Below are 59,433 nucleotides of genomic sequence, written 5' to 3'. Positions count from 1 at the left end.
CAAGAAATATTCAAAAAAGCAAATAAAAATACAATGGTACTTACAAAAATCTTTCCAGTGTAATTCAGAATTCCCCCTCCACCAGAAGCATAATTGACACCATGCAGAACCTTATCTCCAGCTGTGGTTGGTGCCAAGTATGGTGGAGTAAAATCCTTTAAACCTAATTCCTGCCCTGCTTATGAAAAGTGGACATAGAAATTATAGTACAAGTTTCATACAAGGATTTGGAAAATCTGAAGCATTCGGGTATTGACAACTTAAACTTTTAGACTGGTTGGTAAGATGGAATGAGCAGAAAGCTTGCCTATAATGTCGACAATTGTTCTTCCATTCGTGTATCGCCCTGTTGGATTCCCAAAATCAATTCCATTTGGGACATAGTTGGCTTTTGAAAGTGATGCAATGTAGTTGTTGTTACCAACATCAACTAAAGAATCTCCAAAAACGAAATTTGCAGGAATATTTTCTGCCAAACTCATCTCCAAAAATACCAAGATCGTCGAAAGTTGCAACAAAATGGTATTGAAAACTGTCCTGTTTGATAGATTTTCCATTGAAAATTCCCAGAAAAGAACAGAGTGCAATCGATAGTTTCTGCTTTCTGAAAATGGCTAAAATTCAAGTGAATATGAAATATTTGGAGAAAAAATGAAGTATTCACGAAGAGGGATTTAAGCCAATTTTCATAAGCTATAGCCTATAGTTCGAAAATAAGCCAATCATCCTTTCACAATTTCAGCTTCTTTGTAAAATCAGCTGTAATATACATACACAAAACTAAAAGAACCTTCCTACTATGGGTACTTGACTTAATCATGCAGACAAGAAAATGAAATTTAAAAGCTAGGTTAGATGGCATAAAAAACATGGGCTAGGTGTAAAGTATTCAAGAAAACTCATTGAATGCTGAGGAGAAAGAGCACCAACTATAGAGAATTACACCATAATGGAGCTAAATGTAGCAATTGAAAGACACGATAATTAATAGTTTACTATATGGCTGAAATTTCTTAATTTAGTTGCTAAGAATCTGTTAAAAAATCTAGCGATTAAATGAAGGTTGTTGAACCTTGAATTTGTTGTTAATTGCATTAAACGGCTCAAATTTTATAGGAAAATGTCCAGCAGTGTTTATGTTTGCAATTCGTAAAACATTAATATTTTCAACTGCCCACAGACCTAACAACCTTCTGAAAATACAAAGCCATATGTAAGATTTAATGCTGCGGCTTGAAATGGAAATGAAAGTCATTTATTGNAGACCTAACAACCTTCTGAAAATACAAAGCCATATGTAAGATTTAATGCTGCGGCTTGAAATGGAAATGAAAGTCATTTATTGTTGGGAATGGACAGGCCCTTTATGCTTGTTGCTAGAAATGGAAATTATTGAATTGTTAGTAGATGTTTAACTAACCAGAAATACGAGAATGGGCAGAAGACTTTGATTGCTAGCTTGTGATCATGTTTTGTGATCGAGATTTTCTTGTGACACATATCTTCTCCAATGTCACATGCATGGATGGTATCAGTCGAGTTCGATCCATTCCCTGCCACACCGAAAAACCCATCTGCTTTCAAAGAACAATATCGTGGCAACATAGTTCTAAGCGGATCATATGGGATCCTAGAGAACCAACACAAGTATGGCCGACCTATATTTGAACGAAAATTCTCTGTTGTCCAATAGAACTTAGAAGAAGGAGACTCTTGCTGACCCATAATTTCATTAGGTTTACACAACACAAAACCCTTAAAGTCATGGTTTCTTTAGCCTCCATTCATGTAGGAAATTTATAAATTGTTTACAAAGAGAGTCAAAGTTAAATATTAACATCAACCATACATTCATAATTGCTATTTATTATTATTTACACATTTCGTGAGATCCGCTGCCATTCCTCTTTACAAAATAATTTATAAATCTCCCAAATCGAAGCTTAATTTTCCTCAACTAGTGTCACTCATATTGTCATTCGGAACCATATATTATTTATTCTAGTATGACCAAATATACATCTTAATGTTATCATTTTACTACATTAATCTTATGATTTTATTCTATTTTTAAATTATTATCACATAAAATCCTATAACACTTCATCTTATTCTTCATGCTGCAAGTCTATGCGTTTTCTTTCTTTGAATAATTCGTTTTTCTCTACCATTTCAAACACCTACTTTGCATTTTTTAAACTTTATCACATATCAAATCTAAAGAAATAGGATGGATAAGATTGCCCGGGACTTTCATCAACAATTATTTTTGGATAAAAGACAACAATATTAGGGATATTAATGGGTCAAGTCGGAGCGAATCTCCCACCCTTGGGTTCGGCTTGGCTCGCGTTGGGACGAGCTGAGCACAAGCCAACTTGCATGAAATTTTTCGGGCTCAGGTCATCCCTCCGGTTTGCATATATTTGAAAAAATTTTAATGATCAAAAAATAAGATATTTAACAAGTTAGGTGGCCCTAAAAAAGCCCGCCAATAATTTGGCTCGCCTCACGAACTAGCTTGCCAGCCAACAAGCTTGGATCACAAACCGTCCCGTGCAAGCAGACAAGCTACTCACACGAGAATTTTTTGGGCTCGACTCTCCCCACGACTCACCTAGGAGCTAACCAAGTCATCCATGGGTGCAAGTAGCATGAGCTGAGTCAGCGTGAGGCTCGTGCACGCTGACATCCTTAATTAATGGTCCAAGACTTACGTTATGTGTGAAAATCATGGCCAAACTTTAAATTGGACATTGTTAGTCCCCGTAATTTTTTTCCTGAACCTCGTTAGTCCTGAAAAGAAATTCCGTCCCAAATTATTAACAACGGTCCTACGTGGACTATGATTTGGCATCCCATTGACATCAATTTGATACCTATAATACGCCAGCAAAGGATAAAATCGCACATTTATTTGAAGTGCTTATCACACTACAAGATAAACAGTGTATTTCCCTTTAAAATGGTGCAATTTTATCCTTGATGGCATAATAAATGTCAAAGTAACGTTAGATGCAATGTCACATCCTAAATCTGTTGTTCGTGTAGGACGTCCTTGATAATTTTATAAGGAATTCTTTTTGAGGACTATTGAAATCCAAATTAAAACTTGATTATGTATGCACATGGTGTAAATTTAGAAGACCATTTATCCATTTTTTTATGTTTTTCATAATTCAAGAATTTACAATCTAATAAGACATACGATTTCTTTTGTAGTTGGATGATACAGTACCGTCAACCAAAGGGTAGGGACCTAGCGCTTAAGACGTTTGCCAGCCCAATAAATATTATTTGGTCCCGTTTTGTCCCATTCTTTCCAAATTTTAATGGCTGGATGATTTTTTTTTTTTTTTTGAAAAATGTGTGGTTGAAAAAGAATGAAATTTTTTTATTTTCGTGTAATATTATTTTATGAAAGATTGTGTGATTGAAAATAAGAAAGAGAAAAAGCATAAGAAGAAGAATGGGCCAAACGAGGGCCAATGTGGTGAAATAATAATTCAAGATGAATACAGCATCATCAATGCGGCTTTAAAGTTTCAAACCAAACATTAAAAACAAGTAGGTTAAATCATTTTAGTCGTTAACGTTAAAATTTAGCATAATTTATTGTCCATTGACATAGAATTGCATAGATATTATTTTCTCTAATCAATATAATGTCTCTAGCATTTATTGTTTCCCCTCCTTAAATCCCCTTTAATATAATAATAATAACCTTTTTTATTTATTATTTCTTGTAAATATACTTCAATATAGATCGAGAAATTAAATAAAAATTTAAAAACTAATGTAAAATTATTTTTTTGCTTTTTTCCCCCCTTTCTAGTGAAAGCTTTTCTCCATGTCCAGGTTCATATAATCTATTTCATGATTTATTCTTATCAAGTGTATTTCTTTTTTTATATTTAATCTTATTTAGTGCAATATATATATAAAAAATATATGTCATAAGTTAGTTAATGGCAAGAATAACGTGATCCAACTGAAAAATAAAAAATAAATAATAAAGATGCATTTGGATGAAAAACTTGTTACATTTTTTAAAACAGACTATAACTTAAGGATGTAAATTTGACTCGTCGGCTAATGCAGCCCATGGCTCGGCTCGGGAAAAGCCCGAGCCGATGCTCATAATGAGCTGAGAATTTAAAAAAAATAAAATTAAAATGCTGCCTTAACAAGCTAGCTTGTTAAGACAAATTAATAATAATAATAAATAAATCGAGCTGGCTCCACTCGAGCCGAAAGCTCGGGTCAAGTGTAGATTTTTGCTCGGCTCGGACCAAAAAGGCCTAATGAGTTTTTGCTTGAGCCAAACCCGAGCTTCGTGTTTTGGCTAGTGAGCATAATCGACTCAACTCATTGACATCCCTATTATAACTCGACTAAAGTTGATAACTCTTGATATGTATTTAGGAAACATCACCCTATATTACCTTTTTTCTTACTCCGTTTCTCATCATTAACCGAATTTTCATGCTATTTCTAATGCCCTCAATAAAGAGATTTAGATTGACCTCTTCATTTCAGCTTAATATTGATGTTAATCTCGTCATTTTTCTAATTGATGTATATTTCTGAATCAATTCTTCTTATATTCACAATCTCAATAGTGGCACTTTAGCATTTGTTTTTATCTATTCTAGAGATATGACTTCCATTTTATACTGTATTGTTCTATCCACTTTAAATATATTTAAATAATATATATTCTACTTATACAATTAATTTTTTTTTGAGATAATATAATTTTTCTTTGAATTTTATATGAATTCATTTATCGGTCAAAATTAATTATAAGCCAATTGCACCCTCTGATGGCTCTTTTTTTCTTTTTTTCCCCTCTCCAAAAAGACATTATGGTGCTTTACTATTTTTAGCAATTTATTTTATTTTATTTTATTTATTTTTAAATGTTAGCGTGACAATTAGATATCAATGCCTATCTTCATATGTTGGATAACACAGGTTATAAATAGTGAGCAAGCTAATGCACATAGATACCATATAAAGTTAGATACAGTTCTTTCGAAAAAAATAAAAATAAACCCACTAGTCCACATATCGTTAATATCTCTCTTCTTGAATATACATGTCTAATCTCCTATCCACGATGGATAAGATAAAAAGTAAAATTCTCTTGTCACATCAACATTGAAAAGTTTTTATCTTACCTATTGGAGGCCAAGAAATCAATTTCACTTGAACGTATGCTAATATCAAGTCCTCCATAAGCTCAAAAAGTTTGAAACTAGACGTTGGCGCGGGTCGGTTAGGTTCGATTCTAAAGAGAATCAAACTGAACCAAAATTTTTGGATATTTAATAAATGGAACCGTTCGGATTCGGTTCAGTTCGGTTCCATTCCGTTCCGTTCGGTTCTGTACTATAATTAAATTTTTTAACATTTATAACAACATTATATAAATACAACTAATGACACATTCAATGATTTTGAAATGTCAGAGACTAGTAGACTACCTTGTTCAAATAATCGTTACGGTCAAAACTTTGGTTGGTGGAGGTCACAGTTTCGATCGGAGGTCACAGCGTCGATCAGCGATTGTATAGGTTTTGGAATGTTAGCGAAACTGCGAGAGTCGAGATAGCGTTATGCACTTTAGTATAGGTGTTTAGGGTTATTTAGTGGGTTGGATCTTGTTGGACTAAGAAATGAAACAATAAAATAGGTAATTGGGCCAAAAATTAAAAAATTAGAAATGAAACAAATTATTGGACCAAAAATTTGGATTTAGAAATTGTTAATTTGTTAAGAAAAAACTAAAATTAAAATAATTTGATATGGAACGTTGATCGGGAATAAATGTCTTCTTTTTGCTTGGTGTAGGGGCCTTGTGCACATTTCATGTCACAGACTTTAAACTTTGCACCAAATCCTTCCGAAATATGAATTCTTCATATTATTAATGTCTGATTGTTTTCAAAAACTCAGATATTGTGACGTCCTTACTTTGAATTGTATAAAACTTGTATACAAAAGAAACTTGAAACAAATAAAATCATGGTATCGGTTATTTGGCATATCAACAAACCCACGAAAGGCTTACTTCGTAATTTGAAATTTTCATGGATTTTTAACAGCAAATAATTAGGAGTTACAATTAAGATCAACAAACTCAAGAAATGCTTCCTTTACAGTGTTGTAATTTGAAATTTCCATGGATGTTCAGTTCAATGACGATTCTAAGTTACAATTAATAGTGACTTGTTCTTCGAAATTTCTATGTTTCAGTACAAAATAATTAGAAAAATTTTGGTAGCCAGTAATTTACTTTAAGTTTTTATAAAATCCAGCAATTATAATCTAATAAATTAATGTGTAGTATTGCTTCCAACCGGCCACCAAGTCTCGCTTCAAGCATATCGCCATTGATTATAATGAATGTGGCTCGTTGAGTTCTCCACCTAAGTTTCGTACCCTCTGTTAGATTTCGTGCCCAAATTAGGGTAGATTGTTTCATTATTTTTTCTTGATTTTATTGAAAAAATATTATTTCTTTTACTCCACATTATTTTTTATTTTATTTCCATCTTTATAATATTTTTAGGATTTGGTATGTCCCTATAAATATTTGGTTCTTCATTCAGTTTAGGGGAAACATTATTGCTCAGTTCCTTGTATTATCTCCCTATTGTTTTGAATAAAAAATCAATTCAATCAATTCGTCTACTAATCTCTCTTCAATTTCTTTACTTTAAACTTGTTTTCTTCGTTGTATTCATATATATTTCATATTATTCATCAATCTCAATTTCTTTACTTTAAACTTGTTTTCTTCATTGTGTTCATACACATTTCATATTATTCATTAATCTCAATTATTGCATCGCCTTCGAGTCCAACAAGTGGTATCAGAGCAATTCTAGGAACTTGCTTGTTCCTAAAAAATGGTATCAGAGTTAGGTTGCACGTTCTTCATGATTTGATTGGAATTTTTTAGAGATGGCTATATTGAAGTATGATATTTCGTTACTGGATCGCAATACAAGATTTTCGCTATGACTAGTAAAGATGAGGGCTGTGTTGGTGCAGATGAATTTAGGCAATACTTTGCTAGGTTTTGATAAAATGTCAGCAAATTGGACAATGAAAAGACATGAAGGCTTTATCATAGATTCATCTTTACCTTTCCAATAACATTCTAGAGGACATATTGAAGGGGAAAACAACGGCTGCTTTGTAGTTAAAACTTGAGCTGTTGTGCATGACCAAAAGACTCACGAGCAAACTTCATCTAAAGCAAAGTTTGTATTCCAATCGCATGGTAGGAGAAGGATTGATGGAAAATCACCTGGCTGTGTTCATGGAAATCGTCACGAATTTGGAAAACATTGGAGGTCAAGTATGATGAAGAGGATCTGGCCTTGATCTTTTTGTGCTTGTTGCTAGCTTTGTATTCGTCATTTCAGGACATGATTTTGTACAGTCGTGACACTTACCATTAACGATATTTATGATGTTTTATTCTCAAAGGAGAAGATGAAGCATCTAGTTAAAGTTGCATTTAGGGATAAGGAAGCTATGGTGTTTCATGGTGATCGAAGAAGGGGTAAGTCAAGGGTGAACTTCAGCAATCAGTTTTGCTTCTACTGCAGGATAAAAGGACACGTCAATAAAAAATTGCGATAAGTTGCAGGTTAAAGGTAATTTAAATGCAAATCATACGAGGCAATCATATAATTCGGACGAGATCAATATTGCTGAGGACTTTTCGGATGGCGGAGATAGGGTGTTGACCATATCTGACATAGAGTCTAAGCCTGACGAAGAGTGGATTCTAGATTTAGTATGCACGTTCCATATGTGTCCCAATCGGGGCTTGTTTGAGGCATATGAGGCGGTTAAGCAATGTGAAGTTATCATAGGAAACAATTAATCTTATTGGGTTGTTGGAATCGGTCAAGTTAGATTGAGGTTGTAGGATGGGACAGTCAGAATACTTGGTTAGGTTCGACATGTTTTAGATTTGAAAAAGAATCTCATCTCGCTGAGTACTTCGAATTCAAAGGGGTATATGTTCTCTAGTGGAAGTGGAGTCTTGAAAGTTCGAAAGGGTGTCCCGGTTATACTGGAGGGCCAAAGAAGTTTCAGTTGTACGTCTTGAATGGATGTGCAGTACTAGTCAAAAGACATCTAGACAGGTTTGCTACCGTAGTGGACATTCAATTTAGTACAGTACATCTTATGAAAGGGCTCTGGGTCGGTTCAGAACATTGCTCAGAAAAGCTTTGTCACCAGTTTCAGTGGATATACTGTGTTTAAATGCTAGGGTTGGATCCATTGAGCGTAGGTATGGTGTTAGAGATGTCAGAAATGCTTTCGGTATATTGAATGTGTCAATTCTAGCAAGGGCCTCTAGATTAAGCATTTTGTGTGATTTCTGTTACAGGGTGTGCTTCGACCCTGTTTGAGCAATTCTGAATTTCTCATTGGAATTTTGGGAACTTGAGATTAAGGTTCGGGTGTCGCTTGTGGATGCTAGACAGAGGATGATGTTTTTCATGAGGTGGAGAGTTTTGGTTACTGTTTGAGGAGTTTGGTTATTTCGATGTGGTTGGACATATTTTTCCAGACGAAGAAATTTTGGAGCTTTGTTCGTTGCACTGGGATTTGGGTCAAGGTGGAGATTGTTAGATTTTGTGCCCCGAATTAGGGTGGATTTTTTTGGAAAATATTATTTTCTTATTTTCACGTAATTTTATTAGAAAATATTGTTTCTTTATTTTCAGATGATTTTATTGGAAAAATATTTTTTTTATTCCACATTATTTTTTATATTATTTCCATCTGTATGATATTTTTAAGATTTTGTATATTCCTATAAATATGTGACTCTTCATTCAGTTGGGGAAGCTTTATTGTTAAATTATTATATTCTCTCCGATATTGTCTTTAATAAAACATTGATTACTCTGCTAATCTCTCTTCAATTTCTTTACTTTAATATTGTTTTCTTCGTTGTGATCATACATATTTCATATTGTTCATTAATCTCAATTCCTGCATCGTCTTCGGGCCCAACACCCTCTTCGCTCCAACTTGCATATATTTTTACAAAAGGGGTTGCAAAGCTTCAATTTTTATTGGTTCGTTCAAAGTTGTGAGTTTTGCCTCATTCAACCACGCCGACTTTAAAGGGGATATTGGAGGAGAGTCCATTGATGAATTTTTGAAAGTATTATCCTTAATCTTAGCATACATCTCTTTCGCCTCCAACTACAGCTCCTATTCAGTCTAGTAGGCTGTGTTTTTATTCATGATACAAAATAGCTTAGGGTCTTACTTAAAACAAAAAAGAAAGAAAGAAAGGTTGAACCCCAACCTCGAGGGCCACCACCATCCAGCTTCTAGAGTTTTGTGAGGGAGGTAAATCGCGGGATGTGTCCCAGTAGGCCAGGAAATAAGAGCTGCCTGTACACTGCGTCTACAAGGAGTCCAATTCCATGTCTCAGAAATCGAACCTCCACACTATGACTACCAGTAAGGCGTGAGATAACCACACTTCTGCCCTTTGCACCACTGGGCTATGCCCCGGAGGGCAATTAGGGTCTTACTTATTTTGTACTTATAATGTAAAATTGTTTATGCTTATCTTTAATGTTATCACATACGGTATTTTGTGTATAAATATACCGATAATATACTCATAAATAATATTGAGCCCCAGTTTTGGCCCTCATTAAATCTTATTAAATTAAATTAAAATTTTCTCTCTCTTATTTTCAATCACACAATTTTCAATAAAATAATATTATACGTAAATTGAAATTTTTTTATTTTTTTATAACCATATATTTTTAAAAAAAATACTATCCTCTCATTATAATAAAAAATAATGGGGGTAAACGAGGAATGAAGGATACCTTCTTAAAAAAATTTGGTCTGACTAGAGGTCAATCAAAATCTTATCAAATAAGAAGGCTTTTCTCCCTGATATTCATGAACGTAGATCAAGAATGAAGTGATATTCTGACAATGACATTGAACAACCAAAATAGATTAACTAATTAGGCTCATTTATTATCAGACACATGTTTTTGGTTTGGTGATCACAAAAGTTGCTGTCAAATATTAGGTTAAAAGCCAACGGATCGCATGACTCATATTATGGAATAGATTAGACCATTCAATAAGGTGACAACTCCTCATTGAATAGATCGCATCATGTAAGACGGTAGAGCCGTCCCATATTGGAAAATTTATCGCCACCGAGGTTTGGAGAAGATAACCGAGCAACAAAATATCAAGAAGATGAAATGAGTAGAGATCGATACAAAATATGAAGGCTCAAACGCGAAATTAATCTCGCTGTCCTCAAACGATATTTGCCCCATATCAAACATGATTTCAGTGCTTAAAGGATTTTGCGGCAAATAGTTGTAGGATTAATCAAGCCTTGTTATAGAAAAATACAAAAGCACAAATATTTTTCTCGAACTTGAAGAACGAATAGATAATGTATGAACATGGAAGAAGAAATGAATTTTTTTTCTTGTGGAATGAAGTTAATATAATTCATATGTTGCAAAATTATGCATTGATCATTTAATACCTATTTATAGACGTCAATCAATACCCCACAGATTTGTGCCAAAAGGTCATGAAGAGATGCAAGATTCCCTCCAAAAATGTTTGTAAATCGAAAAACGGCCTCTAATGGCTAGAAAATTGTAGCATGGGACCGCAAGGTACAACTCCATGCGGTCATATGATACATTTGTGACCGAGCCTTTCACGCTCGGTGTATGGCCAAATAAACCATGCAGTCGCATGGTTTAAACAGGCAGCCACCATTTTAGTATTACATTCCAATTTTGTTCCTTCCATTATACACACGTGTTTATTGATTCTGAACAATATATTTCCTACATCTCATCCATGTATTTTTCCATTATTTGAGTCATGAGAACCGTTGAATGATAACTTCCTATTTGACAGAAAGTTTGGTGATCACCATACCAAAAACATGCGTTTAATAATAAATGAGCCTAATTAATTAATCTATTTTGGTTGTTGCATGTCATTGTCAACTTATCACTTTATTCTTAGTTTAATTTCATGAAAATCAGGGGTGAAAAGACTTCTTATTTGATAAGAGTTTGATTGACCTTTTATTCTAGAAATGTGTAGAAATTCTATCAATAATGAGAAGCCTATGAAATACAGTGGGGTTGCGAATTTAGCGTCAATTCTCATTGATGGTTGACAGAGTGTATTTATTTTTTGAGGAAATTTCATAAAATGTCCACTTTTATCTAGTCATTTGTAAAAATGTTCACCATTGCAAAAATATCTAATTTAAAAGAATTTAAATCAAAATACCTTTATTAACAATTTATAATTCCACACTAAGACAAAAAATTGACATTTCTGCAATATTATTATTGGCCGATAAAATTTTGACGCATAACATGTCATATTTATTTAAAAAAGTATCATGCCAAATCATAATAAATGTTATGTTTTTCATTGATTCAGAAATATCGAGAACGACATTTTTAAATGTAGAGAAATGTTATGTTCAAAATGAAATGTCATTCTAGACAAATGAAACGGTGTTCAAATGTCGAGAATGACATATGAAATGTCGAGAAACAATGTTTTAATGTAGCTTTTTATGGAAGCCACTTCTTAAAATTCGTGACAAATTGATAAAAAATCAAATGTCGAGAATGCCATTTCAAAATGTAGCTTTTCATTAAGGGCATAATAGACAAATTGGCACTAAATTCAAATGAGTGGACACTTTTTAACTTATACCCTTAAAATTGGATATTCTTAAAAATGCCCCTTATTTTTTCATGAGTGAAATTTAGTTCAGTATAATTAACTGTCTAAAAGTGTTTGATATTTTTTTTTTTTGGTGTGTGTGTGTGTTAAAAATATTATTCTTGTAGAGATTCAAAATTTTCGTTCCTCTGAGAACTTGCTTACCTAAAAAGCTAATGATTTCCCCTGTTAGATTTATTGAATGAAAAATAATGTATTATACTCCATAAGGAGAAGAACAAAACACTCCATTAAAGAAGGAATTACACTCCATGATAGGAGGAACAAACAACTCCAAAATAGGAGGATGATAACACTCCATAATAGGAGGAAGAGAAAGGCACTCCATATAGGAGGAAGAAACCTCCATGGAAGGAGGGATTGGAGACTACAATCCAATCAATTACAAATGAATACAAAGGTTCTATTTATAGAGAAAAATCTAACACACTATCTAACTAATCTCTAACTCTAGGCAACCGAGAAGTTGAAATTGATCTGGAAGGAATATTTTGGAATGTGCTGCGCTGGAATGCTGAGCTGGAAGATGGTGTTCCAACAGAGTAAGGACATTTCAAAAGGCAAAAATTCTTTTTATTGAAATTGTATATTGCTCTTTTATTGAGTCGGCTTGTACACGACACGACCAGCTCGAAAGCGAGTCACATGGCCAAAATGCTACTCCATTTGGTGCAAGTCAAACTGGTGGGCAAGCAATTCACCCGCTTAACACTTCTACTTACGTGGGACTCAATAATTTTTAATTTTAAACCACAAAAACGTTACAAACTCAAGTATTTATTAGTATAAGCACACCCAAACACGTGTTAAAGGATCCAAGAGCAATTTAAGCCCATGGCATACTACTATGCATCAAGGTTATGATCTATCCAAAAGCCCAATACAAGGACATTCATAGAATTCGATCCAGTGGTGTATTCTTCAAAGGAGAATGTGTATGAGTCCAAATCTAAACAATTGTGTAGCTCAATACAAAAGCCCACAACAGAATATTTTGGGCTTGACTATCCTCTAAGAGGAAATTACAAAAATCCAGGCATTTTAATGTGACAATGCGAAAATCAAGTTGAATGTTTTTTTAATTAGAAATCAGGTACTCTCCCAACCTATACAAACCCTAAATCACTCTCTCTCTCTCTCTCTCTACCCTTTTCTTTCTCGTTCTAGTCTCTACCCATTTCGCTTCATCTTCATCATTGTCGTCTATCGAGTTTCATTCTTCATCGGTGTAGACTCTCTAAATCGACAACGGCGCAGTCGCTCAAATCTTAGTCGCTGCAGTTGCATTTCATTAGCCTAGAATGGCCTTTTATTTGGAGGTTTAGCAGTTGTCATAGGTGGTTGTCGGATTTTTGGGGCAATGTTGCTGCAGTTGTTTGACGATGACGCTACAGTTTAGTATTAGTGTTGATGTTGTGGTGGTCATGGGGTGAGGTGGTGGTGCTGGGGTTAGGGACTCTTTCAAATCGATGATGTGAGATAGTGGTATGGTTGGATGCAACGGTGTTGGGTGGTGTCGTCGTTGTAGTAGCCGCTTCAATTTTTTGTGGGTGGTTTTCGAGTTAATCTGGCCTGTTGAAGTTTTTGGTGGTTTTTGTAGGCGGCAGTTGCAAATGGTGATAGTGGTGATGGTGCAAAGGCGATGGTGGTGTAGATATTATGATCTGTGAGTGGTGGTTATCTGATGTGCAAGACCCGATTGCGGGGTATAGGCGACGATTGTATAGTGGTAGTCATTTTTTTTGTTGGCGATAGTTATGGTGACGTTGTGGGTGTTATATGATGTGTAGGAGTCAGTTGTGGGGGTGCAGGCGGCGATTGTGTGATGGTGGTCATTTATTTTGTTGTCGGTGGTTGTGGGGGGGGGGGGGGGGGGGCGGGGTGGGATATCATCTGTGGCCAACTGTTTGGTTGATTTGTGACCAAGCATCGATGATAGATTTGGATTGGGATGGTGCGTTTGGTGTATGTGACTAACAATTTGATTATTTGTGATCAACTATTAAATTGTGACCACTATTTGGTGTATGTGACTAATCATTTAGTTATCTATGACCAACAATTTAATTGTGACTTAAAATTCTGATAATATGTGACCAACTAATTTGATCTTGAAATAATCTGTGATCTCCAAATTTTTTATTTGTGACCTCGAAATAAACTGACCTATAAAATTTTTAATTTATGACCTCGAAATAATCTGTGATTATTTAATTTGATGATATGTAACCAATAAATAAATTGTGACCTATAATTGCGTATTTGTGACCATTAATTCTATGATTGTGACTTTAATATATTTAACTAATAAATATTTTTAATTAATTAATTATAAATTAAATTTGAAATTTTCGAACTATTTACTGACTTTTCAATTGGTATTGGTGTAAATAATACACGTGCGTTATGATTTTTTTCCCATCATCTAATCCCTCTTAGGGGTGTCAATGGGCCGGGCCGAGCCGAGCCGACCTCAGCTCGTCCAGAAATGAGCGAGCTTGTGGCTCGTGGGTATAGGGATGGCAATTGGGCTCGCCAGCTCGGTTCCAAAAAAGCCTGAGCCGACTCGGTTAGGGGCTCGGTAGACTCGAGGGGACACGGGCTTTGCTCTAGCTGGCCCGTGAGCTCGCAAGCTTTTTTAAAAAAAAATTAAAAAATTTTGAGGCTGCCTTAAAAGGCAGCAACTTTGCTACCTTCAAGGCAGTTAGGAGGAAAAAAATTGAGAAAACGAGCCTGCCCGATTCGACTCGGAAAAAGCCCGAGCTCGAGCCTATTTTTTTGGCCGAGCAAAAGGCTCGAGCCCGCAAAAAAGTTTGGCCATTTTAACCGGGCCGAGCCCTAGCCAGAACTTTAGGCTTGCGAACCGGCTTGGCCCGGGTCGTTTACATTCCTACCTGGGCACGAGGCAGCTCGTGGGCCAAGTCGAGTCCAGCTCGGGAGCAGATGTCATTTTTTTTTAAAACAAATAGGTAAATTGGAAAATCAAAAAATAATTTTAATTTTTAAATCGTGAATTATATATAAAAAATTAGGTAAAAAATTTAAACCCTTTTCCTTTATCCGGGTTTGGGACCGCCTACTTAAATTTAGAGTAGATGGAGTTAAAAATTGTGTTGTTTGTTCATATACAATTTTTTAAAGAAAATTTAAAACAGTATTAAAATTTATTTTTTCAAGCAACGCTGCGCGTCCCCTTGCATATAATTTTCGAAATAAATCCCTTCTAAAAATTGAAAGGGTAATCGAATGCCCTTTCAATTGTCAGAAGTCTTCACTTCAAAAATTATATAGAAATCTTTCACTTCGAAGATTATATATAATCTTCGAAGTAAAAGACTTTTGACAATTAAAAGGGCAATTGTTCGATTACCCTTTCAATTTTCAAAAGGAATTTACTTCGAAAATTATATGCAAAGGTACGCACAGCGTTATTCGAGAAAATAATTTAAAATGCAGATATATAGTAGTAATAGTACCAAGTACTAACAAAAATTTAACTAAATAGGTGGAAAGAATTTTTTTTTCTTTTTTTTTTTAAACTAAAAGAGATAAAAAAAAATAAAAATGAAATCTTTATTTTTTTTCTTTTTAAAATAGATAAAATATAAACCCTCATTTTTTATACGGGCTTGGAACAGGCTATTTAAATTTTCAGTAGGCGGAGTTAAAAATTGTACACGAACATTTTTTTGTAACGTATACAATTTTTTAAAAAAAATTAAAAGTAACGATAAGAAAAGAAAAGTTTCATCAATATAATTAAATCAAATATCACTTACTTTACGACATTCAATTTCGACATATTTATCTTGTAGTAAAAAATGAGCGTCCTGTCAATCCTTAACGCCCATTAATGCTTCTAAAATATCTTCTTTCAGTCGACTCCTGACCTCGCTCAAAACTCTTTTATTTGCACTAAAAGCAGACTCCGAAGCAACAATGCTAACCGGAGGTATTAGCAGATCTTTTGCAATCGCAGATATAACTGGCCAACGTCGTTCATACCTTCGCCAGAATTCAATTACTTAGTCTAAACTTTTTTAATTATTTTATCTATTGGCATATTCTGGTTGAAATAATCAATTAATTCAGTAGGCAATGAATTATGGCTTGAGCCCGTAGATGTTTGATGAGAATGAGATACAGATGGTGACGACATGGTAGTGGTAGTAGATGAACACATTGCAGATGAATCATATCTATACGAATTAATGCTTTGAAATAAATTAAATATTTTCGCATCTTCTTCTTCAATTTCAGCGGAAGGAGTAGGTGCAGATGGTACCCGACTAATATTGGTACCCATTCGGTTCGCATATAATTCATACATTTCACATAATGTTTACTCTAAATTTCTATATGTGATAGGTGTATCAAATGTTAAGGCGTTTGAAATTTGATCAATTATATATTTAGTTCCTGATAAATTATATCGGGGGTCCATCACGCATGCTAAAGGAAATAATATAGGCAAATCTTCTTAATATTTTCTAAATTTTAATTCCATAACAATTATAATTTTACTAAAATCAGGGTCATTTCTGTATTTATGAAATATTCTTACAATTATATAAAGACGTTCAAGCACCATACAACTGGTGGGATAGTAAACGTCTGATTAAATCTTAGTGGTTTCATAAAAAGATGTCAAAAATCTTTTAACTTTCAAAGCTATTTGCCAATCATATTCAGTCAACATACCATCGTCATCACTTCTAACATGTCTATTGTTATAAAAGCCAGTTATTAAATGTTCAAAATCTTCACATGACTTTAATAACAAGTAAGTAGAGTTCCACCTATGACCTACGTCGCTACAAATATTTTAGCATTTTGCACTCCTATTTCGATACAATAATCCTCAAATGCTTGTTTTCTACTTGGGGAGATTGTGATATATATTAGTGCGTTCCTAATATTTTGAAGTTCATCCTTTATATGTTCTAAACCATTTTGGACAATTAAATTCAAAACATAACATACACAACGAATATAAAATAAATACCCACCAAAATCAGGTTGCAGTACCCTATGCAATTTATCAGCAATTACTTTATTAACACTAGCATTATTGAAAGTAAATGAACGAATTTTACCTTTGCAATGATATTCTTTAACAATACTAATAATAGTATTAAATATATTATTAGCGTTGTGAGGAAACTCAATAATTTCAAAAGCAATAATTTTTTTATGCATGCACCAAAGTGGGTCTATATAATGTGCAGTTGCAGCTATATATGCTCTTTTATTAATCTCTTTAAATATATCCGAAGTTAAAAATATGACACCCCCATATTTTTGCAAATCCATAATTAATTATTGTTTTGTTGAAGTAAAATATTGTATTGTATCGGAACGAAGAGTGTTTCGACTTATCCCAACGTACATTGGCTGCAGATATTCTTTCACATACGAAGCGTAGTGTTGGTTGTCAATTAATGCCGAATGCAACTCAGCACCATTAACAAGCTTCACCATTTCAGTTCGAGCTCTTTCCTCCGAATACACCCATGTGGATAGAGGTGTAGCAGAACCACCGGCGTCTGAACTGCCAAATTGCAATTGTGTTTGACAGCTTGAAATAAGTCCGTGTTTGACCGCACATACTTTGTAATGACGGTTGAGATGTGTGGTACTAATTCCTCTTTGCCATGCCAATTTTTGTTGCCAGTATTTACATACTGTTTTGGATTCTTGGACTCCATTGATGATTTTTCCCGTTGAAATCAATTTAAAGTGATCCCAACATTTTGCTTGTTTTTTTCCCTTTCGTTTTCCTCTCGCATCAGGAATGTTTAATTCAGCCTCTTCTTCCTGATCGTGTTCCGCTTCGAGAACGTCAACATCATCCAAATTAATTGAATAATTTGGATTGCCGCTTACATGATGATGAAGATCCAAATCTGGAATATCTTCAGGTAGGGGTACATCATTTAGACTTTCAAATTGATTCTGAAATTGACTTTACGGTGTTATAGGCGATTCGTTTCCTCCCACACCGAACAAGTTTTCGACAAATGCGTGTAGATCCATTCGTTTGTCTCGGCTCGCCCACCGAACCGGCCCGCTCGGCTCAGCTTGGGCACGTGTTTTTACAAGTCCGAGGCGCTCACGAAATCTGTTTTCGCCAGCCGAGTGAGCAAGTTGACGAGCCGCTCGGCCCATTTGTCACCCCTAATCCCTCCGACCAGATATTGAGAAAACTAATAAAATACCTGAAATAAGGAATATCACTTCTTGAAATTGAAAGCGAAGAAAAGAAAAGAAAAAGAAAGAAACAGTGAAAAAAGGCAAATCGATGGAGGGAGGGGAATAAAGAATTGAAAGAATGGAGGACTCCAACGACCTTCAGCAGCAGAGCAAAGCCCTGGACAAGCTTACTGACCGAGTCGAGGATCGCCAGCTCTATTCGACCCGAGTCCAAGAGATCAATTTTATGATATATTTTTCTATGTATGGATGTAATTTGGATGAAATGGTGATTTTGATTTTGATTTTGATTTATTTTTTATTATTATTATTTTTTGGTGTAGGCTATCTGGCTATGGCTTCAATTGCTGCTCCGAAAGAGGCTGACATTCAACCTGCCAGAGTGAGGGTAGTTATTATTATTTTATTTTTGTCGGTGTTGAGTCATTGATTGATGCCATGTGTGGGTAGTAGATAAATGCACGCTGTTTACATTTTTAAATAGTAGAAGTGATTCAATTTTGTGTTTGGGGGCTTTCGGACATTTTATTTGATCATAGAAATTCAATATTACGGTTTACGGTTTAGCCGTCTTGATACTGAAATCCCTTTTGGGCGAAAAAAGTGGCTCTTATTCTTGCCTTAAGGCTTGGATCTGAATTGCATGTTATATTGTAGCCTATATGCCGGAGCAGTATGAACAAATGTTAATGGAGTAGTGAAGATAAAATGGGAAAGGGAACCCATTTTGAAGTTTGGAAAATCAGCTCTTGTCCAAATCATTGTTCTATCAATCACTGGTGGAATGCAGTCAAGCTCCATTGATCCATGCCAAATTTTTATCTAATTCCAATGGATAATAGGCAAAAGTTGAGTGGATCCACCATTCTAGTGATGTGAGCAAGGAGTAGATTATCAAGATAACCCAATAGGTCATAGCCAAGGAGAACAGAGTGAAACTGTGCATGTCATAGTGGATAGTTGGTGTAAATTTCCTGTGGAAGTCGAGCTTCTACATTAGTGCAGATGCTTCTAGGAGTGCTGAAGGATAGCAGTTGATGTTGGAGTGCTGATGACAAGTCTGATTTTTCCCAAGGATATGCTTTAATTGTCATGACAAAATCAGATCTAGGTTGTCCGCAGGGGAAAGCTTCTGATACCAAAGATACGAAGGATGAATAAATGGCTTCTTTATTACACATAAAACGTAAGTATACAAGTTTTAGAAGAATACTGTACAAAATGATAGCATAACATGTGCATTGTATATATACAAGTCGTAGAAGAATAATCTACAATATAAAAACAATATGCTGACAAACTACCAGAATCAAAGGTATAGAAAAAGTAAATTGTATTACAATCAGATAAAGGAGTTGACCTTAGAACTTTGCATGAATTATTGGATAATTGTGTGATGAGTTGGAGTAAAGCTGACTTTCCTTGATACATTTATAGGAGATGATGAGTGTATGTATGTTAGATGTAATTCTAAGAGAGAATCTCTTGGTTATAATCTTGTGCTCTAGCATTTTCTATCATTTCTTTGCATGTTGAAATGTTCATTACGTCTGAACTATATGTGGCTCATAATCGAAAATGATAAAACTAAAATGAATCATTTTTATGTCTTCATGTGGCTGTTAGCTAATTATATTATTTATCTAGGTACTGCAGTTTTGGCAAAAACTTTCTTCTCACAAACAAGCATGATGAATTTTAATGGTTCAACAAACTTGACATCATTTTGCAGCGGCGGAGGTAGTGTGGGGCTGGGATGGGCTATAGCCCAGCCCGACCCCCTAGCCTATATGGAAAATTAAGAATAATTTGTTCAATTTTGGTCCAAATATTTGTGTTTGTCCAACTTTGAATTCTAACCCAAAGCTCAATGCTCAATTAATCAAATCTTATTGAAGATGCTACAATTATTAAATACTATTTCATGACATTTATGAAACGTGAATATCTTATTTTTAAATTAGGCATTTTATTTAATGCATATTTGACTAAATTTACTTATGGTAATTATGTAAATTTTATAATAGAAAATTTGTATTGTTCAAATCTTATTTTAATAGTTAGAGACACTATATACTACATGTTTTGCTAAGCTTAAAAGTAATTAATTTTTTATTTTTACATATGTTTTCATACTTATAAGAACAAATGAATTATTTTGCCCATGAATTAGACGTTATGATCAAAATAAATAATTTGCTCTAAATTTGATTTCGTCAGTAAAAAGAATATTTGTTAAAATTTATTCATTTATAAATTAATCTACATATAATTATATTCTAGAAGCTGAGCAAAATATGGACATGAATTAATTCTAATTTCTTTGAACCCTCGTAATTCTTAGTCAATTTTTCTCTTTAAATATGATTCCTCACTCACTATGAAATGAAGTGATATAGAAGATTGTTGCCCATACCAAATCGTATTTTGAAACAATAACATATAGTAATGTATCATTGATTGCGTGTTTTGACCAAAGCTTTCATTTGTTTGAAAATACTGGTCATCAAATTTATTTGGAATAATATTCATTAAATAATTTATTAGTTTTTCATTGGTGAATATGTATCATTTGCTTATAACGATAATGGTTTGGTCATTTTATAATGTAAGCGTCAATTTTTTAAGAAAATATAAAAAGTTCTAGTGGGACATCTCAGAGTGAAATATCTAAAGTTTTTCCATTTCATTGAGTGTTGCACACTCTTTGTTGTGAATGTCATATGAATTTAGCCTCGTGTCAGGAATTTATTCGAAAATTTTTAAATTTCAATCTATCCTAACATCATTTTTTGGCTCTACCACTGATTTTCCATGATCTAGAATTGGCATGGTTCCTCGTGGATTTACAAACTTATGTTATTTATAGAGGAGGAAAGTTAGATCCAAAACAATGTAATATGGTACTTTTTGATAATATACAGTTGCCCAGCAAGTATTCATACTGCGATGTTTTGTTTGCTATTCTATTCTAAATAACATTCTCAGCCCAACTCAACGAAACCCTATTCCATAGTTACTTTGTGTTCAGCGACATGGATCCTCCTCTTCTTCTTCTTGCACATGGATCCCCTTCTGGCAAATCCAATTATTTCTAGTAGTCTGCTCCCTTTCAAGCTAAAAGAAAAAAATAAAACCCTAACCTTAATGAAGTTTTGAGTTCAAAATTCTGTTCCTATTCATTCTGCTGTAGGGTTTTCTCCATGAAATTTCATAATCTATTAAGTGGTTTCTTTTTCTTCATGATTGAGATCAATAGCAATTGAGCTAGCGAGTTATGTATCATCTGCTCTACCTCAAACTACAATTATCATTTCAAATAATGTATGAACATGTTGGGTACTTGTGCGTACATTGCATTTTCATTATTTTTACGATTTGATTAAGGGTAATTAGCATACAATGTCCTTACCTTTCAAACGTTCATACCTTTCATTTTTTTGACATTTTTCACCCCTATTTTACATTTCATTGCGAAAAAGATCATTTTCATCTTATTTCTCAATAAAAAAATATAAAATGACAAATATACCCTCCTATTTAAATAAAACAAAAAAAGAAAAGAAAAATAAAAAAATAGATTGCAATTATACTCCCTAACTTTTAAAAAAAAAAAAACTGCAAATGAGTCCAAATAAATCATTAAAAGGGTAATTAGCACAAAACATTCCTACATTTCAATATTATTTTGCAAAATGTTCATACCTTTCATTTTTTGGTATTTTCACATTTCATTGCGAAAATCATCATTTTCATCCATTTTTTCAATTAAAAGCTGTAAAATGAAGCATATACCCTCCTATTTAAATAAAACAAAAATAAAGAAAAGAAAAATGAAGAATAAACTGCCACTATACTCCCAATTTTTTTCCAAAAAAAAAAAATTCAAATAAAAAATTAAAAAACTTTTTGCGTTTTTAAATTATTTATTTTTACTTTTTGAAAAATTTAGGAGTATATTTGCAATTTGTTATTTATTTTTCTTTTCTTTACTTTTGTTTTATTTACATGGGGGGGGGGGGATATGTTTGTCATTTTACAGCTTGTAATTTAGAAAATGGATGAAAAATGATGATTTTCGTGACGAAATGTGAAAATAAGGGTGAAAATGTCAAAAATAAAAGGTATGGAAATTTTGCATATTAATATTAATGGGTAGGAACGTATTGTGTTAATTACTTTTTTAATAATTTATTTGGATTCATTTATAGTTTTTTAAAAAGTTAAGGAGTATAATTACAATTTGTTGTATAATTTTTCTTATTCATTTATTTTTTTAAATAAGAGGATATGTTTGTTATTTTACATTTTTCTATTGAGAAATTAGATGAAAATGACCTTTTTCACAATAGGGTTGAAAATGTATTTCGCATAATAACATTAAAAGGTAATGATATTTTGTACTAATTACCCTTTTGAATAATTTTATCACAGGGTGAAGGAATTAGCTGCTGTTAAGATTAATGCAGCTAATGTGGATGTCATTGCAAATGAACTTGAGGTTAGTTTCTCAACCTCTTTCTATGAATATTTCACCACTTGAAATACTTTCTATTATCTTGTAAACAGCTCGACAAGAAGGTGGCCGAAAGAACATTGTGCGAGAACAAAGCTGATGCTGTTGCTGCCATTAGATCCTTGCTCTACTGAGGGGAAAAAATAAATACATGCCACGAGATTTCAAATTTCAGGCAGAAATGTTTCACAAGTTTATTTCGTTGAAGTGGAGTGAAACTCTCTCTTTGCTTGTAATGATATTCTTCCATGCAATTCCTCCAATAGTTGACAAGTTCAATCCGAAAGTGGAAAACATTTTTAGCTGTGACTGCGAATTTTTTCTTCTTAAATGATTTGCATCCTTGCAAATTTGTTTTTCGACTTATCTCCCACTAGGCAGATATTGTTTTGATTATAGAAGGGCAACCGATGCGTGGTAGATAGTTTTAACATAGTTCGATAATGAGCTTTTCATATACCACAACCCTTTTCACAAATAAGTTCAAACAAAAAGAAACTAAGATCTTGATCTTTTTTATCAATTTCGAAGTTGAAATTGGCAAGATCAACAATTCTTCTTTGTTAGTCAGCAAACATCTTGATCTTTGACCCCCCCTCGGCCACTACGAATGCTTCCAATAAGTGCAATGAGACGTGTCTATTTATCTTGTATCTTGACTCAAAATGAGAGCAGGTTTGATAAAGAATCTTAAGAGCGTCTAGGATTGTGATAGGAGGATCTCTTAACACGTTTTCTTATCATCGAAGTTATTTCACTGCAGCACAACTCGTGGAAACTTCGTGAATCACAGGGAAATCATGTCACTATGCTTTTCTGCTTTCCTTTCAGCTATAACAAATCCACAAATTATATCAATAACATGGAGGCACTCAGCACAACAGAATGAACCATCAGTAGTGTGACAGTATACATGAGAATTCAAGAATTTGATGCACCACCAAAATAATTTCAAGATGACTGTTAATTACAAACGTTCTCCGTGGGACCGTTCACATATGATACACTCTTCAATCCATCAATTGCCTTGAGAGTTCAAACCAAGCCGCACTCTAACCATCATCTTGCCACCAACTCATAAAACTTTGCGAAAATGTTAGTCTGTCCTCTGTACAATACAAGCACAAACTTTGAGGTCAAAAATATATAATACAGTTTCTACTGCTACGCTTCTTTTTGGCTGGCATCACCAGCAATGGCACGACCGGCCTGGAATTGAATGGCACACTGTCTCTGCATATCCTTAAGCCTTTCAACCAGTTCTTGGAATGTTGGACGGCTCTGTGGTTCGCTGAGATCAACAAAACAGATAGTTTGCAAAATGAAGAGGAAATAATTGGTAGATGAATGTTTGGCCTTTGCAATAGGAAATTGTGTAAACAAAAGAACATTCATTATGTCAAGAACTTCAACCACTAAAAGAGAAATTGAAGGAAATGACCATAACCAACTATAGATGCCAAGAATTTGAACTCCAAACATCTCTACCAGTGTTGAAAGTCAGTCATGTCATGGAATTCTATCGAATCTACTAATCCAAATTATTGATTTCGGGAATCACAAAAAGCCACTAAATTCGATAGGTCATAAATCATTTAGGAAGGAGTTCAATCCTAAAAAGGTGATATGGCAAATACTGAAAGTCGTCCACTCTGTGCAAAAACACATCCATTGAAATAGCGAACACAAACCTATGCCAGCAGCTCTCAATTATAGAAGCCCATTGTGGATCGATATCCTTTGGTATCTCGAGGCGTTGGTTCATGAAACCCACAGCTCCAATCACCTGCAGAATTCAGAAAAAAATTGGTCATTCAAACAAAAGACATACTTACTAGTTGTACGGAGTTGCAAATATCCCACCCAGATCCCACTTTCTTCCTTCACAAGCAGACTCGATGCACTTAGTTCACCCACTTCAGGAGGCAATTTGATAAGATTCCTAATAAATTTTCAGAAATACTAGTTATACCTGCATTGAGTTGAGGTTATCCCAAGGAATCTTTTGAGTAGCAATTTCCCAAAGAATCACTCCATAGCTGTAGACGTCAGACCTGATCATTCCAAAGAAGAAGCAAAGCTTAGAACCAAAAGATCATCTCTCTTTATCCATAACGTAGTTGAAACCAGATTTAGCCCCTGTTTGGTTCAGCTATAAAAGTAGATTAAAATCCAAGTCAAAGTCAACAAATATGGTTTTTATCTAAACCAAACAAGGACTTAATGTCATTATTCACTTAGCCATACTTCTCGTCCGAGGGTTCATTACGAAGAACTTCGGGAGCCATCCACTGTGGCTGCATGACAAAAAATAAGTAGGTTCTCAATCAGCTATGAATTTGAAGCTTTTCATAAAGCACACAAGACATTTAGAGTAGTTTGTAACAATATAACCAAAAAGAAGAGTTTATAGTGCCCGTTACATACCGTTCCTTTCCCCGTCTTTGTCGTCAAATATGTTTCATGTTTAAGACGTGAGAGACCAAAGTCACCAACCTGTTGAAACCACAAGTTGGATTTCAACTCATAAGATTTTAAAAAGCACATGAATCAAGAGAAGGCTCACCTTAACAGCCCAGTTCTTGTCAACTAGAAGATTTGAAGACTTCAAATCACGATGAACAATAGGTGGATTGAAATGATGAAGATAATTCACACCCCGTGCCTGTAAAAATATAAACAATTCCTAATAAAAACAATGAAAACTCTTTTTCTAGAATTCCTTATTATCTCCAGAAAATGCTGGAAATAACCAATTAAGGGCTAAAGAAAGAGTTGAATGAATCATGAGAATATAACATGTCCACTCTCTCTATACCAAAAATAAGGTAGGGTTAGAGTTCAAGAAATTCATTCCAGAAATACATCTATGGTATAAGGGACTTACTATATCCAAAGCCATGTTAATACGACGTCTCCAATCTATTTTTGATGTATTTCTTTGTAATAACCGGAACAGACTTCCACTGTTTCAAGAAAACGGTAGAAACTGATTATTAGGACACACTGTTAAATTGTTAATGGAAGAACATTGAATCTTGAAATACAAGGTTGACATAAAGAACACGTGAGATTACATTAAGGGACAAAATTGAAAGAGAAAAAGGGAAGATTAGCACAAGTAGAGAATATACCGTGGAAGGAATTCTGTTACAATGCAGATACGTTGAGGTGAAGTAACTGCACCCATGAAGAGCAGAATATTTGGATGTCGAAGTCTTTTCATAAGTGACACCTTCAAAACCAAAAAACTCTTAAGGACATGACTACCCACATGATTTTCTTTGGTATTAATACCAATAAAATGCATAACAGACCAAAAGAAAAGGTACATTCGGCGTGTATAGGTTGGTACATAGTATTAGATAGTACTAGACACTACAATGAACAAATTTTCAGCTCGTTTTCTTTCTTAAAGCAAGTTTGGCAAGTGTTTATAACAGTTCAAGCTATAAATGGATAGAAATACGTGGAGGATAAGTGGATATTACTACGCAGGTCCTTAAAATGTATGGATACAAAGTGACTTGAGTGTTTATAATCAGTTTATAAACATGAGCCATACATAGGCTCAATATTGTCTAAACCTGTCAAATCTACCTTAATAAACATATTACCAAAACATGGTATGCAATTAAATGAAAAACATTTTCTACCATGATACCAATTTATTGTCAGATAACATGCATCATACGACTAGATCCTATTATAATCAAAGAGATCTCCCTTTATCCAAAAAGAGTATATTAGGCAAGCCATAGTGTGCAGCTTTTTGCAAATGACTTAAAAGTCAAACCAAATAGAAGAGCAGATCTAATAGCATAGTGGAAAAATTGAATAATATGCTAATGAGAATAAATACCTCCTGTCTGAAGGAAAATAATAAGTCATCAGAATATTCTTGTCTGGAAAATACCTTTACAGCAACATCCTGCATAAGATAGTCATTATTCAATTAGAAGACAAGACATATTTTCTGATTTTATCTAAAGAAATTTAGAAGTAAACAAGATGAATAATCGTGAAAACAGTGCATTGTACACAATGTATATGCATAAGTATATTCCTTGGCTGGAACAACTTTGTAGTTTTAGATTTATAAACATGTGCCACAAGAATAATAGATCACAACTGGCCCTGTTTGGGTTGCAAACATGCCTAGTTGCTAATATTAGGATGGAGGTTATTAGAAAGATAGAAATCTTATATCATACACAATATTTTGTGCATGGATTGCCTTCATGCATTCTTATGGATACAAAATTACCAAAAAAAAAGGAGCCAAAGAACATACCGATCCATACCACAGAGCATGATATACTGTTCCACAAGAACCTGCAAAGACATGGAGAAAGATGTGTGAGGTATATGGAAATTCAAAGCAAAGGGGAAGGAAAGGCCATAATCAAATAATAGATCAAAAACTCTAGAAAATGTTTCTGTTCATGTCAAGTTCCTTCACAAAATCTATTACAAGAATTAGCAGCAGCAGAAGCATCCAGTGCAACTCTGATATCATATAATACATTACGTTATGTATAAATAGGCACAACATTACAGACTACAAATAAATGGAATATACGTAAGTAGCTTTCCATTTACTAGGCCTCCCCCAACATCATGGCATCCATGAGCAACATAACTACTGGCAAACATGGAATGCACTTACCTTCTCCAATCTGTTCTCCAATTGTTAAGTCCTCCCACAAGATTTCATAATCGAAGCAGTCAACATCCAGATCAACTTTATTAATAGCACTACTGCTAGTACTTCCATAACTACTAGCACTACTAGTGCTATTAACATTGATTGATGAGGACCACGACCCTGGAGCATCATTATTAGCTGACGGATCACTTTGAGCCAGTAGATTTTCTGATTTTAAAGTGGGTTTGGGACTCTTTTGCTGACCTGACTCATTTTCTAGGTCATTGTTTAACCATGGCCATACAAAACGAGAAGTCTTTGCTTCTGTTCCATCATCTGATTCATCATGTTCATTTCCTTTCCATGGCCATGCCAAACCTTTCTTACCAATCCAAGCCCCTGCCTTTGAAGTAATGATCTTAGAAATCCCCAGTTTCCCTTCACCTTCATCACCAAATTCCCGGGACGGTATACCCGGAGAGTGTTCCTCATGGCTAGCACTGGAGAAGACTCCAAAAGGAGAAGGATGTATATCTCCTCGGGGTGTACTAGCTCCACTTGAGGCAGCATCCTCCCTGTGATCAGAGAGAGCTGCATCCGAGAAACCATGAATATGATCAGAGTGATGGCAATCTCCAACTCCACCTTCAAAATCTGAGTCACTCTCTCCGGACCTTATTTTTGACTTAACCTTGTTGCTCACTTTAGAAGCCTATTTCAAGATTTTCTGGAAGTCAGCATAAGCTACATAAATAATAATAGCACAAACAAGTAAACTAGTCTACTCACGAAATTTGATATTTTCGAGGCTATTGTTACTTGTAGAGGCTGCAGAGGATCAAGGCCAAGTTTGGCTGGAGCAAAGTTTCTTGGTCTACTAAAGCTAGAATCGGTTTCCAAGCCTTTTGCCCGAGATATTGCTGCTTTTGCTTCCTGAAAAGGTCTGGGATCACTTGAAACACATATAATTCCCACCAAAGTGCCATCGTCATGACAGAAAGGGGAGTTGGTCACATCAGCTATAAACCTATCCCCTCTCTTAGTTTTAATAGGAAACTGCCCAGTCCAACTTTCCCCCTTTGCCACTCGATTCACTATGTCACTACCCACAGCAAAATCTCGAGTATCTATTAGTAGCTCCGTAACATCCTGCCCTAAAGCCTCTGCAGCTGAATATCCATAAAGATCTTCCGCACTTCTATTCCTGTGAAATAGAAACATATTTGTTAAAGAAGATGTTATAGACTGAATCTTACATTGAAATTATAACATTACTCAATAAATTCCAAGTACTAATTAATTTCCTATAAGAAGCTCTCAAGTTTGGTCATCAATGTTTCAGTAATGTGAACATCATTAAACACATCCAATTTGTTATCAGTAATCCATTTTGGCATCCTTCTGAACTTATAAAAAGCAGGCATTGAGGATTTTTGGGCAGCACCTGCTTTTAAACATGGCTAAGAACCAACACAATCAATCAAACAAAGCCACAAATGAAACTTTAAAGTTCAGTTCAATTGACTCACCAGTAAATAACCCGATAATTGAGATCAAATATATGCACTGATTGTCTCATTGACTGCAATATATTCAAGTACTGCCCATCGGTAAACTTAACCTCCGCCAACCCCACACCGTCACTCCCACCAGCCATCTCCCTGCTATTACTCTCCCTCTGCAACGGAGATGATTGCTGGAATGGGGAGAAACCCCTCTTCCCCACCGCCACGCCACTTCCATCCCCGCCAACGCCCCTCCTCCGTGGAGCCCGCTGCGGTGAAACAGAATGGGACCTCTGCCTTGGACGATGATCGACAACACCTGAAGCAGTCGGTGTTAATGAAGTTGTGAGCTTAGACATCTCTTTTTTCAAGTGAGCATGGCCTATTTCTAGTTCTTGGATCTTCTTCAGTAGCTCCTCAGCTGGCGGTGGCGGCGGCTGATTTTCCGATGATTGTGTTACACTATTTTCCATTGTAGCAATTACGAAATTTGTTGACGCCCCCTTTAAAATCTAATCTTGAAAATCACAAAATCAATATATAATTGCAGAAGGATTTCTTCAAAGCCCTTTATCCCTATGTTGACACATCCAAGAAATGGATCTGAGAACTAAAAATCACTGGTTTTCCATTTTTCTTCCTGATGAAGTTGTTTTTATATGCGAATATTAATAGTGAATCTTTGTTAAATGGGTTGTCAATAGCAGCTAAATGAAGAAAAATAATGACCTTTTAGAGCAACGAACTACCCTTTCTCCCAACAACGGCGGCTGATTTTCCGATGATTGTGTTACACTATTTTCCATTGTAGCAATTACGAAATTTGTTGACGCCCCCTTTAAAATCTAATCTTGAAAATCACAAAATCAATATATAATTGCAGAAGGATTTCTTCAAAGCCCTTTATCCCTATGTTGACACATCCAAGAAATGGATCTGAGAACTAAAAATCACTGGTTTTCCATTTTTCTTCCTGATGAAGTTGTTTTTATATGCGAATATTAATAGTGAATCTTTGTTAAATGGGTTGTCAATAGCAGCTAAATGAAGAAAAATAATGACCTTTTAGAGCAACGAACTACCCTTTCTCCCAACAATTTTTTTTTTTTTTTTTTTATCTTTTTATATTTTTTTCTCTATTTCTCTCACTACGATTTTGGATTGGTGGCGGTTCTTCTCTCTCCGCCAATGACAAAAGAATATATAGTCTAGACCGCCAAATTCAAAGACCACTCTCACAACTGTAAGTTGTGTGTAGATGCAAAGAGAAAATTGCAGAATTAGTCCCTTAACTTAATGTCTAAGTAGCAAGTTAGTTTCTAACTCCATAAAAAACCTAAATTGATTATTCTATTATAGTTACAGATTTAGTATCGAACAACATAAACCGAGTAAGTCTATATGTTGGAGTGAATTTGCTCTAAATTAAAGTGAATTTGCTCTAAATTTGATAGTTTGATAAAAAAAAAAATGTAATTGATAAAATTGAAAATAAAAACATATAAAAGTTCATATAGAACAAATTAAAAAAGGATGTAATATTTCCTATTTGGTATATATTTTTAAGAATTTTTAAAAAAAAAATCAATTTTAATTACACATTCTTTTAATAAAAGAATTTTGCATGTTGACTTCTAATTATTTTCTATATTTTAATAGCATTCTCATAAAAATCACTTTCTATAAATCTGATATCAAAAATCTACATCGAATAGGTGAATTATTGTGTTATTGCTTTTTTTCGTAATTTAACTTGTCTTCGTAGAAATCAGTTCCTAATTTCATCATTATGCTTGATATTATAAGTCGACCAAATCTATAGTAAAGCTCAATGTGTTGAAAAGTAAACCAACAACACTGGTTCAAATGGTAAACTTGGGAACCCGATGAGCTTATAACTTAAGAATAGACGTTAAAAATCAAGATGAAGTCTAGTGAATCAATCCTTCATCTGGGACCATTTTAACTAACCACAATCAGTTTTTTTTATTGTTCTTTCAAAAAATTATTTTATTTTATTATTTCTAATCTTTGATTCATCTCTAGTTACTCCTTTCTCAGGTTTATGTCTTAGGAGTTTAAAAGATTTTAAATTTTTACATATCCAAATAAAGCTTGGTTTTGTTTTCTAAATCGAACTTATGCCTAGAAATTTGAAGTAGGTTTACATGAGGACCAAGTCATGAATAAAAAATTTGAATAGTACTTGCAACATGAAGATAAATTGGAGGACCAGTGGTGCAATTTCACAAAGAAGGTATTTGGCATCCAATAATTAGGGGCCCACGATGAGTTGGGGTGCGTGGGAAACCGTTTCTATTCACACTGTCTTTTTCTTATTCAGAGGCAGAAAAGACTAATTCCACTCCACTTTCTAATTTTCCCCTCCCTTCTCTTTTCTTTTTTTAATGACAAATTTGACTATTATAAAAAATATTCATATGTAAATAAAGGAGTGGGAGCATTAATTGCTTGTTAATTTAATAGCCCATAGGAACGCCTAATAAATTAATATTTAACCCAATTTTAGCAAAAAAATAAAAAAAAAATTGCATATTCAATAGCACTAATATATGACTAAGCGACTCAAGTTGCTAATAATTTAAGTTTATATTCATACGAAGTTAATAAGTATCTTTCATTTAGTTTGAATCGCTTTTAAAATTAGCATTAAGCTATTCCAATATGTGAATAAAAATAATAGTTGCACTTAATTTTAACGGAGAGAGGGTTAGAAGTGTAAAGTGAATCGATTCTGTTTAGTACGAGTTATGCTGTGAAATGGTTTATATAAAAACTAGTCAACATGTGTATAATTGGATCTTTGGACTTTGAATTTCTCTCTCTCTTTTTTTTTTTTTTTAATCATCATGTAATATAAATTTTGTTAATCTTTTTTCATATATATATAACAAAAATTTTTGGTGCCTTAAAATGTTGAGGTGGTGTGTAGTTGCTCAACTTGTGCACCCTCACGGAATCTTCGGTTTTAGCAGTGGTTTCTAAAACTATCCAACTTATATTAGAGAGTTTATTATCCACTAGTTCAGAATGTATTTTAACAGAATAAAATTACATAAATGTCCCTTAGTAAAATTTTCAGTTTATAGTTTCTTATATGAATTTTTTCTCATAAGTGATATTTTACTTATAATTAATTTGTTTACATATAAATTAATATTTAACTTAAAAATTAAATTAGACAAATACTTAAAATTATAAGTTCATTTTTTATTTATAAGTATAATTTATAATTATAAGTAAATTTTATAATTTTATTTAATTTTAAGTGAATTTTTACTTATAAGTAACTTTTTATATTTTATAAGTGAATTTTTGTCTTATTAGTCATAGTTTTATTTTATAAACAAATTTTTTAAGGTAAAAATAATTTTTTAAATTATAATATAATTTTTCTTATCTTATAAGTAATATTTTACTTATCAGTATTTTTAATTATAAAGTAATTTTTGCACTTATAAGTAAATTTTTTAGTTAATATATTTTTTTATTTACAAATTAGTTTTGAAGAATATATGTTTGTGAAAATAATTATTTTATAAAGAATAAAATTAAAAGATAACATGAGAAACAGTCAAAACTCGTCGATTTGGTGGGTTAAGAGAACTAATCAAAATTATACTATGCCGACTTTGAGTAATTTTTAAACCATTTAAAATCATTGAAAAATAAATACTCCCAAGACCTTTATGGTTCTTTGTCTAGAAATCTCTCGTATGAAAATGGATAATTTAAGAGTTTTCAAAACTTATGAGTAGATGACTCATAGGTTTAATTAACAAGTGAAATGATTTTATTGCATTAGTACAAAAGCGTTTACACAATTTCGATCACTAGAATAGAGTCACATTTCTATAAATTCATCATTTATAATGTTATTTGATTAATAGTAAAAATTTTGGTCTATAAATAATATTACTTTTTCGTGATTTTAAACCCTACTTTCGACCTAACTAGCTCTAGTTATAAATAATTAATTGTGCATGAAGTAAATAGGATGTCTTATATAATTTAAAATAACTTAAAATTTAATATCTCAATATTCTTTTTCAATTTATTACTTTAGTAATTAGAGTTTTTTAGATTTATTAAATAAAATATTTTAAAACAAATAAATTTCGTTTCAATACTTTAATAATACGAGTTAGGATATAAATCTAATTAAATAACTTTATCAGCTTATTAAGAGTATTTAAGTAATTTTGCGGGTTATTTTTTATTTTTTTACTTTGTCGATAGTATAATCACCCTTATTGTTCAAATAAGTAAACATTAACTTTGTTGATTAACATGTTTGAAGTTATTTATAATCAGTTTAAATATAAACAAATAGAAATACTGGATAGTAATTATATGTAAAATATGTTGATAAAAATGGTTTAACTGGATATAAACATGTGCCACACAAAGTTTATACATAACAAGTCAAACTATTTCTTATCAATACATTTCATATGACTCGGAAGTATTATCCATTTATGTAGATTTATTTCTATTTATAGATAATTTTAACAAATTATAATTTATTCCTAAACAGCGGCAAAACTTAACTCAATAAATGTTTCATTTGTCAAATTGTTTAAACCCTTGTTTGTCATCCATTATTTGGAAATTAAAGAGTTTTGAATATTATTTTTTGGAGAATGTGTGATAAAAAAGTAAGAAAGCTATATTAATTTGTGTATAGAATATTTTATTGTACGAATGTATAATAGAAAATGACATTATAGAAAACAATTTAAAATTTTAAAACATGACAAACGGGGACCAAACCTTTAAATGAAATAATTTAATTTGATGTTAGTGCAAGCACTAGCAGAGTTCAATGAGTTCTAGTCTCTAGCCACCCTTTTTTCAAATTTTGTCATTGTAAACATAATGGGGATTACTCGATAAGACGTAAGAAGTGTGGGTCAAATAAACTATAATGTGAGCATGGATAGTTATGAAGTGTATAAAAGGTTTTGTAAGTTGTAATTTAATTACTAATTGTGAATGATCATATTTGTACATTTAAAACCCTAATTATAAGATGTAACAATTCTCAATAAAATAAATACATGAGTTTTGATTATCTCTCTTTTCTTCTCTTTACTCTTTAGTTTATAATACATTATCAACGCGATTATTATTTTTAAGAGTTTTCATTTTTTTAAGATTGTATGAAACATCATTGTGTTTTTCATTCAAGATCTACGAACTGCAATGCTCGTAATTTTATAAACATGACAAATATAAAGTCATTTAAATATTTTTGAACTCCTCGAAGCTTTAAGATTTGTCGAATCTAAAATTCAAGAGGTTTTATATTTACAAATATTAAATATATATAGTTTAATTTGTTATCCTGCAAAACATAAATTTTTAAATATCAATATTCTTCACAACTTTGTTATTTTTGAGAATCACAATTTTATATAAATTAGTATTCTAGAAAAATATTACATTGTTGCTACTAAAGAGCAACTTTATAGATTAATATTTACGTAAACAATATATTATTTCTTTAGTGGAAGCATAATTTTTATTTATCAATATTCATGAAGGTATTATATTATAACCCTTTAAAAGGTTCAGATTTGAAATTAATATTTCATAAATGTATTAGGTTATTCTCTTGAAAAAACACAAATTTATACAAAATCAATATTCTAGAAGAATATTGCATATGTTGCATTATTGTTCTCGAAGAATAACTTATAAATATTTAAAAAAAAACAATTTTAATGACTATTGAGAAGCAAAAATTTATATTATAATATTATAATAGAAACGTCAATATATTAGAAAAAATATATTATGTTATTGCTCTTGAAAAATCATAAAATTATACATATTAATATATTTATTGAAGAATATTGTGTTGTGCTCTTGAATAAGAAAGACTTTATAAATTTATTCACTCTATAGGAATATTAACCCCTGATTGTCTCCCATTAATTTAAAATTCATTTTTTTTCTCTCTTCTTATCAACTATATACTTTTTAATAAAATAATATTAATTATAGGTAAACCTAAAAAAAAAATCATTCCTTTTTACTTGCACATTCTTTAAAAAATTACCATTCATTTCATTATAATTTAAAATAATAGAGCCCAAACAGGGGCTATGTTGATCTAGAGAAGCAACTTTTTATACAAATTAATGTTTGTGAAAGATATGTGTTAATGTTCCTAAAAAGGTTGAGAACATTGTGTTTATGTTCTCAAAAATACTTTTGCAGAAGTATAACTATATACCATAAGAAAGAAAAGAAATGGTTAGGATATATATATTATGTTATATATCTATCTTGCTCATTGTTGATTTTTATGTATATGCAATAATTGCAATCCACTTGTTGATTCTTAATTAGTAGCTTCTGTAGATTATGTAAAAAAATATGTTTTACAATTGTTTCGTAGGATTATAATTGGCTTTTATTGATATATGAACAATATTTGTGAGTCATTTGAAAACCTATTAAAATATGATAATGCGTAATTTTTGTTATGTGAATGAACAAAATTGAACATCATAATAACTTGTTCACACTATATACATAAAAAACTTGTATTGTTTCAAATATGTACATCTCAGTTTGCACCGTGCAAGTATAATAACAACTGGGACAAATGTTATATAAAACTAGATGTTAATGTCTTGAAATTTTTTATCATTTTGATTGATCGGTACCATCTCAAATTAGTAATGATGCAAAAGTTATTGAGAATTCAAATATATATAGATTGAAGAACTAAAAGATTGTTCAATCCAATCAATACATCATGTGATGTGTGTTTTCAAAGAAATTGGTCATTAGACCATCTCTCGAATCCCAAGCATATCTAGAAAATATTAGAGGTGAATTTTATGGGCCAATTAACCCTTCATGTAGACTACTCTGAAATTTTATGGTATAATTACTTGGATCCACTAGATGGTCACATGCATGTTTATTGTACAATGATAACTTGAAGTTAATTATTCAATTACGGGAACAATTCCAAGATTTCTAAATTAAGACAGTTTTGTCTTGATAATGCTAGTGAGTTTACATATCAAATATTTGAGCAATTTGTAGTTGGGATAATAGTTGAATATTCTATTGCTCATTATTTAGCATATCATTTAAATGCCTCCAATTAATTGGTAAATCATGACTTTTGAGGAAAAAAAACCGCTTTGCTTAGAAAAAGCTATTTTACATGTAACGACACTAGTATGCCTCATGTTATAATAAAAAATCTCTTGCTATAAATGACTTATGATCAGAAGCGTGACATTCCCATAATAATGATTTGTGATATTGTAATAATGTTAGGTTACCTCACCATAAATCACTTGGAAGGGTCTTAAAAAATAATTAAAATACATATTTAATATGAAATCTTTTTTCCAATAAAATTTCTTAAATCCTAACGGGTATTATTTCACAGCAAGATTTATCGACTATCATCTGAATAAAGCAGCTTTCTCAAAATTAGAAGCAGACATTAACTAACTAAAAGAATACATTAAATGCAGCGTTTTACATTCTCTATATCCTTGGACATCACAATACGAACCAAAAGTTTGAGAAGTAACTTAAGTACAAGATACGTTCATAAATATGAAGAAAGATATCATTCAACTTCAAGATAAAAATCTCAAAATAAAAAAGGGATCAAATAGTAAAGATAGTTTTATTGAGGAAGCGTATACTCTTAGAAATTATATAAACATCATTAATTGTAAAATCTCAAAAAGGTTCAAGCGCCTAGAACATTGAAAATAAAGATTTTATTGATAAATTATATCGTTATGGTGAAATAAATGGAATAAAAAAATACAAAAGTGTAGACAACACTTTTGACATCATGTAACACTTCATATTATAAATGATTAAAAAAAGCCCTAAAAATATCAAAATAGAAATTATTGGCAAAATAAAAAGAGGCAATCTAAGCAAAATTGAACTTACTTGAGAATATGTAGTTCGAACATCAAAATGTGTAAACCAGTAGCATTGCTTATGTGAAAAGAAAATGGAAAATTTAATTTGCAAGATGCACGGCTTTTAACATAATGGTTTTAGCAAACAATTATACAAATAGATATTTTTGACTTTCGTGAATGCGGTCACAAGTTGATACCTCAAGAACCAACAAGGTATAAAACTTGATGAGCATGTGATTAAAATCGGTGTTCTAAAAAGCGTAAAATGTGGCTAGGCATGGAATTGAAGCTTCAAGCTTTACGAGCCTATGTGAGGTTTAGGGGTAAAAAAAAATGTTTTCTTATTTATAATATTATTTTAAAATTTTAATAATTTTAAAAATTATTTAATAATTAAAATAACACATATTAAACATCTAAAATTATAAAATACAATATATACTTAATAACTCCTACCATTAGTCAATTATACAATTTGTAAATTTTTGAAATGGAAAAATTAGAATATTTTTCATTGTTTCAATTTTTAACCAGACAAATTCTGCTTAATAGATTTATAATAACTTTATACATGTTTTTGGAGTTTGTAATAAAATGAGTCTCAAGATCATAGTTACATAATGTAAATAACACCAAAACTTAATGTAGATAAAATCATTTTTAACTTTCATGCGAATATAATCTTTAAAAACTTAAAATTGAAGTCAAAAGAAATTTTTTTTTTAAATAATAATAAGCTAAAGTCAATAAAAAATTAAAAAAAAAACTAATAAAGCGCATCTAGGAAAGACGAAAGAAATGAAAGAAAAAAATTCAATCATTTAGGAATCGATAAAAAAAAAATCGTCTAGGAGTGAAGCAAGGCGTTTTGTCCAAGCTTCAAGCCTGGGCAGCAGCGAGCTTTTTAGAACAATAATTAAAACCTACTCATTTGGCATGATAAATAATATTATATATATCATTAGAGGAATTAATATGCCAAAGCATATAACACAAGTTTTCGATAAACTTATTCGATCAAAGTACAGAGGGACTTTGCAATTTAGAATCATGCAGTATGATCGTTTTAGTGAATATCTATTGAAAATAGATATAAGAATGACCCGATATACCAATCGGCGAGCTTTTTAGAACAATGATTAAAACCGACTCATTTGGCATGCTTAATAATATTATATATATCATTAGAGGAATTAATATGCCAAAGCATATAATACAAGTTGGAAGATGCTACATGTACTAACACTTTTGTACAAACTCTTTTACTTACACTCACAATGGGAAGGTGGGGTCTACATGTCGAAATTATTTAATCCATATGGAGACCGCATGCATGTGAGAGTGAGTAGAAGTTTTTGTCAACTAAAGTTTGTACAAATATCTTAATCCATACACGTTTTCGATAAACTTATTCGATCAAAGTACAGAGAGACTTTGCAATTTGGAATCATGCAGTATGATCGTTTTAGTGAATATCTATTGAAAATAGATATAAGAATAACCCGATATGCCAATGTAATTATCAATGTCTGGGTTTTTCATCATTGCTATTGAGGATTTAAATATTATTGGAACTCTTGAAAGCTTCCAAAGGCAATTGATTACTTTGAAAAGAATTCATGATGAGAGATCTCGAAAAAATAAGATTTTGTCTTGACCTACAGATCGAGCATTTAAACAATTAAATTTTTGTTTATAGTCAATTTGTATAGAATGCTAGAAGATATTTCATATGAAAAATGACATCCATTCGATATCCGATGGTTATTTGTTAATTTGAAGTGGAAAGAGGACAATTATTGTTCTAGTGTAATAATATATAACTTATTGGTCTAGAAGTATTAGATCTTAGTACAATAGATGCACTATCGTATCTTGCTAATCTTTTATTATTCTGGACTAGCTGATTATGATGTTACAAAGTATTACTCGATGAACATAATGTTCACCGCCCAATTTATCTATTCACATGTTGCTATTGTTGACCCAAAAAATGTTGCCAATAGAATCCTCACCACGTGGACGTCTCCTACACGTGGAACACACCATTAGGAGGCAAAGACCGTCGGTCGAGAAAATGGTCTAGTGACTGTTACACTCCAACGGTCAAGTTAACATTCGAAAGAAATATATATAGAGTGCAAGAGTCGGGAGAGGGGGTTTGGCTAGGGTTTTGAAATCATACCTTAAATGAAATGGAGCCACATATATATAGAAAATGGAGATGGGCCTCGTGGCTAATGGGCCGAGCCCAAGCTGAGTTCAATAGAAAGGCCCAATATGAAAGAATTTATATGCATAACAATAGTCCCCCAAGTCTAAGTCATTCATTCATGTGCGAGTCGAACTTTGAAATATAAGTAGTCAAGTAGACGAGGTCCTACGAATTGCCTCAAAAAATATGAGTAGCTCTAATATGTGAGGACTTACGAATTGCCTCAGAAAATATGCATCGATCCAATAGGCGAGGACTTAAAAATTGCCTCGGAATGTTAGCAGCTTTAATAAGTGAGGACTTACAAACTGCCTTAGAAAATATGCGTGCCAGCCTGAATAAAAGAGGGCTTACAAATTGCGTCGAAAGATGCCGTATATAATTTTCGACAGCATTTCCTCTGTAATATGGACTAAACCAACTGTAATACAATATAAAGTGAATAATGACAACACATTTCTCCAAGACATATTATGCAGAAAGCCTTGTATCATAACAGGTCATATGCTTGACGATAGTATAGATAATATGGCATGCATACTAGCGCTAGTAAAAAGTATCATCGGTCATGAGGCATGCTAGCAGTGATGTGACATGCATACTTGGCAGTAATAATATAATGCATATGCTAACGGTAATAATGTAATGATACTAAGATACTAGTATCACAATAGTCCCTCAAGTCCGAGTCGAATATTTTTGTGGGTCGGACTTGACATATAAGCCATTGTGATGAAGATGATACAGATATGAGATTGAGTATATAAGCAGTTGAAGCGATGTTTATAGAGGCATCCTTGTATCATCGCCACCACCGTCAACTGACTTGATTGTTGGGGTGTATGTTAAAAATTTTAAGTAGATATCTCATCTCAACTGAGGCGATGACCCCCCAGGGGACGACATGTGAGAGATGGCTAAAGCTTTTAATTGATTGAGTTCATCTCAACCGAGGCACTGACCCACTTAGGACGACGCGTGAGAGATGGTTAAAGCTTTTAATTGATAGAGCCCATCTCAACCGAAGCGCTGACCCATAGGGGACAACGTGTAGGAGATTTCCAAAGCTTTTGATTGATAGAGTTCATCTCAACCGAGGCGTTGACCTACAGGAGATGACTCGTAGGAGATGGCTAAAGCTTTTAATTGATAGAGCTCATCTCAACCGAAGCGTTGACTCATAAGGATGACGTGTGGAAGATAGCTAAAGCTTTCTAAAGATAAATGCAGCTATAATGCAATAACTCATATGATGAGGCATCTTGCAAAGTGAGGAATAAATATCAAGCTGGTGGCTCATCTCAAACTATCGAAGACTTATAAGCAAATCTTAGAGAGACGAGGTCTTATAGCTTGGCTTAACAATAGTGATGGGCGAGGAATAATCATTTTGCGAAGCTAGGAATAAGCATCTGGCGAGACAGAGAATAGATATCCCTCGAATAGCTCTCGAACTATCTGAATCTTATAAGTGACCTCGGATAGACAAGGTCTTACAGTTAGGCTCGACGATAGTGAGGGGCAAGGAATGAACATCTCGCGAAGCCTAGAATAAACATCTGGCGAAGCGGGGAATAAATATCCCGCAAATAGCTCTCGAACTATCGGATTCTTATAAGCGGTCTTGAATAGACGAGGTCTTACAGTTAGGCTCGACGATAGTAAGCGATGAGGAATGAACATCTCGCGAAGCCAAAAATAAACATCTGGCTAGGCGGGGAATAATCATCTCGCGAATAAGGCCAGTAAAGACTCCTTTTGTAAGAGCAAACACGTTTGGCAATGTGACTCTTAATATTAGTAATAGTAAGACAAATTCACATATTTTTTATGACTTATCGTACTTATCACAGGCATATGTATTTTACAAATTATCACAAACCCAAGTTATTAACTTGTATAAATTAAAATCATTTCTTCAATATCAAGGAATCCCTTTTTTTCTTAAGCCTGAAATAAAGGATTCTTTTGAAATACAAGGAATAGTTCATTCTAAATTAAAGGATAAAATACATCATCGAGGGATTTGAGTTTACCATGAATCAATTGATTCTATATGACTTATTACTACTTTTTTTTCAAGGAACGAGGACTCAAAGATATCACCTCTTCCTTTATTCAAGGAACAAGGACTTATAAAATATGTCGCCTTTTCCTTCATTCAAGGAACGAGGAATCCAAAATATACCATCTCTTCATTTATTGTTATACATATAAAATATTTCATTTTGGGTCTTTCTATTGGACTTGGCTTGGACTCGGCACATTAGCCACAAGGCCCATCTCCATTTTCTATATATATGTGGCTCCATTTCATTTAAGGTATGATTTCAAACCCTAGCCAAATCCCGCACTCTATATATATTTCGTCCAGCTGTTGACTTGATCGAAGAAGTGCAAATTGTCGTCAGACCTTTTTCTCGATCGGCAGCTTTTGCCTCCAAACAGAGTGTTCCATGTGTAGGTAATGTCCACGTGGTAGGGACGTGGCGAGGATTTTATTGGCAAGATTTTTTGGGGTCAACAACTATTATGATGATTTATGATGTAGAGATGTTTATAAAAGCATTATGTAATGCAATAGTAGAGGAATTGATAAACAATATAGATCTCAAGTAATATTCTCACAAGGGGAGTAAATACATGCGCGCATGCACACACACACACACACACTCTCTCTCTCTCTCTCTCTCTCTCTCTCTCTCTCTCTCTCTCTCTCTCTTTTAATCAAGATTTTATCGCAATGAATTTTTTTTGATAAGGTATTTACTTTTTAATGAGATAACATTTATAGTGTATTTAAAACAATAATACACTATGGTCAATCGGAGATACATGAAGATGGTATTATTTTAAAGCTATAATAAGGACATCAACATGGAACATCAAAAATATTTTATACATGTTTTATAAAGATTGTGACATTGAAAATGTTGATGTACATTATATGAATGACGCAACACAAGAATTTTTATTAATTGAAATTTTGTGAAGTAATTGTATTCTTTTTCCTTTGTTCAGATTTTACACTCTTTTTTTTCCTTCTATTATTTTTGTTTCACTGGATTTTTACCAAACAAGAATTTTAACGATGCAATGATTGTGTAAATAGTTATCAATGGTAGTGTTGTATGGTTTGTTTCACATGACTTTTGAAAAGTCAAAATGAACTTTTAAGACCTAAAAGCTATTTTTGGTCCTCATTTGGCTAATTGTATAAAAATGATTTTTCTAATTAGAAGAATTTTTATAGGAAGTTTGTCCAAATTTAGGGGTGATGCGATTTGTGCTATATTTTCAACTCAAACAATTTTATGTGATTTGAAATTTTTCCAAACCAAGCCAAACCATTTTATTTTTCGAACTAAATCATAATTTGTTGTTTGGTATAGCAATATATTTAACATAAGTTAACATATAAGTTTAAATGAAGCTAATAATGTTAAATTAAATTCATATTTACTATGAAACTCATGAATAAATTATTTTAAAAGTTAGTTGTTAAAAGATGTTAATAAAACAAATACATCTTTCTTCATTTTTATTTACATTTTTTGTTTGACATTCATATTATCATATAGCGGTTGATAAATGTAGAGTTATATTCCACTATTATAATTTGGTTAAAACTCATTTTGTCTTACTAGTGAGATGTTAAATAAGGATTGAACGGGATATATTTAGATGTACAAAGATTAATAGAGTTTCGGCTTAATGGAAATTAACGAATTTCATGCTCTAGCTATTTTATGAAAGTAGAAGGTATTAGTACCAGTTAGGAAACTTTAATGTTTTCACACAATCAATACGATTCATCCGTCGTTTTTTCCAAACCACAAACAAATTCATTAATCATCTAGGCACATAAAGAGTTACTTTTCTATTCAAACTACAATTCACAACTGTATAAAAAGTTTAGAAACAATAAATAAAAGAAAAATAACGAAAAAATGGCTTGAATGAGAATTTGAGACTTACCGAAATAGAAGAGAAAAAGAGGTAATTTGGGTAGAAATTAGCAAAATAACATGTAAAGTGATCGGCTATTCATTCGACAGTGGCATACAAACGTCAAATGTTAGGGAAATGAGAGTTTATGTTAGGGCTTTTGAAACTTTGGACATGATTTTCTGATATAGTTTTGTTGAATTATAATTTGGATTGTTGAAAATATGTGTTTTTTTTTTCATTTCATATGATTTTGGAATAATTTTGGTTTAGTTTAGATATTTGGTGAGGACATGTGTTGTGAACTTGTTAAAAACATAGGTAAAAAATGATTAATCTAACTTACATTCTATGATTATTTCAATGGGTTGGTTGTAATTTTTATCGCTATATTTGTATTTTTTTCTGAAAAGTGAAAATTGAAAATTTTTTAAATTAATAAAATTAATGTTTTAATTAAAAAAATTTAAAATGGTTTGATTCAATTTTGTGCGATTTTTGAAAATCAAAACCTAAATGAAACCATTTTGAAACGGCTTGGTTTGGTTTGATTTGAGGAAGAAAAAACCACAGGTCCACGTGGATCCAAACCAACGGTTTCAACTCAACAGTTTCGATTCGATTTGCAGTTTTATGATTTTTTTTGTTCAGCTCTAGGTCCAATGTGACTTTCTCTAAAAGGACTTCTGAAAAAAGAAGTATTTTAAAAATTAATTTTCAAACAAAAATTAAAATAGCTTCCTCCAAAAGTCTTTCTATAGATTTAAAAGCTATGTCAAATGGGCTCGTAAATTAATTACTCTTTCTAAATGACCATCGTACCCCTTCAATCATAATTATAACTTATTAATTTGGATATTGTTTCCGAATAAAACACACACTCTCTTTTCTTCTCTTGTCCTTTATACATTATAACATTATTGATGTAAAAGCTAAATTTTGTCATGAAAATTCTGAAGAGATGCTATGCATAGGGGATTCTACATCTACATAATAAGAGGTAGAAAGAATTTCCAAGGATTATAAGTGACATATTGAGTTTTAAACATTTGTAAAGTTATAATCTCTATTCAAAAGATTTGCAATGACATGAAATCTTTAAAATTTGCAAATCTTGTGCAATAGTGCCTGATTGATGTGATGTAGCATTATTGTGGATTAGTTTGCTCAAGGAATAGACCAAGGTTGTGTCCCCAAGGCCAATATACATAGTTGAGTACAAGATATTGATGTTCATTAGCACAACCAAATTTGGATATAATATGCATTTTCTAATGAGACTCCAGATCACGATCTCGTGATAACCAGTTAGCAAGCTTAATCAGGTTCACAATCCACATCATTGTCCTATCTAACCAAGGTAAGGGCATATGTAAGGTAGTCGAAATTGTGCATTACCTCTGTCGAGGTGCTATGTAAAGGCCGACCACCATAGCCTAGGTGAGGTGCCATAACCTGCTGCAGAAATGATCCGTAGTCCCTTTGTTGATTAAAAATATTTCCCCATTTCACATGTTCCAATAAACCTTCCATACAAAATATTAATTTAATTTATTTATATGACATATCGATAGAAGATGCCTAAATGGTCAACTTATGAATCTATTTTTTAGAAGTCAAATCTAAAATCTAGGATGGCTACTTTTCAAAAATATTAAATGTCATGCAGCCTTTGATTGATAAAGTAACACTTAGGAGGAGACCTTTCGACCATCAGGATGAGGCCAAGTCTCTATCCATCCAACAATTATTATTTCTCATCTTCTACTATAAAAACTTATATTTAGTGTCCTTTGAATGTAATTCAAATTTATACGATCAACTATAACACTGCTCTAAATTTTTCGTTCTCTATAAACCTCTGATTCCTGAAAACTGGCGTGGCTCACATCTTTTGATCATCCTACATCCAGATATACCAATGTTTTTAAAATCTAATTGGACCAGCCGATTCAACCGAAAAACCCACGAACCGTTCAAAAATATGGTTCGATTCATTTCCAAAACCCACTTTCTTGAAACCGGATAAAAAAATCGGTCAATTGAACAATTTAATTGTTAACTCGAAAACTCGACTCCGCTTATAACCGGCTTTGGCGGTTTGTCTTTATATGCATAAAAGTTAAACTTTTCACATCTCGGCCTATTATAATTGAAAGAGTCCCAAACACTAGCCCTATCAGATAATGACCCACCCTTTTATAGAGTGACTTTCTAGCACTACTCTTTTTTGCATTCGATGCGGGATAAATATTTATAGGATGACTTTTCAGCGGATTTTTGCTAGGATTTCGATGTGGGACAAATCAGTTTGCCTTTGGTGGCCATAGAGAAATCTCATTCCAATAATTTTTTTTAACTTTGTTCTTCTTTAGTTAATAATTGGTAAATACAAATCGTATCCCTGACGATTTTTTATTATTTATTTTATTGAGTAATTAATTATTTTTCAATCTTATTTTAATTAATAAAATTACAAAGCTCTTCAGATATTTTAATTAACAATATTATCCTATCATTTTCCATTTGAAAATACATTTATTTATCTTCTTTTTTTAAGGTTCCGGTATTACCGCGGTTCAACCTCGATTCGACCCTCTAACCCTTGACCTTTTCACCTTTCTGGGTCAATGTCAGGTCTGGGTTTCAGAACATTGAGATATACACATACAATTGATTGACTTTGAACGTGGAAGTGCACGTGGTCGCCTACATCACTTCTGAAGAAGGCTATGTGCTACTAACGGTTTGTCCTAGTGTACATGAGCTTATCTATCCGTTAGCCATGTCACCGGTGCACAAACTGGGGTAAACAAATGACATGGTCTTTGGAAAATCGCACTATTGACCACTAGCACGTGAAAAAAACTCGTCGAAAAGTATTTCAACTTCCCCCTTAGAGAAATGTTGTTTTTAAATAAAGAACAAGCGGAAGTTTCAAGAGAAGTTCAATTGCTGCTTACAGTTTGTCAAAGTATGCATGAGCTTATATACGTGGACGTGAATGAAGTTGGGATCTGTTAACCACGTCGTCCGTGCAGAAATTGAGGTTAATAGGTACAACATAAAAAATACGTCTTCATATTCTTGTATTTGTCTTCATAATCCTTAACATAATTTCTAAGTAATTTCGTCTTTAGATATTAAAAAAATATGTTACGCAAGGCCCACTTTTTTGCGAGCAAAACATAACTAAGACATACTAAAATCCACACGCTCAATTATTGCGACAGATTGTTAGATAATGTTATGAAATAAGAAAATTAATTAGTATAAAATGTGCAAAATGCACATTATACATGCAAAGATTCATGCATCAAAATAATGCAAATTTTATACTAATTAATTCGCTAAATTCATTTATTTTTTCTATGCATCTATCATATCTTAACTACAAACATCAATTCACTCTATCTGGATGACGAGCTGAATAGTGTATTAGTCATTTTTTATACGATAAATAATAGCTTTAAGACTTGTATAACAGTGGATTGATGTACCCACACAACTACAAACTGATTCTCAGAATATTTGGAGTCGGCCATGTAAATCCTTCTTCGTCACCAATTTTTGTTGAGAGATGTAAAGTAATTAAACTTTTAATGACTACCTCTGACCGACTTAATTTTTGTCTAATCCATCTTCTAACTTGTTCGACTAAAATCTTATCATTCTTATGAATGGGAACCTCTTTGGGTAGACCCAAAACATGGTCCAATTTCTTACTTCTTAAATGGCTCTACCTCCTCTTACATGTGTACAGTGTTCTAAAAGATGCACCACTTAAATGGCTTGGCGTCTTATTTATTGACCGCTAATGCGTACCTTAGCGTGATAATGTGGGCCTAGGCGGGTATTATTATCTTTTTTTATTATTTTTTTAATTTTTTAAAATTATTTTAATTTAAAACTCAAAGGCTGATTTCTTTACTTCGTCTACCCTAAATTCAAAACAGCGGCTTGGAGTCTTGAACAAAAGAAAACTCTCAAAAATTCATATCTATTTACTATTTAGTATTTACATTTCAAACTTATCTTCTTGTTGAAAACTTTAAAAAATGTATCAAATTCCTATAAATCTGTTTTAAATGTTTGGTAGATATTATTTTTAATTATTAAATGATTTATGCGTCGCCTAAGCTCGCCTAACTCATAGCTTAACCTTTACATATCGTCACACATTATGCTTTTTAGAACGTTGCAGGTGTATATTGCTCCATTAAAATCATACCACTCTTATGAGCGAGTCTTTTAAGTCGACCAGAATCATGCTCCAATCACCCAAGTCTTAGATGGCCCCGCCTCCTCTTGTTGGTCGGCGCTCGTGTGTCTATATCTACGTGTTTATATATATATTGTAAGTTGACATGGGTATTAAAGTAGTATATCTTGATTGATTGCAGGTCAAATAAAACACGGTAGGTTTGGTGAAGGGGGCTAAGTGAAAATGACAAGATAGATGATATTTGCTGACTTGAACATGCCTACCATGATTGCAATAATCTCTTCACTCGGTTTCACAACAACGTAGGGCCTAGTGTTAATTTTGATAAATTTGAGGTAAAACAAATGATCTTGTCGTGTTATTGTGTCAACCTTTTGCGATGCAACCGAAATATGAGACAGTCGATTAACAAACTCATTTGTTAATTTTGATCTACTTGTGTTTGCTAACATGTTCCATTAGAAATGAATTATCGCTACTATGCATGAAAGCTTCTTTGAGTTTACTCTAAATATGCACACGCTCGAATGAACATATCTGGGGTGACGAACAGGGGTGGAGCCAGAAAATTTGTTCAGTGCAGGCATAATTTAACTCATTCGAACATTGTGTTTTGGTCATGAATTTAATGATGATAAAACTATAAAACAAAATCATGGGTTTAGGCCGAAAAATAAAATCCATGTAAATTAAAACATGTTTTTATTCCACCTCCCCTGTTGCTTTAAAATAAAAAAAATGAAAAAAAAGTTTGGGCCTAAAATTTCAGTGCGGGCTCGTCTCAACGTGGCTCCGCCCCTGGTGACGAATTAGCTTCGTCTATAGCAACGTCGAAAATGAACTTAACAACTTGCAGACTGCAGCAAGAAAATAGAAATACTCAACAAGATGAGACACTGAATCATACAACAAGAGAATGGAGAAAAAGGCTCTTCGATCAGTAAAAACAATGCAGATGTTATTTTTTTCCTGAGGCTACAAACAGAGAACTCTTCGTGGTGACTAATTCTTGATTATAGATGATAAATGTGAGTTCCCTCTTGGTGAACTATTGCTAGAATTTAAAATTCAAGGGCACAATCAGTACATTTACTTAATTAACAATTGACAAACCATTGACAAAATCGAAACCATTGACAAAATCGAACTTAATGCTGGAAATAAGGCAGGCGGCAGGTGGCATCATGAGCATTTTATCATTGAAGTTTTCACTTGGTATAAAGAACATCTTCCCATGGGTGACGGTAAAGTGGCTGCTTCAATCTCTTCTGGTCAAAGGTATGCCTGAATTTGAAAGGATGAATTGACTTAATATATTGATCCAAGATAAACATGGACCCGAAAAAAGACAGAAAAGATGAAATGAAGGTGTGAAAATGGGTGAGTCCAGCCTAGGCCATTGGGGCCGGCATAGGAACCTCTATAAGACCATAATAGAGAAAAGTTGATCCCAAACTCACCCGATGAGACCAATGGAACGTGCCAGCACAAAGAGCCCATTCAGGTAACCGATCCCAACAATCTCATCGATTTCTTGCTTGGTGAACATTCCACTGCCAGCAAGGAGATCCAGGAATAGGGAACCGATGGCACCATCAACGTTAAGCACTAGGCTGTTTGCCTTTGAAAGGGTGTACGTTTCAACTTCAACTGCGTATTCCATGTACTTAACAGAAGGAAAATTGGAGCGTGCATACCGTTGTAGCAGTTCTACTCTCTTATCTCTGTTGTCACTCCTCTTGATTCTGTTTCAGAAAAAATTAACACAGATGAAATATACTTAGAATGAGATTTGAAGAGGCAATGCAACATCATTCAGGTATTGAAGTTACTATATCATGAAAAATCATGTCCCCGGAAAAAAAATAATAATAATAAAATTAAAAAATAAAGAGGCTAAGAAAATTGAGCGTATATATAAGGTTCTTATTACCTGTGTCCAATACCAGGTACACGAATGCCTTTCTTTTTCATGTTTTCCACAAATTCATAAGGTGTAAGACCCTGAAACGACATATTGCGACATGCCATTTTAGAAGGATCAAAACATTAGGAATCCACCATTTCATCTGTTAATTCTCATGAATCAAGACAACTCACCTTCTCATAAGCATCCTTGAAGTATCGAGCAGCATCATCAATAGCCCCACCAAATCGGGGACCAATTGTTAATAAACCTGTTTCGAAAAAAGAAAAAAAAAATGTCATGTTACTCATATATCATGAAAAGAATTCATAAAGACCCTTTTCAGGTAATACTTTAAAAATATTCAATGTTAAGCAAAAGTGAACTATCCCATTTAAAAGAAATCATGAGCAACCCACCTGAAACAAGACTCGAAACCAGGTCTTTTCCAGCCCGAGCAGTAACGATCGTGTTGTGAGCACCAGAGACACATGGACCATGGTCAGCACATAGCATGATGCAGATCTGGCCATGGGAAAATGGGAATAAGTTCAAAAGCAATATCAGAAAAGACAGTTGAAAATATAAAATTACTAGCTAGGTATACAAAGCCTCTTCTCAAATGGAAAACCTAGGAAGTAAAAACAGAAGGTAAAAGTGACGTAGGATGATTAACAAGAAATAAGAAGGAGAAAGGGGAGAGGAGAAGAAGTAGAAACCGGGGGAAGAAAACACAGAGGCTGCAGCCAACTTTTATTCAATTAATTCATCGTCAACTGAAAATTACAATGCAAAATAGATTTAAATAGTAAAGCAACCCTAAAGAACTTGGGTCCGAGCCCATACAAGTCCAAATTTAAATAATAGTCCAAGAAAATAAATAAAACTTAAATAAAATAAGTAAACGTCGTCCGATGTCCTCATCAACTCTCTCAAGGTGGGAGAAAACTCGACCCTGTCGAGTAGATAGATAGTATAGGTTGCAGTCAATCTGATACTCCAAATGCTTCAAATCAAGCCACGGGGGACGATCTTTCTGACGAACCAAGTAACGAAATTCCATAATTGATAGTACTGAAAACTGTAGCGTATTCCTAAGAATATGATCTGACCAAGGGGGGCGATCTTTCTTTCTAACCAAGTACTGATACTGGACTCCAAATAACCAATACTCATGCACCTCATCTTCAAAATTTTCATATGATTGTACATAATGAGGAGCATAAGAAGCACGTCGATCTACCCAACAAACAAGGAAGTACTGAATTTTGCCATCATTGGTCAATACAAAACGTTCATCTAAAATAACATCAATTTTATCTTTGTGTGCTGTGATAGATGGTATTAAAGTAGAAATATCAATATAGTCAAATTGGGGGTCCACAAAGTTTGGTAGAAATGGATCATCAAAGGAAGTAATACGGTATCAGTAAGTAATTAAGTCCTCAATATTTAAAGTAGAGTGGTAGCCAAAATGTGATGAAAGGGCAATGACATGTTCATTTGAACCAACATGCTTTAAAATTTTTAAAGGATCAGCACTACAAGCTTGCAATATGATATAATCCCCAATATTAAATTCAAAATATCGTTTATACGAATCAGCTTGAAGTTTATATAATGCATTACTTGCGTCATTTTTTTATTGATCTCAATATGCAAGTCATGAAGATGATATACAAATGCTTCAGCTGACAACGACACACTAGCATGCGGGGACAGGGGAATAAGATCTAACGATCGCCTAGACTTATAACTATGAACAACTTCAAATGGATTTAGACCTAGAGACTGATTCATAGAATTGTTATATGCGATGTGAACAGTTGGGGGGATCGAGTCCCAATTCTCAAGATTTTTCTGGACTAGAAACTGTAATAAATTGCCAAGACTTCGGTTAGCAATTTTGTTTTAACCATCAGTTTGAGGTTGGTCAGTAGTGGAGAATTTCGATTTAGTGCTAAGAACAAGCGACTGGATTCTCCAAGGTGACTAGCGAAATCATCAAACTCTTTGAGTTGGGTAAGGGTATGACATATAACGTGTGATCGAGAGTTGTCGGAAACAAGGGGTATAGTTTCTAAAGTCTCGGGAAGCGTCGGGATTCCACTTAAGGAAGTGTCCTCACTATAATCATCAAAATCTTCAAGTTTAGGGCCATATACTAGATCTTCTAACGACTCTTCTATTGCATTCTTTCGTTCTTCTATGACTAAGGCTCGGTTAGGACATTTGGAAGAGGTGTGGCCAAAATCCTTACAGCTGATGCATAGCAAGTGAGAAGTTTTTGGAATTTCACAAATTATACCCTTATTTTCCAAAATTGGAGGAACATTAGACGGGAAAGGTCCTAGAAGGGACTTGTCAGGAGGAAGTGGAGCCAATGACGCCGAAGGATGATTGTCATTATGCTTTCTACATGAAGAAGACGACCTTGGGCTATCACGACCTTTACACTTGTTTTTCCAAAGGGAAGGGACACTAGACTGGGAAGGCTCTATGATAGACTTATGATGAGATGACGCTAATGAAATGGGTGAATGATGGTGATCACGCTTTTTATATACAGTACTGATAAGTAACTCGTAGTCCCGAGCTAAAGAGTAAGCTTGATCAAGAGTAGTGATGCCTCGAAAGAAAAGCTCACGCCTAAGTTCATTTCGTAGACCTTGTATAAACCTACTTAAAAGTCGGGGCCTCATCCTCAACGACATGACATTTCACTCGAAATTTCTCAAATTGAGCAATGTACTCAGTTACTAGCCGATTCTCTTGTGTAAGGGTGTTCCATTGGGTAAAAATTTCATGATCTAAGCAACCATCAAAAGTAGGAATATCTAAGTCAATGTCTCTAAAGAAACGCTCCTTACGACGAGGAAGAGAATGAGGACCATGATGATCATGGCCTTGTTCTCGCTCACGAACCTAATCCCTATTTCTATGATCGCGTCGAAAATATTCTTGATCACTTTGTCCACGATGATATTGTCTATTATGAGATGCTTCAGAATTAGTATCAGTCAAACGAGGGGTTCGCTTAAAATTGCTCAACTTAGCGGTTAGGATCTTTTTCTCCTCACGAGTAGCAGTTATATCTGATTGAACAGTCGATACACTAGTGGAAAGTTGCGCTAATTATCTAGTGCGTGCATCAAATTGGGATGGATCCATGGTCAATGTATTGGAAATAGAGACGACAAGACGATCACTTCGCAACTACATGCAATGTAATACCAGCTAAATGATGTGCTATGATGAGATCATTGAACAATACGTGCAAGCAATGGAAAATAACTTGTACCAATTTTTTTATTTAATTTTAAATATTGGGATTAATTAAATCCAAAACAAGCTAATACTGCTGGTATATGTGAAATGGCAAAGCAAGGGTCAAACACACTAGTCAAATTCTCCAATCAATTTAAGTGGGGAACAATGGAAGTCAATTCGGTCACTGGTGTCAATTCGATTAATGGTTTCGATCAAGTGGGGTTTAAAGCTAAAATTATCACGATAACAGCAACACAAGATTTTAATTGATGCAATTTTAAAAATGAAGCAGTAGTATAAACCAATACTAAATAGAGATCAAGGACTCCCTGTTGGTTAGTTTTGATTATTTGTATGCCAATTGATCTAAATTGCCGACTTATGAGCCCCAACTATGCTTCTGTTCTTCCCTTCGTATCCAATGGTTTTAGCCCCTGCAGACTGTAACTTGTGCTGCTTCTGGTGTGGACGTAAAACTGTGTGTAGTGATTGTGGCTTTTAGATTGTTGAGATGGACGAGGAAATATATGAGTGTGGTAATTGTGGTGGAAGTGTATGATCTTAGGTTGGTGGTGGTGGTCTATGGCGATGAAGCGGTAGTGCTCTGGATGCCTGGATACAATAGATAATGAAGTGGTGGCATGATGGTGATTAGAGGTGGCAGCGGCAAGAGAGTGGTTATGAGAGAGAAATCGGGTGAAACTATGAGGTATTTGTTATTAATGAATTGGTTATAATCGAGCTTGGTTGGATATTTGGGACTGATCATGGGTTGAATGGTGTTGGGCCGATTGTGATAATATGTGATAAGTGGGTTGGATTTAGTGTTTATTGGGCTGAAAAACAAGTAGATTGGCTAAATAGATGATGAGAGATGGGCTGTGCGTTTAGTGGGTTTTGGGAGTAATTTGAGCCACTAACTTATGGGCCAAGTGTTTTGATGAAAAAATGAATGGAGTAGGTTATAGAGATGGAATATATGGGCCGAAGGGCTAAGTAGGCTTGAATGCTAGGATTTGGGATTTATGGAACATCACAATTATTATTATTATTTTTTTTTTTTTGGTGTGAACAGTAACTTTTTTTTTTTTTTTTTTTGAAGCTGATAATACAAAAAAAATGAATTTTTGGGTGTGAATAGTACCCGTGAACAGTAACACGATTTTTTATTATTTTTTTTGGTGGCTAGGGTGTGAACTGAAATTGCAGGAAAAAAACCTAAACTGAAATTTCCGCCTGTAAACAGTAACGTAAACTTTTTTTTTTTTTTTTGGGAACAACTATGAAGAAGCTGGAAAAATAATAACTTGGCCGTTCATGCTAAAAGTTTATTTGTTTGTGCTGTTCCACAAGTTCTTAGGAAAGAAATGGAAAGAGAATTTTGGATTGGAGATGAGAGATTACCCAAATTTAAGCTCTGATACCAAATTTGATGTAGGATGATTAACAAGAAATAAGAAGGAGAAAGGGGAGAGGAGAAGAAGGAGAAACCGAGGGAAGAAAACACAGAGGCTGCAGCCAACTTTTATTCAATTAATTCATCGTCAACTGAAAATTACAATGCAAAATAGGTTTAAATAGTAAAGCAACCCTAAAGAACTTGGGCCCGAGCCCATACAAGTCCAAATTTAAATAATAGTCCAAGAAAATAAATAAAGCTTAAATAAAATAAGTAAACGTCGTCCGATATCCTCATCAAAAAGAAAATACAAGGTTACAAGAAACTCACTTCGATAAAACGTGCACAATAATGGGGAAGGCTTCGTTTGAACCACAATAAGGAAATGACATCACCCACACCCAATCCCTGTTCAACAATGGAGGACATTGGGACGCGAGCGTAGGTTGGTTCTTCACCTGGAAAATGAACAATGAAGTAATATGAGCATTTGGAAGTCTTATTGACTTATTGTGAAAAAATTCACACACAAAGAAGGCCATACTCACCCCTTTCATCAGAGATTGTGGAAATAATATGCGTTGGAGCCCGAACTTTTCCACTCTTAATTGCTGTATTAAGATCCTCAGGAATTTGAGGGGGTATCAGCTCCTTCACTGGTGTAATTTTTCTCTCGTCAACCTGTAAAAAATGCAACAGAGCATTTCGGCAAAACAGGTGTTTGAGAACATCATAGCATATGAACAGCAAAAGCATGTTTAGCTAAGCTTGTAAAGTTTACTTATAAGTAAATAATTAAAAAAAAAATTATTAGTCAAAATTATAAATAAGTTTTATGGATTAAAAAGAAAGGTAAGAGCTAATTTCAAATAGGTTTTATATTCTTAAAAGTAATAAAAAAAAGTAAAATATCCAAGATCATAAATAAAATGTTGCTTAAAAGTATGTTTTACTAACCAACTTCTCAAATGTCTCTTTGATTGCACCTTCAAATGCTTCATATGAGGTGGGAACGACAGCTCCAGCTTCCCTCAGTGCTTGATTCTTGGCCTGTGCAGACTCCATCTCACCACCACTCTTTGCCCCCTGATTGTAAATAAGCAAGCAAAATTTAAGATATTTCCTTCATCGTAAATCATAATATAATCAAGAGGTGATATTTGCTCACCGCATGACCAAATTGTACTTCGGACTTGAAGAGCCTAGCACAAGTTCCACTGACCCAAGCAACCACAGGTTTATTGATTTTCCCCTGTTTGAGGGCCTCGACTAGGGAATATTCATCATGTCCACCAAGTTCACCAAGAACAACTATCATTTTGACCTGGTTTAAATAAGAAAACGAATGATTAAGAGAACATTAGTGTCATCTTACATGCCCTCTACAGACAAGATATGGAACAAAACAGTTGGGTGAAGTGCAAGTTGCAAAAAAATCAATTTAATAGTTTCACTAATTCTATCAACTTTTGGAAACTCTTGATATAAAAGTTTAAACAAACGTAAACAACATGAAATTCTACCATTAATTTTATCATGCATTTTCATCAATAAAATGCATATGGAACTTTATGACCAAAGTCCCCTAGCAAGGATATAAGTACTACAAAAAATAACATATTTATCAATAATAAGGAGAAGGGGATAAGAAGAAGAAGAAGAGAAAATAAATTGATATGCCTGAGGGATATTGTTAAACCGCAGGACATGATCAGAAAGCGTCAACCCGGGGAACACATCTCCTCCAATGGCAATACCTATAAAAATGACAATTGAGCTTAGAAAAAATCCAACCTCATGAAAAATAAAGTAAAAACCGTTTCAGGTACAGGAGTTAAATTTCCCACCTTCGTAAATTCCATCAGTGACACGGGCAATGGTGTTGTATAATTCATTAGACATACCACCCTGTAATTCAAGAGAGATTACTATTAGAATGTTAATCACATATATGCAGATTCAGCTAATAATTATTCTATATTCAAGGTAAATAATGTAAGTAGTATCATAACAAATAGGTGATCATTGTTACACTGTCCTACTAAAAAGCAGGAAAATGGATATGACTGAAGGTTTAAAAAATGTATCACTATAAACTTTCGTGATGGCCTTATTTGAGCAGAATAGAAAAGGATGATAAATGCAGCCTACAAGAAATATTGAACGAAGCTTTATTCAGTTAAGCATATTAAATTAATGAGACTATAAAAATAGATGCATCGATAGGTAAACCCTGGATCCTTTCGATCAAAGAATTACAGTACTAGATGATAATGTGTGTTGATAACCTTACATATAACTATGCAACTACACAACAAACAAAGAAAAACTTTGACACGATTACGCACAGATTTGGATACGAAGCCAACAGATCCAGGTCTGTACAACTTGCAGTGAATAATATTATCAGTTGTTCCAGCGGTATCACCAATCTTAAATGCTCCAGCTTGAATACCTCCAACTGTAGCTGGGCCAATAACAACCTGAAGCACATTCATCACCGTAATCAGACACGTCTCTGAATAGCAACCCCAAGGGAGAAGAATACAAGCAATATGATAAATATGCCTTCAGGTAAAAAAGAAATTTTTATTGCAAATGCATTTAATTGCTCAAATCAGAGAGCAGAAAGACATTTTTACATTACCTTATTGTTAGCCTTTGCATACCCAATCAATTGCTTGGTGTCTGATTCTGGGACACCCTCAGCTATAATAGCCACAACTCTAATTGTTGGCTGCTTAAGAGCAGCCAGGGACGAAGCAGCAGCACTGAAAGAACAGTGCAATTACAGCTATTAGGACTATGCAAGAAATTGGCATCAGAGGTATTCAAAAACTAGACAAGATAAACCTTCTAAATGATGCAAAATTAATGAAAACATCAGCTGTAGGATGTGCAGAACAGGCAGCTTCAATACTGCAATATGGAAAAACAGTCAATACCCTTAACTATTTTAGTCACAACAAAAATTGTATGCAAATTGAATAAAGGAAAAAAAATAAGAAAAAATACAACGCACGTGGAGTGAACAGGAATGGCAATTTCGTCCTGACCAAAAAAGAGTTTCTGGAATCCCTCAGAACCAGGATTTATAATTCCAGCAACAGAAGGTGTTTCTCTCCCTGCAGAACAAATGTTGATCAATTATGAAATCCTACTAAAGCATCTAACTCATTGGCAATCATATAAATAAGAGCATGAGATGTTACTCTCATACTTACCACAGAGGAAGTCAAAATCAAGCATCCGCTGAATAGGCAATTGCTTGTAATTGTAAAATAATGCTCGTGTAGTTTTCGAGAAAAGTTGGCCAGTTGCCGTGATATTTGGCCACAGACACACCTGGATGAGAACTTAACATCAACACTTATAAACTCTCATTAAAAAAATAAAAAGTTTTTCCAAATATTATAAGCTAAATATGTGAATAAGAAATCCAGCAAATAAGATCTATTTAATAATAAGATTTGCGGGTAATTGTATAGTCATAGTAGCAGCTCAACCCAATTAATTGATATTTTCCCACCAATGTCCAAGCTAATCCTAAAAGACTCACTTATGAGCTCGTCTAAACAAAATCTTGATATCCAACAAACTTCAAAAATTCAATACACAGCTAAATAGCTCACAATAAGTATGGTGTAATTCAAAATTTCCAGATCAGCTCTAATTTTCTTTCTTGATCATTTCGATAATAAACGAAAGTAATCATTACTCAGTTGAACCTACGCAATGAATTGGATGGAATGACAATAATAACCTTGAAATCTGATTTACGAAAAAATAAAAATAGAAGCGACTCATTACAGCATGTCAAGTAAAAATTCTCACTTTATCCAAAAATGCATATCTTACTCAGTTTATACACCCAATCGACAAATTGCAAGCAACAGAATCCATATATAAATTGTAGGTGACCGTTAAAGCAGAGATCTGTTTACCAAGAGAATTTAAATCCTACAATAGCTTCAGTAAACAACAAATGAAGGCATGTTTCCTCGTGAACATCGAAAAATAATAATAATAAAATGAAATCAGATAATCAAACCGTTTTTCCAATAACAGACACTTATTGGAATCCTAGATCATACGAAAATGACTACAGAACAGATACAAGAAATACAGAACTACATAACCCGCATACTGGAACGAAGATATGAACAAGGTTAGAAATGGAGTGCAAGAACTGAACAAAATGTACCAACCTTTGATTTGAAGACAAATAGTCTTGAGCAATTGGAAAAAGAAACAAATTAGGAGTTTATGTCTAGGAGAAGAGCAGAGGGAAATTGAATTTATATAGGAACTGTTGTTAAAAGAAGGTGGGCTATGGCTTCGTGGGGTTTGCATTTTTTTTATTTTGGTAGTGAGCTATTCAAAACTCAGACGAGTAGTTGTATTTTAAGACTAATCTTTCAAGATAAATTATGATCATTTTAAGGTAATGTTATATAGTGACAATGTGAGTGACGTGTTAAAGATGATATAGTTTAGTTTCTCTACCTTCTTTATTATTGTCCTGAGTAATTATAAATTTTCTCAAGTGAGTCGTGATCAGTATTAAAGTAAAATTTCACGTGAATAACGTGTTAAAGACAATATAGCTTAATAAAACCATCCTCTTTTTTAACTCGAACACATTGTTCCACGCATGATCACATCCCTAAATAAATAACGTGTTCAAGACGAAATAGCTGGCACAAACATTTTTCCACATAGTGAAGTTGGTTTATATGTATGGGTTAGCGAGGTGTTGAAGTTTCACCACACAAAAGGGTATTGAAGTCGAGGGTTGCTGGTTGGAGGTGGGTAGAATTGGAGGTTGGCTTGACCAATCAAGAATTTGTGAAATAAATGACTAGTGATTTTGGGAATACTACTGAATTGCCATCGACAACATGGGGCTATTTTTCCTATCATCTAGCGATAAAATTATTTAATTATCCAAAGTAATGAATTTAACTCTTTCCTGAATTGGAAATTAAATAATCATTTAGTATTTTATTTTAATATATATTTGATCAAATATTGTCTTAGTGCTATGTGGATTTTGTACATATCTTATAAATAAATAAGTGATTCTGGAAACTTTCTCTATGTTTTAGTGTAATATTGAATTTTATAGGAAATTCGTTTCCATTTAAAAAATGTTGAAAATACAATTCATTTCCAAGAAAATAAATTAAAGAATATAGATGCCATTTTTGAACATTACAGCGAGGAGTGTATGAATGCAACGCTCACGTAGGTCTCAATTTAGAGTTATGAATTGTAAAATTCAATTTAACTTGTCACACCATACTAAATTATTTTTCATGTGTGACCATTTATCTAAAATCTTGTCCAAAAGTTTGACTTTTTCCCCCAAAAGTTTGATTCGTTTGCATAAAAAATTTTGAGCACGTTTACGGGGTGCAAGTTATTATTATTATTATTATTTTTTAAAGGGGTGCATGTTTGACTCATTCCCTGATAAAATCTTGTCATTTTTTTTTTATTATAATAATCTATCGAGCTTGTCTAGTTGGCAATGGGCACAAGGCCACTTCAATCAGTAATGATCACCGTTAATAATGAATAACATTACTTTTTTCAATTTTGTTATCCAAATAAATATTATACAAAATCAGCGAGTTGTTGTCTGCTTTCTTAACCTTCCCGCTAGGCATGGGCATGGTTAGTTCGGTTTCGATTTTAAATCGAAAATCAATGGTCCTTTAATAATAGAATCTTTTGTAGAATGGGAATTGAACATGAACCAATTGATTCTTATTTGGTTCAATTCGATTCTGAAAATCAAACTTTGAGGGGGGGGGGGGGTGAGT

The 59,433-nt window shown here is 33.4% G+C and overlaps 3 protein-coding genes and 1 long non-coding RNA gene across 6 annotated transcripts in view; 1 reads left to right on the top strand and 3 right to left on the bottom strand.

The window, feature by feature from the left end:
* LOC111395049 (GDSL esterase/lipase At1g29660-like) overlaps window positions 1-1,181 on the bottom strand; it is a 2,278-nt gene extending 1,097 nt beyond the window's left edge. Inside the window, exons 1-2 of the mRNA XM_023021074.1 lie at window positions 308-1,181; window positions 5-175 (exon numbers count right to left, since the gene is read on the bottom strand). Of these exons, the coding sequence (XP_022876842.1) occupies window positions 5-175; window positions 308-557 (421 nt within the window). The 5' untranslated portion in view covers window positions 558-1,181. The remainder of the gene's footprint in view (window positions 1-4; window positions 176-307) is intronic.
* A 16,863-nt stretch (window positions 1,182-18,044) lies between these two features.
* On the top strand, window positions 18,045-22,855 carry LOC111395632. Of its 2 annotated transcripts, XR_002702823.1 has the most exons (4): window positions 18,045-18,276; window positions 18,357-19,219; window positions 22,468-22,534; window positions 22,603-22,855. It is a non-coding gene; the product is annotated as an uncharacterized LOC111395632 (long non-coding RNA). The 2 variants fall into 2 exon arrangements; XR_002702824.1 differs by lacking the exons at window positions 22,468-22,534; window positions 22,603-22,855 and adding an exon at window positions 19,690-20,024.
* A 477-nt stretch (window positions 22,856-23,332) lies between these two features.
* LOC111395631 (MAP kinase kinase MKK1/SSP32-like) lies at window positions 23,333-29,838 on the bottom strand. 2 transcript variants are annotated; one of them, XM_023021716.1, is made up of 14 exons: window positions 29,502-29,838; window positions 28,727-29,168; window positions 27,987-28,401; window positions 27,219-27,909; window positions 26,844-26,884; window positions 26,412-26,480; window positions 25,684-25,784; window positions 25,437-25,515; window positions 25,116-25,214; window positions 24,977-25,045; window positions 24,797-24,846; window positions 24,522-24,603; window positions 24,241-24,335; window positions 23,333-23,840 (listed from the first exon to the last, which is right to left on the bottom strand). In XM_023021716.1, exons 1-14 carry the CDS (start codon window positions 29,506-29,508, stop codon window positions 23,714-23,716), a joined length of 2,367 nt encoding a protein of 788 aa, XP_022877484.1. In that variant the 5' UTR covers window positions 29,509-29,838; the 3' UTR covers window positions 23,333-23,713. The 2 variants fall into 2 exon arrangements, with proteins under 2 accessions (XP_022877484.1, XP_022877485.1); XM_023021717.1 differs by lacking the exon at window positions 29,502-29,838 and having other exon boundaries at window positions 26,466-26,480; window positions 28,727-29,459.
* An 18,109-nt stretch (window positions 29,839-47,947) lies between these two features.
* On the bottom strand, window positions 47,948-57,861 carry LOC111395048 (ATP-citrate synthase beta chain protein 2-like; the record flags this gene model as incomplete). The annotated part of the gene is made up of 17 exons (XM_023021073.1): window positions 47,948-48,314; window positions 48,491-48,775; window positions 48,964-49,034; window positions 49,131-49,207; window positions 49,356-49,461; window positions 53,936-54,063; window positions 54,154-54,286; window positions 54,563-54,691; window positions 54,774-54,929; window positions 55,286-55,362; window positions 55,453-55,513; window positions 55,954-56,088; window positions 56,253-56,376; window positions 56,459-56,524; window positions 56,628-56,730; window positions 56,830-56,950; window positions 57,814-57,861. Coding segments are annotated over 17 exons (1,896 nt in total), but the record flags the coding sequence as incomplete, so codon positions are not given.
* Between the last annotated feature and the right edge of the window lie 1,572 nt (window positions 57,862-59,433).

This window comes from Olea europaea, chromosome 6 (genome assembly GCF_002742605.1).
Source record: "Olea europaea var. sylvestris chromosome 6, O_europaea_v1, whole genome shotgun sequence".
Classification (NCBI taxonomy): Eukaryota; Viridiplantae; Streptophyta; class Magnoliopsida; order Lamiales; family Oleaceae; genus Olea; species Olea europaea.
Note: the sequence above shows the minus strand (reverse complement) of the source record. Positions and strands in the feature narration are given on the sequence as shown.

Coding starts and splice junctions, on each gene's coding strand:
- LOC111395631 (XM_023021716.1), bottom strand. Junction 25,046..25,115: donor ACAAGAACTGGGCTGTTAAG/GTGAGCCTTCTC, acceptor TGGTTTCAACAG/GTTGGTGACTTTGGTCTCTC. Junction 24,336..24,521: donor ATAACCTCAACTCAATGCAG/GTATAACTAGTA, acceptor TGAATTCTGCAG/GTGATTGGAGCTGTGGGTTT.